Source organism: Arachis hypogaea, chromosome 13 (genome assembly GCF_003086295.3).
Source record: "Arachis hypogaea cultivar Tifrunner chromosome 13, arahy.Tifrunner.gnm2.J5K5, whole genome shotgun sequence".
NCBI lineage: Eukaryota > Viridiplantae > Streptophyta > Magnoliopsida > Fabales > Fabaceae > Arachis > Arachis hypogaea.
Genome location: NC_092048.1, coordinates 140214778 through 140284884, shown reverse-complemented (window position 1 = coordinate 140284884; position 70107 = coordinate 140214778). Strand labels below are relative to the sequence as shown.

Genomic DNA, 70107 nt, shown 5'->3' with positions numbered 1-70107 from the left:
AATTACTTATGCAATAACTTTTTTTTTTTGGTGAACTAAGGGATCAAGGACCCAAAGGAAAGGAAACAAAAGCACAGCAAAACTAAAAACCTCAAGACCCCTTAAACGGAGGGTCTCGAAACAGTCACGGAGAAGAGCAAAATTAATAAAATGGGGGGCTTGATAAAAAAGGTGCAGACCCACAGGGAGTTCCTGACCCTTCTTAGCAAGGAGATCTGCCACAGAGTTAGCTTCACAAAGAGAATGTAGCCAGGTGACTTTATGGACTCTAGCCGCCAAGATACAGATATCCTGAATCAGTGGGGTACAGGGGTGGGTTGGGCGGCATCCGTGGTTGATGAAGTTAATGGCCTCAGCCGAGTCAGATTCGACAATAAGATTCTGGTAGCCATTAGCAGTAGCAATATTTAGCCCATGAATCACTGCCCATAATTCTGCATGCATAATTGAGTAGTTTCCCAGGTTACTGGAGAACCCTTTTAAGAATCTCCCATTCGAATCTCTGAAGACACCGCCACAAGCAGCATTGTTAGTATGTCCAAACCAGGAACCGTCGACATTAACTTTAATGTACCCTTCGTCAGGTCGAGACCAACTTATAAGAGAGTCGCCAGCAGCTTGGAAATTATGCGGTTTCAAGTTGCTTCTAGCAATTCTGAAAAACTCTTTCGATCGCGCTCGAATCTGGTTAACGGCCGTTGTGACATGGACCGATTCTCCATTGAAAACAAGTTTATTTCTGAAGTACCATATAGACGACAACGCAACACCAAAGAGACAATTCCAACTATTATTGGCCATCAAGTTTTGAAATAACCACTCATTTAGATCTGTATTGAAGAAAAAATTCGTTCCATTAGGAGGATTAAGTCTTTGCCAGATGCTTTTAGCATAAGGGCAGTCCCGAAGTACATGAATGGCTGATTCTTCTTGGCATTGGCACCTTGGGCAAGAATCATCATTGGTCAAGTGCCTTCGCCTTCTCTCTGAGTTCGTAAAAATAGCATTATGAGTTACCAGCCATAGGAAAATTTTGACACGCTCAGGACCCTGCCAATTCCATACCAACCGGAAGTTCTTGTTTGGAGCCTGTTGGTCCTTCATGGTTAGCTGGTATGCTGACTTTGTACTGAAGGATCTGTCGGATGAAGGCCCCCATGCTAAGTGGTCAGCTTCCTTCTAAGGGGACGGGGGAGAAATAGCTACAATCTTCTTAGTGATCTCCTCTGGCAGCATCCTTTGAAGTTTTTCCATATCCCATTGCCCTGAAATATCAAGAAAATCCATCAGCATCTCAGAGAAATTAAGACTATTACTTACCTGGTTTGTGGATTCACTTAGGCGGCCTACACCTGGAACCCAGTAGTGATCCCAGAATCGAATTTGGGAACCATCGCCAACTCTCCAAATGCAGTTGCGTTCCACATTATCCAAAGAGGCACATATACCCTTCCAAAGATTGGAATTGCTTCGCCTTATAGCCACTTTGGGCATAGTGTCATTGCCACAGCCATATTTTGATCGGAGGACCCTGGCCCATAGATCATCCTTCCTTGCTACAAGTCCCCATCCAGCCTTCATCATAAAGGCTTTGTTCATGTGACCTGCATGCCTAATGCCTAACCCACCAGATTGTTTCGGCTCGCACAACTTCTTCCAATTAAGGAGGTGAACCTTTTTATTTTGGTCTGTGTCACCCCAAATAAAATTCCTGCAAATACGATCAATGGAATTACAAGTAGTAGTAGGTAATAATGCGGATTGCATATTATATAAAGGCATAGAAGAAATGACTGATTTCACTAGAGTTGTTCTTCCGGCCAAGGAGAGAGAAGAGGCTTTCCAGGAGTTCAATCTGGCATGGAGTTTGTTGATAATACCCTCAAAAGTATGCTTTGTTACTTTGGAATGAAGAATGGGAACTCCTAAATACTTTCCCAAATCATCTGTTCTGGCAAACTGCATGACATTACTAATCTCTGTTCTCACAGTGTGACCCACATTCCCGGAGAAAATGATTCTAGTTTTTTCTTTACTAACATTCTGGCCGGAGCTCTTACAGAAAGTTTCAAGGCACTTATTTATGATGTTGGCCTGGTTAACGCTGGCTTCTGCAAAGAGAATAATATCGTCCGCAAAACACAAATGAGAAATAGGCGGCCCATCCTTCTTTAGACGAATAGGCTTCCAAAAATTTTGCTCCACCGCAGTACTAATGAGTTGGGAAAGTTTTTCAATGCAAAGAACAAAAATATACAGAGAGATGAGATCTCTTTGTCTGATTCCTCTGGTTGGTGAGAATTCTTCCAGCTCCTCCCCATTCCACAGCACTCTCATTTTGGAAGTTGAGATACATGAGAGGGTTAAATTAATGAAGTTTTGGGGAAATCCAATGTCCATAAGGGTCTCCTTAATAAAGCTCCATTTGAGTCTGTCATAGGCTTTTTCAAGATAAATTTTAATGGCCATCCAACCCTTTCCCCCTTTTTTTGTCTCATGGAGTGTATGACTTCTTGTGTGATGATGATGTTATCAGAGCTCTGTCTTCCGGGAACAAAGCTGCACTGATTAGGCATAACCAACTTGTTCATGAAACTTCTCAACCTGTTAGCCAGGATTTTTGTAATCACCTTATAGAAAACATTGCAGAGGTTGATGGGTCTCAGTTGCTTTAGGTGTGTCACAGGTTCTGTTTTTGGGATAAGAGTAATAAGCGTCTCATTTATTACCTCTTTAACCTTATCTGGGTGCTGAAAAATATTTTTAGTCAGATTGCATATATCACTGCCAACTTTGTTCCACTGACTTTGGTAGAAGATAGCTTGAATACCGTCTCTGCCGAGGGCCTTCAAACTACCAATGTTGAACATCGCATCCTTAATCTCCTCATCTGTCACATTGCGGCCAAGGGTGTTGTTGTCTGAGCTATTCATAGTAGGAAACATGTTCTTCAAGATAAATGGAGTATGGTTTATGTTGTCTGTATAGAGATTTGAGAAAAAAGGAAGTGGCCATATGTTCAAGAGTAGCCTTATCAGTTATCCAATCACCGGTGTCATTTTGGAGGGAAACTATTTTATTTCTGCGTCTTCTAATCATAGTGGAGCCATGAAAGAATTTGGTGTTGCGGTCTCCAAAATTAATCCACTTACTTCTAGCTTTTTGGAACCAAAGTAATTTTTCTTGAAGGAGAGTCTGTTCATACTCCACCCAAAATTCTTTTTGAAGCTTATCTAGAAAAGAGTTATGAGAGTGTCCCAAACTAGAGTTTATTCCTTGGAGTCTTCTCAGAATTCTATGCTTTCGACTGAAGATGTCACTGAAAATCGACTTGTTCCACTCCTTGATCTTCTTCTTAAAGTTTCCTATTCCCTCTATTCTTCTCACTAACGGGAGAGAGTTGCAGGCAAATAGGAGAATGGTCTGACTTCAACATGGGCATATGTTTAACAAGAGCCTCTGGGAATGCAAGTTGCCATTCTAGGTTGCTAAGACCCCTGTCTAACCTCTCAGCAAGATTACCCCTCTTCCAAGTGTATGGACAGCCCACAAAACCCAAATCAATCAGGCCACAAGTTGCAACACAATCCTGAAACTCTTTACAGGCACCTTGGTTATTGCTCAGCGCCCCACCACTCTGCTCATGGTTGTGTAACATAGCATTAAAATCACCCACCAGACACCAGGGGAGGTTAACGTTAGCAGCATACGATTTAAGAGATTGCCATAGTATTCTTCTTGTTACCCGATGGGGCTACCATAAACAGCAGTAATGAGCCAAGGATTTGAGTTATTACTAGAGACTTTTAGGTGTACGAATTGTTTATCATGTTCCAGCACATCCACACTCCAGACAGAAGAGTCCCAGAGACACCATATTCCACCAGCATGACCCACTGCATCCATTACAAAGGAGCTATCAAAGCCTATCTTGCCCCTAATTTGGTTGCCTCGAGCGCCACTCACATGAGTTTCTAAGAGAAAGAACATATTGGCTCCATATTCATATCTCAGGTCACGAATAAGAGAGGGAAAGGCTTTACTGCCTACTCCCCTGCAGTTCCAGCTAATGATGTTCATCATAAGAACTAAAAAAGGAGGAGAAGCCAAAAGGCTAGAATTACCTACGGGCACGGGCTCCTGATAACGGACCCCCCTGGTCCTGAGAGGACGAGGCGTCCCCATTTCCACCACCACCGTTGGTGCACGAAATTGCAATCACACTTTTGCAACCCCGCACAACTAACCAGCAAGTGCACTGGGTCGTCCAAGTAATACCTTATGTGAGTAAGGGTCGATCCCACGGAGATTGTCGGCTTGAAGCAAGCTATGGTTATCTTGTAAATCTTAGTCAGGATATCAATAATTATCAGGGTTGATTGTGAAAAGTAAGAGAACATGAAATAAGTACTTGTTTTGCAGTAATGGAGAACAGGTTGAGGTTTTGGAGATGCTCCATCTTCTGAATCTCTGCTTTCCTACTGTCTTCTTCTTCAAACACGCAAGGCTCCTTCCATGGCAAGATGTATGCAAGGGTTTCACCGTTGTCAGTGGCTACCTCCCATCCTCTCAGTGGAAATGTTCAACGCACCCTGTCACGGCACGACTATCCATCTGTCGGTTCTCAATCAGGCCGGAATAGAATCCAGTGATTCTTTTGCGTCTGTCACTAACGCCCAGCCCTCAGGAGTTTGAAGCTCGTCACAGTCATTCAATCATTGAATCCTACTCAGAATACCACAGACAAGGTTTAGACCTTCCGGATTCTCTTGAATGCCGCCATCAATTCTAGCTTATACCACGAAGATTCTGGTTAAGGAATCCAAGAGATATCTACTCAATCTAAGGTAGAACGGAGGTGGTTGTCAGGCACACGTTCATGGTTGAGAATATGATGAGTGTCACGGATCATCACATTCATCCGGGTTAAGAGCAAGTGATATCTTAGAATGGAAGCAAACATGATTGAATGAAAAATAGTAGTAATTGCATTAATCCATCAAGACACAGCAGAGCTCCTCACCCCCAACCATGGGGTTTAGAGACTCATGCCGTGGAAGGTACACAAAGAAACGTGTAAAGTGTCATGAGGTACAGATACAATGTCAAAAGATCCTATTAATAGTGAACTAGTAACCTAGGGTATACAGAAATGAGTAAATGACGTAAAAATCCACTTTTGGGTCCACTTAGTGTGTGCTTGGGCTGAGCATTGAAGCTTTCATGTGTAGAGACTTTTTCTGGAGTTAAACGCCAGCTTTCATGCCAGTTTGGGCGTTTAACTCCAATTTTTATGCCAGTTCCAGCGTTAAACGCTGGGAATTCTAGAGCTGATTTGCAACGCCGGTTTGGGCCATGAAATCTCGGGCAAAGTATGGACTATTATACATTGCTGGAAAGCCCAGGATGTCTACTTTCCAACGCCATTGAGAGCACGCCAATTGGGCTTCTGTAGCTCCAGAAAATCCACTTCGAATGCAGGGAGGTCAGAATCCAACAGCATCTGCAGTCCTTTTCAGCCTCTGAATCAGATTTTTGCTCAGGACCCTCAATTTCAGCCAGAAAATACCTGAAATCACAGAAAAACACACAAACTCATAGTAAAGTCCAGAAAAGTGAATTTTAACTAAAAACTAATAAAAATATAATAAAAACTAACTAAACTATACTAAAAACATACTAAAAATAATGCCAAAAAGCGTATAAATTATCCACTCATCACAACACCAAACTTAAATTGTTGCTTGTCCCCAAGCAACTGAAAATCAAAATAGAATAAAAAGAAGAGAATATACTATAGACTCCAAAATATCAAAGAAACTTAGCTCCAATTAGATGAGCGGGACTAGTAGCTTTTTGCTTCTGAACAGTTTTGGCATCTCACTCTATCCTTTGAGGTTTAAAATGATTGGCATCCATAGGAACTCAGAACTCAGATAGTGTTATTGATTCTCCTAGTTAAGTATGATGATTCTTGAACATAGCTACTTTCTGAGTCTTGGCTGTGGCCCAAAGCACTCTGTCTTCCAGTATTACCACCGGATACATACATGCCACAGACACATAATTGGGTGAACCTTTTTAGATTGTGACTCAGCTTTGCTAGAGTCCCCAATTAGAGGTGTCCAGGGTTCTTAAGCACACTCTTTTTGCCTTGGATCACAACTTTATTTCTTTCTTTTTTTTTCATTTTTTTTATTCACTGCTTTTTCTTGCTTCAAGAATCAAATTGATGATTTTTCAGATCCTCAATAGCAGTTCTCCTTTTCCATCATTCTTTCAAGAGCCAACAATTTTAACATTCTTAAAACAACAAATTCAAAAGACATATGCACTGTTCAAGCATTCATTTAGAAAACAAAAAGTATTGTCACCACATCAAACTAATTCAACTAGTTTCAAAGATGAATTCAAAATCCTGTACTTCTTGTTCTTTTGTGATTAAAGCATTTTTCATTTAAGAGAGGTGATGGATTCATAGGACATTCATAGCTTTAAGGCATAGACACTAAGATACTAATGATCATGTAATAAGACACAAACATAGATAAACATAAGCATAAAAATTCGAAGAATAGAAAATAAAGAACAAGGAGATTAAAGAACGGGTCCACCTTAGTGATGGCGGCTTGTTCTTTCCTCTTGAAGATCTTATGGAGTGCTTGAGCTCCTCAATGTCTCTTCCTTGCCTTTGTTGCTCCTCTCTCATGATTCTATGATCTTCTTTAATTTCATGGAGGAGGATGGAATGTTCTTGGTGCTTCACCCTTAATTGTCCCATGTTGGAACTCAATTCTCCTAGGAAAGTATTGATTTGCTCCCAATAGTTTTGTGGAGGAAAGTGCATCCCTTGAGATGAATATCTCCATCTCCCATGGCTCGGAGGTGGAAGCTTTTGCCTTCCCTTTCCTCTTTCTAGAGGTTTCTCCGGCCTTAGGTGCCATAAATGATTATAGAGAAATAAAAAGCAACGCTTTTACCACACCAAACTTAGAAGGTTTGCTCGTCCTCGAGCAAAAGAAGAAAGAAGAGAGAGAGTGGTGGGGTAGGTGGGGATCCTGTGGGGTCCACAGATCCTGAGATGGCAAGGATAATTCATCCCTGCACCAAGTGGTGAGCAAAAATGCTCCTTCTGCCAATCCTGGCGTTAAACGCCGGGCTGGTGCCCATTTCTGGCGTTTAACGCCAGCTTGGTGCCCATTCCTGGCGTTTAACGCCAGTCTGGTGCCCCTTTCTGGCGTTAAACGCCCAGAATGGTGCCAGACTGGGCGTTAAACGCCCATCTGCTAGCCTTACTGGCGTTTAAACGCCAGCAGGATCTTCCTCCAGGGTGTGCTATTTTTATTTCTGTTTTTCTTTCTGTTTTTGCTTTTTCAATTGATTTTGTGACTTCTCATGATCATCAACCTACAGAAGACATAAAATAACAAAGGAAAAATAATAAATATAACATTGGGTTGCCTCCCAACAAGCGCTTCTTTAGTGTCAGTAGCTTGACAGTGAGCTCTCATGGGTCTCACAAATACTCAGAGCCATGTTGGAACTTCCCAACACCAAACTTAGAGTTTGACTGTGGGGGCTCTGTTTGACTCTGTTTTGAGAGAAGCTCTTCATGCTTCCTTTCCATGGTTACAGAAGGGGAACCTTGAGTCTTATAGTTTGCACTGTCTGTAAGCCACGGAGCTTCCAGAATAGCAGATAATTGCTCATCCGGAAAGGTTTCAGAGATCTCAGTAGGAGGGAGGGATGCTCCTGCTACTGGTTCTATCCGGGACAGGTGATCAGCTACTTGATTTTCTGTCCCTTTTCTGTCTCTTATTTCTATATCAAACTCTTGCAGAAGCAACACCCATCTTATGAGCCTGGGTTTTGAATCCTGCTTTGTGAGTAGATATTTAAGAGCAGCATGGTCAGTGTACACAATCACTTTTGATCCTACTAAATAAGATCTGAACTTGTCAATGGCATAAACCACTGCAAGTAACTCTTTTTCTGTGGTTGTGTAGTTCTTCTGTGCATCATTTAGAATACGGCTGCCATAATGAATGACGTGCAGAAGCTTACCATGCCTTTGTCCCAATACTGCACCAATGGCATGGTCACTGGCATCACACATTAGTTCAAATGGTAATGTCCAGTCTGGTGCAGAGATGACTGGTGCTGTGACCAGCTTAGCTTTCAGGGTCTCAAATGCCTGCAGACACTCCTTATCAAAGATAAATGGCGTGTCAGCAGCTAGCAGATTACTCAGAGGTTTTGCAATTTTTGAAAAATCTTTTATAAACCTTCTGTAGAATCCTGCATGCCCCAGAAAGCTTCTGATTGCCTTAACATTGGTAGGTGGTGGTAATTTTTCAATTACTTCAACTTTAGCTTGATCCACCTCTATTCCCTTGTTTGAAATTTTATGCCCAAGGACAACTCCTTCAGTCACCATAAAGTGACATTTTTCCCAGTTTAAAACTAGGTTGGTCTCTTGGCATCTTTTCAGAACAAGTGCTAGATGGTTAAGGCAGGAGCTGAATGAGTCTCCAAATACTGAAAAGTCATCCATGAAGACTTCCAGAAATTTTTCTACCATATCTGAGAAGATAGAGAGCATGCACCTCTGAAAGGTTGCAGGTGCATTGCACAGACCAAAAGGCATCCTCCTGTAGGCAAATACTCCAGAAGGACATGTAAATGCTGTTTTCTCTTGGTCCTGAGGATCTACTGTAATTTGGTTGTAACCTGAATAGCCATCCAAAAAACAGTAGTATTCATGACCTGCTAGTCTCTCTAGCTTCTGGTCTATGAATGGTAAAGGAAAATGATCCTTTCTGGTGACTGTATTGAGCCTTCTGTAGTCAATACACATGCGCCACCCTGTAACTATTCTTGTAGGAACTAGTTCATTCTTTTCATTATGAACCACTGTCATGCCTCCCTTCTTAGGGACAACGTGGACAGGGCTCACCCAGGGACTATCAGAAATAGGATAAATAATCCCAGCCTCTAGTAACTTAGTGACCTCTTTCTGCACCACCTCCTTCATGGCTGGATTTAGCCGCCTTTGTGGTTGAACCACTGGCTTAGCATCATCCTCCAATAGGATCTTGTGCATGCATCTTACTGGGCTAATACCCTTAAGATCACTTATGGACCACCCAAGAGCTGTCTTGTGTGTCCTTAGCACTTGAATTAGTGCTTCCTCTTCCTGTGGATTTAAAGCAGAGCTTATGATCACTGGAAAAGTGTCACCTTCTCCCAGAAATGCATATTTCAGGGATGGTGGTAGTGGCTTGAGCTCGGGTTTAGGAGGCTTATCTTCTTCCTGAGGAATTTTCAGAATTTCTTTTATTTCCTTTAGTTCCTCCAGATCAGGCTGAACATCTTTAAAGATGTCATCTAGCTCTGATTCAAGGCTTTCAGTCATATTGACCTCCTCCACCAAAGAGTCAATAATATCAGTGCTCATGCAGTCATTTGATGTGTCTGGATGCTGCATAGCTTTAACAACATTCAACTTGAACTCATCCTCATTGACTCTCAGGGTTAATTTCCCTTTTTGGACATCAATGAGGGTCCGTCCAGTTGCTAGGAAAGGTCTTCCTAGAATGAGAGTTGCACTCTTGTGCTCCTCCATTTCCAGTACTACAAAGTCAGTGGAAAAGGCAAATGCCCCAACCTTGACAATCATGTCCTCAATTATGCCTGATGGGTATTTAATGGAGCCATCAGCAAGTTGGAGACATATCCTGGTTGGTTTGACTTCTTCAGTCAAGCCAAGCTTTCTGATAGTGGATGCAGGTATTAGGTTGATACTTGCCCCAAGATCACATAGAGCTTTCTTGGTACAAGTACCCTCTAATGTGCATGGTATCATAAAGCTTCCAGGATCTTTAAGCTTCTCTGGTAAGCTCTTTAATATGACTGCACTGCATTCTTCAGTGAGAAAAACTTTTTCAGTTTCTCTCCAATCCTTCTTATGACTTAAGATCTCTTTCATGAACTTAGCATAAGAAGGTATTTGCTCAAGTGCCTCTGCAAACGGAATCTTTATTTCAAGAGTCCTTAGGTAGTCTGCAAAGCGGGCAAATTGCTTATCCTACTCCGCTTGGCGGAGTTTCTGAGGATAAGGCATCTTGGCTTTATATTCTTCAACCTTAGTTGCTGCAGGTTTATTCCTTACAGAAGTGGTTGGAGAAGCCTGCTTAAGGGGGTTGTTATCAGCACTTGCAAGTGTCTGACCCCTTTGTGGCGTTTGAACGCCAAGATTGGGTGCTTTTTGGGCGTTTAACGCCAGATTGCAACCCTTTTCTGGCGTTTGAACGCCAGAATCATTCCTCTCTGGGCTCTTACTGTCCTCAGAGGGATTTTGGGTAGTTGGTTGGTCATCCTCTGACAGTTGTTCCTTTCTTAGCTTTCTGCTGCTTTGAGTTGATACATTCAATGTCTTCCCACTCCTTAATTTAACAGCTTGGCATTCTTCTGTTATCTGTTTAGATAGTTGCTGTCTTGTCTGATTCAATTGTGCTTCCATATTCTTGTTAGAAATTTTAGTTTCTTGGAGCATCTCTTTAAATTCTGCTAACTGTTTTGTCATCAGGTGTAATTGCTGATTAAGCTCAACCATCTGTTCTTGAGGATTAGGATCAGTGGCTACTGCCATAACTTCTTCTTTTGTAGAGAATTCATTGCTAGAGTACAAATATTGATTTCTAGCAACAGTATCTATAAGCTCTTGAGCCTCTTCAATCGTCTTCCTCATATGTATAGATCCACCAGATGAGTGGTCTAGAGACATCTGAGCTTTTTCTGTAAGCCCATAGAGAAGATGTCTAACTGTACCCACTCTGAAAACATTTCAGAGGGGCATTTTCTTAGCATACCTCTATACCTCTCCCAGGCATTATAAAGGGATTCATTATCCTCTTGTTTAAAGCCTTGGATGTCCAGCCTTAGCTGTGTCATCCTTTTTGGAGGGTAAAATTGATTCAGGAATTTGTCTGATAACTGTTTCCATGTCTTTATGCTTGCTGTAGGTTGGTTATTCAACCACCTCTTGGCTTGATCTTTTACAGCAAATGGAAACAGTAACAGTCTGTAGACATCCTGATCCACCTCTTTATCATGTACTGTGTCAGCAATTTGTAAGAATTGTGCCAGAAACTCAGTAGGTTCTTCCTGTGGAAGACCGGAATACTGGAAATTTTGCTGCACCATGATAATGAGTTGAGGATTTAGCTCAAAGCTGCTTGCTTTAATGGGAGGTATACAGATGCTACTCCCATATGCAGCTGTAATGGGGTTAGCATATGACCTCAGAGTCCTTCTGGACTGTTCAATTCCACTTAGGTCCATGATGGAGAAAGGAAATATGATATGAATTCACAAGTAAAGTAATTTTTTTTAAAAATGACCGAAAATAATAAAATAAAACAAAAGGAAAATAAAATAAAATGTCGAAAACTAAAAGAAAAATAAAATCAAAGCAAATTGAAAACTAAATCAATCAACTAATTAAAAAAGATTTTGGAATTGGCAATTAAAAAGATATGATTGAAAATTATTTTGAAAAAGATTTGATTTTTTTTTGTTTGAAATGAGGAAAGAGAAAAACAACAAAATGACACCAAACTTAAAATTTTTAGAAAATCAAGCACTAATTTTCGAAAATTTTAAAGGAAAAACACAAAGAGGACACCAAACTTAGAAGTTTTAAGGATCAAAAAGGGACTAAGGACATGCAAATTCGAAAATTAAAAGAAAACAAAAGCATGCAATTGACACCAAACTTAAAATATGAAATTAAACTCAAATAAAAGACTCTAAACCAACAAAAATAAAACAGTCCTAATCTAAGCAACAAGATAAGCCGTCAGTTGTCCAAACTCGAATAATCCCCGGCAACGGCGCCAAAAACTTGGTGCACGAAATTGCAATCACACTTTTGCAACCCCGCACAACTAACCAGCAAGTGCACTGGGTCGTCCAAGTAATACCTTACGTGAGTAAGGGTCGATCCCACGGAGATTGTCGGCTTGAAGCAAGCTATGGTTATCTTGTAAATCTTAGTCAGGATATCAATAATTATCAGGGTTGATTGTGAAAAGTAAGAGAACATGAAATAAGTACTTGTTTTGCAGTAATGGAGAACAGGTTGAGGTTTTGGAGATGCTCCATCTTCTGAATCTCTGCTTTCCTACTGTCTTCTTCTTCAAACACGCAAGGCTCCTTCCATGGCAAGCTGTATGCAAGGGTTTCACCGTTGTCAGTGGCTACCTCCCATCCTCTCAGTGGAAATGTTCAACGCACCCTGTCACGGCACGGCTATCCATCTGTCGGTTCTCAATCAGGCCGGAATAGAATCCAGTGATTCTTTTGCGTCTGTCACTAACGCCCAGCCCTCAGGAGTTTGAAGCTCGTCACAGTCATTCAATCATTGAATCCTACTCAGAATACCACAGACAAGGTTTAGACCTTCCGGATTCTCTTGAATGCCGCCATCAATTCTAGCTTATACCACGAAGATTCTGGTTAAGGAATCCAAGAGATATCTACTCAATCTAAGGTAGAACGGAGGTGGTTGTCAGGCACACGTTCATGGTTGAGAATATGATGAGTGTCACGGATCATCACATTCATCCGGGTTAAGAGCAAGTGATATCTTAGAATGGAAGCAAGCATGATTGAATGAAAAATAGTAGTAATTGCATTAATCCATCAAGACACAGCAGAGCTCCTCACCCCCAACCATGGGGTTTAGAGACTCATGCCGTGGAAGGTACACAAAGAAACGTGTAAAGTGTCATGAGGTACAGATACAATGTCAAAAGATCCTATTAATAGTGAACTAGTAACCTAGGGTATACAGAAATGAGTAAATGACGTAAAAATCCACTTCTGGGTCCACTTAGTGTGTGCTTGGGCTGAGCATTGAAGCTTTCATGTGTAGAGACTTTTTCTGGAGTTAAACGCCAGCTTTCATGCCAGTTTGGGCGTTTAACTCCAATTTTTATGCCAGTTCCAGCGTTAAACGCTGGGAATTCTAGAGCTGATTTGCAACGCCGGTTTGGACCATCAAATCTCGGACAAAGTATGGACTATTATACATTGCTGGAAAGCCCAGGATGTCTACTTTCCAACGCCGTTGAGAGCGCGCCAATTGGGCTTCTGTAGCTCCAGAAAATCCACTTTGAGTGCAGGGAGGTCAGAATCCAACAGCATCTACAGTCCTTTTCAGCCTCTGAATCAGATTTTTGCTCAGGACCCTCAATTTCAGCCAGAAAATACCTGAAATCACAGAAAAACACACAAACTCATAGTAAAGTCCAGAAAAGTGAATTTTAACTAAAAACTAATAAAAATATAATAAAAACTAACTAAACTATACTAAAAACATACTAAAAACAATGCCAAAAAGCGTATAAATTATCCGCTCATCAACCGTCATCGGTCATGGTCACGTCAAGCTGCTTCCCTTGATTATCCCTGTGCTCTATATTACCCATACGAACATTTTTAGGATGCTGCTGCTTGTCTGGATTAAATAGCAGATTTTCTCTTACCATGTGTCCTTCCAGACTTATTCGATTTCCCTTCGAAGCCACGAAAGCTTCCCATTTGTCGTGCTCCATTCTTTTCATATATTCATTCACAACCATTTCCATACCTTCAAGCTCTGAATTTTTCTCCTTCCCTTTCATTGCTTTCGTAGCAATTTCTGAACCCTTAGGGTTAGAGAGACCTGGTGTTCTGGATTTGATCTTTCCATTGTTTTCTTTCCTGCCCGGTTCGACTAAGGATTTTAGGGGTGGAGCAGGTTTCTTTTGGGTTTGTGGGTTTTTACCCGCACCCGGTCTCATGACCTTTTTTGGCATTTGGGTTTTACCCGTCGCACCTTGGGAATGGGTTAATTTAGGCCCATCCTTACTTATTATTTCCTGGCCCACTTCCATTTCATTCTCACTTCCTTGGGCATTTTCCGGATTCTCTTCCTGCAGAATAGCAAACCTGGATCCCGCATTGGAATTGTTTCCTTTTGGAGAGATTTCCTCGTCATTATTATAGAAAGTAGTCGTATCTTGGATGGCATGGGATTGTTTCTGTACTATTTGGGATTTCTTTCTATTATTGTATTTTTTCACCAACATCCAAGGCCCAAAATCAGGGTTGGATTTCTCATTGCTAAGATTGCGGTGATTTTGTGGGTCTGCGTGCTTTCCATTTTCGTCAGCAGCACTTTCAGCTGGCATCGCATCTTGCGGATTGTCGCCGGCACGGTTCTCTTCCCTATGGGCACCGCTGTTAATGCCGCTTTCCATGCATTGCTCTGATCTATGCCCATACTTGCCACATGAGAAGCAAATTTGGTACAAACCTTCATATTCAAGGTTCAGCTCACAACCAAGCACAGATATACGTGGTACTAGTTGTTTAGCCAGGTTGATCTCAACACATGTCCGGACAAATTTCTCCCTCGAGTGGATTGAAGTAGTGCGGTCAACCTTGAGCATATGTCCAATGGCCGAGCTAACCCTCCAGAGAAAACAGTGGTTATAAAGCTCGATCGGAAGGTTGGGGATGCGAATCCAGGCGGCGATTTTTCTAACCTCTATGGATCCAGAGAGAAAAAAAGGCCTCCATCTTTGTACGATGAGGTAATGACCAGCAATCATCCAGGGACCTTCCATAAGCACATGTGCATAGTCCTCCTCATCTGCAAAATGAACCAAAAAATAGTCACGATTCATATCAATAACATGAATCTTACCTTTCTTTTCCCAGTCTCTGTGGAGTCGTTGTTCCATAAACGCAAACGTGACACATTTACCCAGCACTTTGACCATGAGGGCATTCTTCCATGGTTTGCACCACTCTTCAAATTCCTCTTTTGATACAGGAATTGTGGGCACAAGGGTTGAATGGTTTCTCATCATTTTCTTGGTCATCCTCGTTTCTATACCACTTATCCTTAGGGTTGGGATCATCATCATCCATGTCCAGCAACGTGATCTGGTCTTCTTCAAGTCCAGGGCTAGTCAACAAAGTATCCTTGTATGATCCCCTCGTGGGGCTGGTCGTATTTTCCTCATGTTGGATAATTTCCATGTTCTCTGATGGTTGATTCAGATCCACCTCTCCCCGAGTTTTGACTTTCTTAGTGCTTCTCTGTACTAGGTCGTCCTCCTGTGGAGAAACCCTAACAAAGCTTTTTTTCTGACATTTTTCTTTTATGCAATAACTAAAAAATGATATGTGTATGGATGTAATTTCTAATAAACATGAATTTAATTTTTAGATGTTAATTTTATGTAATTATGGATGTTATGTATACGAACGTATGAATATTATGTGTATAAACTTAGTTAGTACAATATAACAATAAATGCACATAAAAGCACAAAAAAAATTAAATCAGTTTATTACCATACCTCATCAAAACTAGTGTGGTTTTTCATATTCTCGAAAATTGATTGACTGACAACAACCTCGTTGGGTGAGTCCGTCTGTTGTTCAAATTCTTCATCAGCACCTTCTACCATAAGTACCGTATTAAGGTCGAATTCAAATGTCATACTATTTGCAATGATAAACGTGACTTCTTATAAAATTTCTTGGCTTATACACTATTGCACTTGCAATGATATTAGAGTCATAATTTTTGAATGATTATAATTGAATTAATGGAATGTATATATTACAAAGAATCAAGTGCAATTAAATGTCTTAACGGAAATAAAGAATTAATGATTTTTTCGTATCTTCATTGATTGATATTAAATGTTTTAAGAAAACAGAGAATCAAGTGCAATTAACTCAATTAATCTATTATTATTATTATTATTATTATTATTATTATTATTATTATTATTATTATTATTATTATTATTTAATGTATTCTTAAATATAAAAATTAAATTATAAAAAGGAATATTAACTATTGATTACAAGAATACCTAATAATAAGGGATATGATATTATAATTAATATCATTAATAAGTAGAATTGATAAGAATATGATAAGTAGAATGATAAGAGAGTGGGATAAAAAATAAAACTGTTAGTAAATAATATAAATAAAGTAAATTATAAAAAATTTTGGCTAATTATGATTGAAAATTTTTTATTATCAAATTTTTTCTATAAATTAATTATAATTTTTTGGCTCAATAAAATAAGTTAACTAAATATAAATATCTTATAAACATGTCATGTATAAATTATAACTCTTTTAAAGAAATCAAAATACAAAAGTACAAAACACAAAAATTAATATAAATTAAAATAAATCAATTTATTTATTTCAGTCAAATCAAATAATTAATAATTAATTAGTTATAATTAATATAGACAAATAAAATATTAAATAAGGTAATATTTATCTTAATAAATCAAATAAATAATTAATTATAAAAATTTTAAAAAATTATTAATCAAAATATATAAAATAATAAATTAAAACAAAATCAATTTATTTCAATCAAATTAAATAATTAATGTAATTAATTAGTTATAGTTTTTTTTGTAATTAATTAGTTATAGTTAATATAGTCAAATAAAATAATTAAAAAATATTTTAAAATATGCCACGTTAGTTATTAACTTATTATGCTATTACTCGAAGAAATTTAATTTTGATAAATAGATAATAGATATATGTATGGAAAAAATGGCCATAGGGAGAGAGTTTCAACTTTCAAGTACAGGATCTCCACCCTGAAAAGACAACTACATAGTACTAGAAGATTTCATTCCCCATAACACCAACACGAAGTCTTTTGCTTTTTGTCATATATCCACTTCTACATGAATCCTAACCATACACGTGTCCATACAACCACCAATCAGGGCCAAATTAGCGTCTCTCAGCTACGAATATTGAATATTCTTTGTCTCTTTCTCTCACATCCATTCAAGTCAGGTCAACCCCCGTGACGAAACCTTGACTTTCTCCACTGTTGGATTGCAGAAGAAGAAGATGAGATCGGAGAGAATGACTTTGGTTCTGGTGAACCTTGCAGGTATAATGGAGAAAGCAGATGAGACTCTACTGCCAGGTGTATACAAAGAAGTCGGTGATGCTCTCCGCGCTGACCCAACCTCCTTGGGATCTCTCACTCTCTTCCGATCCCTTGTTCAGTCTCTCTGCTACCCTTTGGCTGCTTACCTCGCCACCCGTCACAACCGTGCTCATGTCATTGCTCTCGGTGCATTTCTTTGGGCTGCCGCTACGTTCCTCGTTGCCATCTCTTCTACTTTCTTACAGGTAATAGCTTCCCAAAACCTGACTCAACAGTTTCCAATTCTAGTAAACGTTTTTTTTTTTCCATCTTCGTTGTTATTTGTTTAGGTGGCGATTTCAAGAGGTTTAAATGGGATAGGACTTGCCATTGTTGGCCCAGCAATTCAATCCCTGGTGGCTGATTCCACCGATGATTGCAACCGCGGCATGGCTTTTGGGTGGCTAGCATTAACCGGAAACATCGGAAGCATCATCGGCGGTCTCTTCTCTGTTCTTATAGCCTCAACATCAGTCGCAGGCATACCCGGTTGGAGAATAGCTTTTCACCTTGTTGCTTTCATCAGTGTCATAGTAGGTATATTGGTGCGCCTTTTTGCCAATGATCCACACTTTCCAAACATCAAAAGTACCGCACATCCAATTCCAGAGAATAAGTCCATGCCCTTCTCTTCTCAGATGAAGGAACTTCTGAAAGAAGCAAAATCGGTTATGAGAATCCCGTCGTTTCAGATAATTGTGGCTCAGGGGATCTCTGGTTCATTCCCCTGGTCAGCATTGTCATTTGCCACGCTTTGGTTAGAGCTCATAGGGTTCTCACACGTGACAACCGGATTGATTTGGACTCTGTTCATACTTGCTACTTCGTTTGGAGCTCTGTTTGGAGGGAAAATGGGGGATATTCTGTCACAACGCTTACCAAACAGTGGGAGAATAATGATGTCACAGATAAGCTCTGCTTCAGCTGTTCCTCTTGCTGCAATATTGCTGTTGGGTTTGCCTCATGATCCATCTTCAGCTTTCATCCATGGTCTTGTTTTCTTCATCATGGGATTGTCCATTTCCTGGAATGGTTCTGCAACTAACAAGTAAGATTTCTTCCCCTTTTCCTATTAAATCTTGCTTCTGTTTAGAATTCTTCATATTCACTGGCCTTTTGACAGTGTTTGGTAAGTGTTTTAGTAAGTAATATATAGATAAATAAAACACAGGTTGGTGTTCACCAGCCATTTAGATTGGTTTTGAAAGAAAAATCAGTCCTATGAAAATATATAATTTGTTGCAGTTTGGATTAAATCGGTTTTATTATGGTTTGGATTTGTTCAATTTATTCAGTTTTTAAAAATTAAAATTTTAAGATTTGTATTATTGAAAATAAAGTAATTTTAAGATGGTAAAACAGATAAATAAATCCATCTAATTTTATAATCATAAAATAATTACTAAATAATAATAATAATATAATATGAATAAAATAAAAATATGTAAAAAATTAAACATATTATATATAAAATTTAGTTTTAATAATGAAATTATAATATTATAGCTCATTTTGTGGTTTTGGATTCGATTAGTTTGGTTTCAAGAAGTGAATCCGAAATCCGATTCAATCTATACAGTTCGTCGAAAATGAAATCCAATCAATTAGTGCCGTTTTAACCCAATTGTGTATAGAGAAAATTAGACAAATTCTATCCTAAAACAAATAACCTGTGTTTCTATTCATATTCCTACACTACTGACCCTACTCTTTATTGGGTATAGAGAAAATGAGACAAATTCTATCATAAAACAAAAGAAGTTGGCTAATATTTAACAAGATAAAAACTCATTCTATTTATTTTTCAGGGTCTGGAAGAACCTTAATTAATTAGTATAAATAGTGTTGTATTACTCTTATTATATGGCAATGCTAAGATAATGACATTCAAGATAACAATTATGGATCATTTTGTAAATCTAGGCTAGAATTTTGTTCAGAATTAAACATTGTGGATAGTCCAATATTTGCAGAAATAGTCCCTGAGAAGTCCCGGACAGCTATATATGCATTGGATCGATCTTTTGAGTCCATATTGGCGTCATTTGCTCCTCCCATTGTTGGATTATTGGCGCAGCATGTTTATGGTTATAAACCCCCGAAAAGGCCGTCAGATTCAGTTGACAGAGAAAATGCTACATCACTGGCAAAGGCACTCTATACAGCAATCGGAATTCCCATGATAATCTGCTGTTCCATCTACTCATTCCTTTATTGCACTTACCCCAGGGACAGGGAGCAAGCAAGAATGATTGCATTGGTAGACTCAGAAATGCAGCAGTTAGAGGGGAAAGAGATAGTAGTAGATATAGATGATAATGATGAAAAGACTTTTCTACCTCGCTAGTTCAAGAAATCAAGTTGTTTGATTGAGTGCTACAATACTTAAGAATTAAGAATTTTCTTTTTTTATCAATATTATTTAGAGATATTTTTAGAAGTAACTTTATTTAACTTAAAATATATGAAATTAAAATTAAATTATTGTGTTTAATTTTATATAATGACTTAATAAAGTCATTATATCAATTTTTAAACTAAATTAACTTTTTTTTATATTAATACTTACACTGTAAAAATGACTTTTTATATTTTAACACTTCTAAATTATTTTAATTTTATTGTATTCCAATTCACCCTAAGTTTTTTCTCAGTTGATACAAAACATGAAGACGTTCTTAGTTTATCAGTTACGCGATTTTAAAAATACCGTACGTATCATGCTTTTTAATTTCAAACTTTAACATATTTATTTCTATAATAATCATACTTGAAGGCTTAAAAACAAATGGTAGTTTCATGTAATTCTATTACTAGTGAGTTTAGCAGTAGCTAAGTAATACGAAGTTATGAACAGAGTACTCCTTGGGCTAAAAAGACTTTCTTACTAGCATTATAAATGTGGACGAAAATCACAATTTCAATGGCAATATATGTAAAATGATGGTGTTGTGCAGACCAAGCAAAGTGGTGGCTCAACTCTCACAGCTAGTCTAAGTCAATCTTACCTCCCAAGTCAACCTTGAGTTTCTCATATCTGTTCATGAATCGTGGAATATACTGCAAAAAAGAGAAAAGAAAAACGCAAACTGCGAATTCTTATGGTCTTAGTTGGAAATAGAAAAAGATGAAGATGAAATGGGAGAGTGCAATGGTGACACTGTCGATGATTAACATGGTTAACATAATGGATAACGCAGACTCATCTCTGCTTCCAGCAGTGTACAAAGAAGTTGGTAAAACTTTTCAAGAAGATCCCGCTGCTCTGAGCACACTCACTTTCTACCGATCATTTGTTCAATGTCTCTGCTACCCATTCGCCGCTTACCTCGCCAAGCGCCACAACCGTGCTCATCTCATCGCTCTTGGTGCTTTTCTTTGGGCTGCCACCACCTTCCTCCTCGCTATCTCCACCACAATTTCACAGGTCTCTCCTTACTCCAACTCCCCCTCTATATTTTATTTGCTTATTGCAACATATCATACCAAGATCACCATTTAATTTTAACAAAAATACTATTCGCATACTAAAATCAGCTACCAATGTATTTGTGTATAAATACATGTGTGATTTAATTTATTTTTAACATATATTTATATTCTGACTTGTATTTTATACTAGTCGCTGACTTTGGTAACTGATTTTAGTGTACACGTAGCATAATCCTAATTTTAATTATTACTAGGTGGCAATTTCAAGAGCTTTAAACGGGATAGGACTTGCCATTTTTGTTCCGGCAAGTAAATCTCTGGTTGCTGACTGCACAAACGACAGTAACCGTGGCATGGCTTTTGGGTGGCTTTCATTAACTGGAAACATTGGAAGCATTCTTGGCGGACCCTTCGCTGTAATTCTAGCCTCAACTTCATTTGCTGGCATACCAGGTTGGAGAATAGCTTTCCACCTTGTTGCCCTTATCAGTGTCATAGCAGGTGTATTAGTACACCTCTTTGCTAATGATCCACACTATCCAAAAGCTCCACATAACAATAACCCCATGTCCTTTGTTTCCGGAATGAAAGATATGCTGAAAGAAGTAAAATCAGTTATGAGAATCCCATCTTTTGGGGTAATTGTGGCACAGGGTGTATCTGGGTCAATTTCATGGTCAGCATTGTTCTCATTTGCCACACTTTGGTTAGAACTCACTGGATTTTCACACAAGACAACAGCGTTGCTTTGGACCATGTTCATCATTGCTATTTCAGTAGCAGCTCTGTTTGGGGGTAAAATGGGGGATATTCTATCCCAACACTTACCAAACCGTGGCAGAATAATAATGGCACAGATAAGCGTTGGTTCAGCTGCTCCTCTTGCAGCAATTTTGCTGTTGGTATTGCCTTATGATCCATCCACTCCCTTCTTGCACGCCCTTGCTCTCTTCATCATGGGTTTCTTCATGAGCTGGAATGGTCCAGCAACAAACAAGTACGTACCCATATGACTCTTACCATAACAAACAATGTCTAATCATACAAAAAATGTTTAGTTAACATTATGAACAGTCCAATACTTGCAGAGATAATCCCAGAGAAGTCTCGTTCAACTATATATGCAGTGGATAAGTTTTTTGAGTCTTTATTAGCGTCATTTGCTGCTCCTATTGTTGACATTATGGCTCAGCGTATTTTTGGATATAAACCAATCAGAAAAGGAGATTCGTCCTCCATTAAAGCGGATAGAAGAAATGCTGCAGCATTGGCAAAAGCACTTTATACTGCAATTGGAATTCCCATGATAATCAGCTGTTGCATCTACTCAATCCTTTATTGGACGTATCCAAGGGACAGAGAGCAAGCAGGAATGATAGCCCAAATGGAATCAGAATTGCAGCCGCTGGAGAGTATTGACCTCGATGATAATGATGAGCATGTGTTGCTGCCCCGCTAGTTCAAGACTCATGTATAAGAGGATAAAAAATGTTCACGACAAAGGAAAATTAAACTTATGTCCCTCAAAATAGCAAAATAAATTTACTTTAAATAAACCTGTCATTATGTTAGGATTAGGAAAGTAGAAATGTTTCTTATTGTTAATAAAAGGGAAAAATCTTATTTGTTATGTATGTCTCTCTATCTCTTGCACCCATATTTACAAAGGAATTATGGTTTTAAATTTGTAATGTTCTGCTACAGATCACCAAGCTCAAATCATTAAATACATATCACATTGGAGGATATATCCTGGGGTGGTGGCGCAGTTGGCTAGCGCGTAGGTCTCATAGCTTCTGAGTTATCCTGAGGTCGAGAGTTCGAGCCTCTCTCACCCTAATATGTCATTTTTATCCCCCCCTTCGGGATAAATTTTCTATTTTGTTGTGTAATTCAATTTTGTGTGGGTATGCGAGGCTGTGTGTTTATAGGAAAGCAAAATTGAAAGCGGCATCTAGGATTTCATGTCAACGACACAATGTGAACACACGACATGGTTTTTGATTTTTCCTTGCTCTGTCGGCTTGGGACTTCTACTTTTGAATTTCCTCACCACATAATGAGATTGCCAAGCTACCATTTTTAATCATTTTAATGGGCTGCCACAGTTGCAGCATTCGTTATTTTCCCGCATTCTACCCTCCTTCTATTAAGCATTTATTAGATCGCATCAGTATTGCACAGCTATGATGCTATTAGCATTAATTTCCCTTCGGGCACACTCACCGCTATTATATTTATTTGAGTATACAAACCCGATTCATAAAACTAATAGTTGTTGACCTGTGAAATTTGTATGAACTCGCACGAATATTTATAGTAACAAGTGGAACATTTTTTTAAGAAATCTTAAAAAGAAAAAGGGGTAAAACCGTAAGTAGCGAAGCCTCAATTGTTTGGATGCGCCATGTGATAGGTCTCTTTCCTTTCTCCTCTACCTTTGGCAGCACACACTTCCACTCACTCTCACTCAATGGTTTCACTTCACTTATAAACAAATGCAAACTATTTATAAATTATAACCCCTTTTTTCTTCTCTCATTTGTTCTTTTTTTCTCAATCCACCAAAGCATTATAAATTCACATGTGAGTTTGAGGGTCCAAGCTCTATTACTCTATTGTTTACTAGATCTTTGACTACCTTACCACTACTACCCTCTAGATCTTGGAGGAAGCCAGTGCAGATTGGCTTCACTTCACCACCAATGGCTCAACTCATGCACTTGGACTGCAAAAAGGTACTCATATTCTCAATTCTTTTGTTCTTCTTTGTTTCTGTATGCTTCAGTGCCTGCTCACAACATCAAGTTCAGACCAAAGAAGGGTTATCTAGTAGAATTGGCAGTAGAAGATTGTTGGAGGAGCAAGATGATGATTGGGAAGAGAAGCCCTTGAAAAAGAAAAGCACTACCCAATCCCAATCCCAATCCCAATCCAAAGAGAACCAGACCAAGCTAACTAAGCCAGCCACTACTTCTTCCAAGAATGTCAAATCTGATAGCATTTCTTCCACCACCAAGAACCAAACCAAAACCATCAAATCCAATTCCCTTTCCACCAAGAACAACCAAACAAAAACACTCAAATCTAGTAGTAACATTTCTGCCAAGAACCAAACCAAAACCAAAACCAAAACCATCAAATCCGAAAACCTTTCCTCCAAGAGTTCATCATCTTCTAAAACCGCATCCACCGACACTACTGGCCTCAAGAAGCTCAATTCCACAAGCTCCACCTCCAACAAGAGTAACAAGCAGCTCAACTCCCCTACTACTCCCTCCTCCACTTCCAAGTTCAAGAAGCTCAATTCCACATCAACATCAAAACCTACTTCACCTTCCACTTCAAACAAGAAACCATTGGATCTTGCGAAAGCAACCAACAAAACTACAAAGTCCACCGGCACCAAGGATAAGAACAAGCAAACAAAAACAACCACCAGCCAGGCATCAGATTCAGATCAAACAAAGCCAATAATCAAGAAACCGGAGAAGGCTTCTCCTCCAACGAAGAAACCGACGAAACAACCACCACCGACAACATACTGGATGGACGAAGACGACGAAGACTTCGTCTCAGAGTTCAGAGATCTGCCAAACAAGTTCCACCAGACGCTTCTCCCAGACCTGGAAAGAATCTCCACAACTTCAAAGCTTTACCTCACCAAAGCCAACAGCGAGATCACAAAAGGCTTCAAACCCTACGTCGGCAAAAAATATGCATCCACCGTAGCCACCGCACTCTCGTGCGCTTTCGTATTGATCCCGTTGATCTTGGTCTCTCTCCTCTGCACACAAATCAAAGCATATTTCTCACTCCAGAAAATCATCATCTTCATCCAAGTTTATCTCTCTATCTACTTCACCATCCTCTGCGTATCGTCGTTAGTTACTGGGCTCGAACCGTTAAAGTTTTTATACTCTACTTCGCAGTCCACGTACCTGTGCCTGCAGGTTCTGCAAACTCTCGGTTACGTTTTCTATCTCTTGATGCTCTTGATGTATCTTGTTCTTGTCTTCTCCACGGAGTGTGGGTTGGGTTCTAAGTTTTTGGGCCTGGCCCAAACGTTAGTGGGCATAGCTATTGGGCTTCATTACTACGTCACGGTGTTTCATCGGGTGGTGTTGAGGCAACCTCCGAAGACAAATTGGAAGGTTCACGGGATTTATGCCACGTGTTTTCTCCTCATTTGTGTGCTTTCTAGAGCTGATAGAAGAAAGAAGGTTTACGTTGAAGATGGTGGAGGAGAAGGCAAGCAGAATTGATTAAGTAACTTGTATTATTTTTGTAATACTTCTTAATTTCATTCAATTTTAGAGAAAAGATTATAATTAAAGGTTACCGAAAGCAATAGAGCAATGAAGCAAGCTTGTTCTTCATGTGATGTACCATGCAACCATTCAGATTCGTTCTATAAAAATAAAGGCTTACTGGCAATTATATAGATTAATAAATGCCTCCTGAGGTGGACGAAAAGGGAACTGCTCTTGTCTTACTCTCTTTCATATATATAGTAGAATACCAGAATCTATCTATGTGCTTTTACAATTTACTAATTTGGTAACTTTATATTAACTTCTTGGAAGGTTATTATGGTAATTTGAAGAGGCCACCGACAGTGTCCAATGCAATGCGGTGTTTTTGGGGGGGCACGGCAAAAGCAGGTTAGCCCGAGAGCCCAGCTTCGTTCTCCTGTCCCTTTTCGCAAGGAACCCTTTCCAAGCTTGTCTTTTAGTCAAAGAAAAAGGGCTATGCTAAATGTGTCACAAAAGTATAAATATAATTCACAAGTTTATATATATATATATATATATATATATATATATATATATATATATATATATATATATATATATATATATATATATATATATATATATATATGTGTGTGTATATATGTATGTATGTATGTATTCAACAACAATTAATCTCTATATCCAAGTCATTTAATCAACCAAATTCAATTAAATAACTTTGACCTAATTCATCTCCATGCGTCACTATCTCTAACAAACTTTGACTCAACGCGCGAATATATGTAACTGCCTTTTCCATACGGATTTCGTTTCTTTTTTTGAAATTTCTTAGCATTTTCTACGTCTCTACATTCTGCTCCATCTATGCATTCTTTGTGTTTCTCTTCCTTCTCTATATTTTCTTCGTTCTCTGCTTTCTTTTTGTTCAAGTTCAATGTTCTTTTATCGGATTTGAAGATTTGGATCAAAGTTATTGAAATCAAGCTGTAAAATTAGTTTTGAACAGGTATTTCGTTGCCGAATATAATGAATGATTCAAGTTCAGACTGTCAATTAAACCAGAGCGAAGTGGTTTATTGTTTTGAATTGAATCAAGTGGTTGAGGTGTGGTTCAATTCTAGTTTATGATTTTGTAGGTGAATAATATTGTTTTTGTCTATGAAAATTAATGTTCATGGTTGATGGTTTGAATTGAATGTAATGTAGAAGTTCTGAATCTGAATTATTACTGTGATGAATCTGTTCCGTCCTCGTTTCGGTGTATTTTGATTATAAATGGGTGTATTTGAAAATCTTTCGATGTATTTTTTAAGTTCAAACTTTCAATTGAATCAGGGTGAATTGTATTATTGTTTTGAATCGAATCAAGCAGTGAGGTGTGATTTGAATCTAGTTAATATAGTTTGTTAGTTATTTATTATTTTGTAGTTGAATAATTTTTTTCTGTGAAAATAGTTGTTCATAGTTGATGGTTTGAATTTGAATGTAATGTACGAGTTCTGAATCTGATTTTATTATTTTGATGAATCTGTTTCGTTCAAAGTTTTGGTGTATTTTAGATTCTAATATGGTTTATTTTGGAACGATTCCAGTGTATTTTCAGTTTTTGCATGATGTTAATGAGTAGCTTATTCCAAAAGTTAGAATGACTTTTAATATGTTTGAAGAAGTTAAAAAATTCTACAAAGATTATTCTAAACTTGCAGTTTTTTCTACGAAAATTCAGAACACAAATAAGAAGGAAAAATAAAATTAAGAACCAATTGATTACATGTACCAGAAAGGAGAAATGGAAATCGAACATATCTCCAACTGAAAAGAAAAATCCCTTAACTAGATTAAATTGTCCTGCAAGAATTTATATACATATATTGAAGGACATTGATGTTTGGATTATTTTGAAGGTTGTGTTGTATCATTCACATCCGTCCTATCCAAATCAAGTAGAGATGCTTAAATAATTATTACTTATTAAGAATGAAAGAGAAGAATCAGGATTTCTTTTTCGAGTTTGAACTTGGGGTTGATCAGTCAATTAAGATTACTTTTTGGGCCAACACAATAAGCAGGGCTACCTGTGAGTATTTTTGAGATGTTATTTCATTTAAAATACCTTCGGTGTATATAGATAATTTTTTGGTATATATATGATTTGTTTCTGTGTCGTTGTATTCAGGTATAATATGGTTTTTTATTTTTTTGTTGAGGTGAATCACCACAGTTAATTAACACTTTTGGAATATGCTTTGATATAAAACGAGAATATTCAATCATTCAAATGACTATTTGAATATTGACTTTGTTGCATGAGAGAAAATGCTCCTAAAGGTATTCTTACCGACCAATGTGCATCGATGCAAAGGGCTATTGAGATTTGTATGCCAACAACAATTCGCCGATGGTATAGTTGGCATATCATGAAGAAGATTCCAAGTAAAATAAATAGGTACAAGTGACACGAAGAAATTGAACACGAGATGAGTCATGTTATTTGGAATTCTTTTACAAAAAGAATCATTTGATAGGAATTGGAATGATTTTTTGATGAAGTATGATGTTGGGAACAACAAGTGACTTTCAGGTAATGGTGTCTTTATTAGGATTAACTGATATTGTCACTTTAGTGTGTGGATATTTATGTGTTTTGCTTGTGTAGTAGAGGTGTCACACTGTATGTCTTTTGGTGTATTTTGGTTCTGATTTAGGTATTTTTTAATTTTTTTTTCAGAACTTTTCAAAAATCGTTATTTATGGATTCCAGTTTATCTCGATCACTACTTCTAGGTCGAGATGAGAAGCACACAAAGGAGTAAGAAAATGCATTCTTTTTTTAACAAGTTTATTACGTGCAACAACTCACTTATCTAATTCGTCAAACAGTATGTTAATTGCCTAGGAAGTAAAGAGCAAAGAATGAGAGAATCAGATGATGCATATTTTTATACCGTCATACCGTGTGCAACAAAATTTTCAATAAAAGCTCAATTTCATCATATGTATACTCACGAGAAGTTCAGGAAAGTCCAAACGCAATTTAGAGAAAAGGTATATTGCATCACAAGATCAACGCAGTCCGCTCTAGGTTATACGGTATATGAGAGTTTGCGGTTACATACAACGCGATATCAGCTGAAGTTAAATGTAACCACCCTACCCCATGAGGCCTGTGATTTCTGATTCTTTACAGTATATATATATATATATATATATATATATATATATATATATATATATAATTAGAACACGTAGCGCAAAACTTTTCTTTTATTACTTCCAAGCGACGAACCTTTTTTCGATTCAATTATTTTATGGAATAAGTACTCCCAGAAGATTTTAATAACATCTTTGGTTGTTCTTGAAGAGGACTAATGAATGAATCATTGAACCATATTAAATTGATAATCCAAATTCTTAAACCGGATTGGTTTCTCTTTTCCCGGTTCAACCAAACCATGCTTCCCTTAAATAAACCAGACCCAAAAAAACTCTGATTAAACTCATCTTCTCTTTTCCTCTCACCACCGAATGTGTTTCAAAGGAAACCATGGTTACCTCTTCATGTAATCAATGCTGTGATATGGTGTTGCAAGAGGAAGAGGCCACGAAGCCTTGCCACACCAGCTCACCTCTTCCCATCTTCTGTAGATATATATATAGATGAGTCAAGTCTCTCAATTTTCCTGAAAACCATACGAAGAGAAGAAAGGAAGCAAGAGTAGTGGCCAAGAAGGAGGAAAAGGAAGACCCAGCAGAAATCATCATCATCTGCGTGCGTCGCCACCAAGAAGAAAGAGAAGGACATCAAGAGAGCTGCTACCCGAAGCCAAAGAAGGAACCCTACCTCTTTCCTTTTCTATTTTTCTTAGTGTTCTTCTTGTTGGGTAAGAACCAATAACTCTGTGTTCTGTTGCTTTTCCCTAAATTAAAGATTCTACCCTTATTGAGCTTCAATTCTTTTAATTGGTGACCAAACCAATCAAATTCAGCCCATCACAAGAGTAAGAACTCTTTTCTTGATCCATATGCAACTCGGCCAATTAGCCCTGTAAATTGACAAATCTCTTTAATTATGTTTCTTAGGGTTTTCTGATTTAATATAGCAAAAGACAGACTTTGATTTGTGAAATTCTCAAAGAGAGGTAAGGGATAGTATGTATAGAATATCTTGTTTGTAGTTGTGTATACTGATGATGATGGATGGTTTATCATGTGTTTGATTGATGAGAAGTGTTTATTAATTTTATGTTATGATGAAATGTAAAAAAAAAAAGTTAATTAGAATTATGAATGTGCCTTTGTAAAAATGGGGGAAATTAATAAGTATGAACTTTTAGAGCTGTGATAACCATGCTAGAAACTTTAGTTAGTCAAAAGAAAGGTAAAATTATGATTTTATATAAATTCTAGGCTTGAATATGAGATTTGGTATATGAGGTTGTTGGAAATACATTGTGCAGAATTTCTGCAAAAATATGCATAATTGGCAGCAAAATCAATGACTTTTTGGGAGCAGTCCAAACCTAATTTTTAGATGAAATTATTTTTTTTTTGTAAAACTTTTGTGTGTCTTGAATATGCCATAAAAATTTCAGGAAATTTGGCCAAGCGGTTTGGAAGATATGAATTTTTGAAGTTTAGTAGTTGCTGCAAATTTTTCTGATTTTCTGGTTCTGCAGTACCAACTTCCAGATGCTATAACTTTTAATTTAAACAAAATTTTGAGTTTATTTCAAAAGGATTTTAAAGATCTATCAGTATATTTTAAGTGAGTACAAATTTCATGTTCATATCTATTTTGTATACTTAGATAAGTCACTTGGAAGGTCGGTTATTTGCTGAAAACTTTGAACTGGTTTATGAAAACAGGGCTCCAATTCCAATTGATAATTAATTAATCAAATGAAATGATATGAACCTGAAACTTGTGGATTCTGAAACTTAGGGATGTTGACTGTAATTTCACCAAAATTTAGAAGCAACGGATTAGAATTGAAATTATTATGGAATTTATAAAAAAACATGGCTGCTGTCTGTTTTTCTGAAATTTTGTAAATGCAATAGCAGAATTTTAAAGCTTGTATAAAATTCAATTCTAATCCAAATTCAGTAAGTTTATGTATTATTTTTGTTAGGATAAATATAAAATACACTAATTCAGTGTCTCTCCATATCTTATCTAATCCAGTGTTTTGTGCATATAAATAAATGCAGTTTAAATAATTTTAAAATGTGATAAAAATAATTAATAAATATAATATATTTGTAACTGACAAAAAAATTTTTTGAATTTAGTTTTCAAAAATATGATTCTTCACAATATATTTTTTTTAAAGAATTTACTTGACATAAAGTTATTAAATTTCAAAGATGAAAAAATCTTATTTTCTTAATCATGATTACAAAAATTTGCATTAAAATTTGATTTCTAAAATCTTTTTAAAAATATATTTAATATTTAAAATTTTTTGTCGTATTTTTAAATCTTTTATAAACTTATTTATTATTAACATCTTTTGGATTTTTTATTGTCAGTGATGTAAACTTTTCGATTACCATTTTAATATTTTAGTCTTATTTTTTTATCATGTGCATTTTTACTAGTGCTAAACTCATATATTTAATTTGACATGATAAATTAAAAATAATATTTTTTAGCCATAATTTTTTCAAATTTAGTATAACATTGTTATTGTTATTATATAATAAATATATTGAATATATGTTATCTTATATTTATTCGAAGTAAATCATAAATAAAATTGTTTGAAATCCATAATATTCTTGATCCATAACGAAAAGAAACATAAAAAAATAAGAACATATATAACTTTATTAGTAATATATCAACTTTGCACTAAACTTTATATCAAAAGGCTAATAATAGTTTACGACAACCTAATATTTTACTAACATGATTAGAAAATTAATTACTATATGATGTTGTATTTTTTGTTACATATTTCATTTCAAGTTTGAAAGTAAAGTTATAGATAAATTAGTTATATCTGCAACACATATTTGTACAAAATATAAATCATAACATGTTATTAAAATAAAAATATTATTTTTCTTATCTAAATATTATTAAAAACTTCTTTGAATACGACATTTGTTGTTGATGACTTTGGATTGTCGTTTTCGTTAAGAATTAAAACCTCCAAGCCATTGTGACTCTTAATTTTTGACAAAACAAAATAAAGTTGCCCATGGATGAACAATGATTTTAGTAAATAAAGCCCTACATCTACATGTGATAATGATTGTCTCTGACTCTTGTTGATGTCATTACAAAGCACACTATTAATGAAAATTGTCTCTTCTAAAACTAAAATGACAATTTTAAATGTGAAGGAATCAAATTCATTCTTGGAATGTATTTTTTCACCAATATTTCTACCCGCACTACTGTCGCTCCAATTACGTTGTTGTTAATTTCGTTAACTATTAACCTTGTCCCTTGTATAAACCTGAAGTTTGGTTTATGTTTTGCAGTAGCATTATAGCGACTCCTAACTTCAAAGTCAACTTGTGATTGGGTAATCTTGAACATTTACTGCCACTTAAGAATTATAGTGTGAACTACTCTTGTTGTGCATCTTCATTCTCATCATATTGACATGTTATGTCAGAACTTAGATACTCTTTTTTCTTTATTGAAAAGATTGTCAATACGGAATTATTTACCTTTTCGACACTCTCAAGTATGGGTGCAAGAATTGTCCTACTTTAAAAATACCTATAATCTGACCAATTTTGCAATAAATTTCGATATGCAAAGTCTACCAAATGAGAGAGAGCGTTATCAGTAGTTGTAATCAGCAGGTTATTTGAAATTTTAACTTCTAACTCATCACCAATAGCAAAACCAATATTTTTATTTCCAAAATAAAGTATCTAATTAGCAAATTTCTTTATTTCACTAACATGTTAATCTAAAGAAGACATTAGAAACCTCATGTTCATATGCAGTTTTTGAACCTTACAAAACAATTACAAATGAGAAGAGTTAATAGCTGATGACAATATATCGTGCATACTCTTTTTTCGAAATCACCGACAATACCTGTCTAAAATCACCTCCTACGACCACAACTTTAACACTAAATAGTCGATATTATGTCTTATATTGATTAGTAACTGACATAAAATCACTAAGTGTGCAATCAAGGACTCAAAGCATATTTTATTGAATATTGGAACTTCATTCCAAATTATTAAGCTATTTTTGATGATTAGCTCAGCTTTCAAACTGCCATGTTTAATGTTACAAGTAGATTTTGAAGGTTGTTGTAGACTTAGAGAATGTGGGTTGAATCTATGCCTTTCTTTTACTTTGATAAACTTACCCCTTTAAAGCAAACTTTCTTTTTATGATCCTGTTTGAACTCAGCAGCGAAAATTTATAAGACAATTTATTTTTGTCTCATGAATATCAGAAAATAGAATAGAGCAGAGAAGAGAAAAGCTAATACCATCATGTATCCTGGTTCGGTTGCCTTGTGCTATGCAACCTACGTCCAGTCTCCACCACAAAAGTGGTGGAATTTCCACTATAGTTAAAGTATTACATACACCAATTCCACAGGATTGACACAATCCTTTCACACTCAAGTTCTAACCTAACTTGACATTGGCTATGCTAATACCTAACTCTTCACTCTTAGTGCTCACCCAACTAATAAAGGGGTACCTCATTGGTACTAGATACAAGACACAAACTTACCTAAAGAAATTTGAAATAACTCTAAGCTTTTCTCTCAAGTGTTTCACTCAGTCTCTTTCCACTCATTGGCTTTTACTTGAACTCTCTCAATATGCCTTTTCACTCAAGAAATTATAGAAAGATAAACATTGAAAAGTAAATTACAATCTGTAAAACATGAAGGAGATTGACTCTTCAACAGCCTCTTTGCTATGTGATAAACCAGATCTGCATGTCTCTGATTCAGTTCTTCATTTTTTGCAGAATGCTTCTTTGAAAGAAAGCACTGTCCAAGTAGAGGAACTTCTTCAGGGAACTCTTCTCAGAACATTACTCACCACACTCTGGTTATCTCTCTTTGCTTCTGAATGATGAAAAATCTTCTTTTATCTCCTTGTATGTTGCTGGGTTCCTCTTCCTAGGTCAACTTCTTGAGTTTTGTGCTTCACCAACTCAGCCGTCCACTTTCTCCCATTTTTACTCAAATTAGGGACTTTGTTTCTGACCTTCTCTTGTTGACCAAAAATCATAGGAAAGTAGAAAATAGATATCCTTAACGGTAAACCCAGATCTTGGTCATTGAGAAGCTACTTGGTCCCCAAGACTTACTTGTGATCGTAGATACACAGCATATTAGAGCAGAAATTAACTTTTTTTTGTATCACATTTTCGGAGTGGCAGAGAGTTGGAAGAGAGAAGAGAAAGCAATATGCATGCAAATAGGAAATGGGTTACCTTTAACCTTTGCCTAAGCTTGATTTGGTTTGATTTTGCTTATTTGACCTCAGCCTTTCTTGCCTAACATTCTCTTTCTTTCTTCTTCTGTGAACAACTTAGGGACTATGCTTTCTCTCTTTCTTTCTCTGTATTCTGATTGAGACAGTAAAAGTATACGTTACTTTTGGTTAAAGCACATGAAAAGAGTTTGAACTGAGAGAGGTAACGGGGCTTGGATCAGATATTTTTCATGCAACCCGTTTGGCCTATCTGACTTCATTTCATTGATTTATTTGGGCTGTTGTTATTTTTGTAGTCTACCAGCCTTGTTTATTTTTCATTCAATTTAGGCTGCTGTTTTGTATATCAATTTTTGGCCTGCAACACTTAAACCAAAATAATCAAAACTAATTAGTTAATTTTTTCAATAATCTAATGTTTGTCATTATCAATTATTTTAGTTAATTTCTTAACTCAACAGATTCATCAATAATTATTATGGATATTGAAAACTTATAATGAGTCTGTTTTGCCATAAGTAAGGAGTAAAACACAATTCCACTATATGCGATATTTAAAATAATATTTTTTGTAGATCGAATAATAAAAAAAAGTTTATTACAAATAAATGTTTTATCACACTTATTATGTCCATAAACAAAATAAAAATCACTAGAATCTATAATAACAGCATTGAATATTTTATCAAATAATAATCTTTACTCATAAATTATTTTAGCTCAATATATTCAATATTTTATTTTTATCATATTTTAAGTTTTTTGAAAACTTATTTATAACTAACACCTTTTAAACTTTTGTTTGTGAGTGATATGAATTTTTGGTGATCATTTTTGTAATTTATTCTCACCTTTTTTTTGTTCCGGAGATGAGTATGAAAAATAATTAAAATAAGGAGATAAACAAATTACGTGAGTGGGCCATGTAAGCTGTTCACTTTTTTATATGGATCCCACCAGCGGTACGCATGGGTATTGGATGCGACAGGCCGGGCCCCAAGCCCCCCAAATCCCCAATCCTCCCATCCAATTCAAAATTATACGCATAAGTGCGCTAGCGGCCCGTTGATGCTCTTCAGTATGAAGATGTTCTTTTTAGGATAATAGTAGATAATTAGTAAATAGTTTAGCATATTTAATTAAATTATTTATTATAATAATATAATATATATTTATAGTTTATTTATTATTTCATATAAAAACATCTCTCCATAAATAGTTAATTGGATTGGAATATTTGGTCTTCACGCCAAACTCACTCGTACTTCCATCTCATTTTTTTAACTCTACCCCTCTCTTCTTATCATTTAATTTCATGTATCTTTAGGTACGTTTTTATTCTCTTCTTTTCTGTTTAAGTTGTTCTTCTTGTTTTGTTTTGTTTTGTTTATATATAATATTATTATATTTAATTATTTAAAATAGATATTATGTAAAAATAATTTTCAAATATTATAGAATAATTATTTATATAATAATAGAATAGATAATGATTATATTTAGTTTAGATAATATTATATTCAGGTTAAATTATATTATATTGAATAATATTAAATATAGTTATATTTAAAGAATATTCAAATTAATATTTTTAAAATTAATTAGGTAGATTTAATATGCTGTAATTATATTATCTTTTATTTTTAGTTTATGTTTAATATTTTATAATCCCTATCCCATTTTATGTTGATATTTATGTTAGGTTAATTTTTTAAATTAATTTACTATAATTATTGTTAATATTAATAAATTTATTATAGTTAATTTTAGTTTATTTTATTTTATTATAGTATAGTTTGATGGAGCAAAATTTATTAGACTACAAAAATATTTTTCATATATTAGACCGAGTTGATCATTTTGCTAATAAATTTGGATACTTAGTGTAATATTTAAATTATATTTTTTTAGTATAAAAATAATATTATTATTTAGAACCTCAATTTTATATAAGTATGCCTTCTTTGTTAGATGCCTAGGTCCTACAAACGAGATGGAATTTATTGGTGACACCCAACGAAAAAATTAGGACACATCTCATACCTAAATTAGGTTACCTAAATTCTATTGGATTTAAGCATGTGGCATATATGATTAAGTACTTTATCTTTTTTTCTTTTCCTTAAGTATATTCACAGATTTAACCTCTATTTTTTTTCTCATTAGATACAGGTTTAATTGATAGAAATCTGTCATTGAGTCTCTGATCATTGAATTCTCATAATTTTTAAAATATGTTTGTAATATTTCATCATTAGAATATTTAGGATTTGACATTTTTTAATTGTTTGTGTTATATTTAGGTCAACTATTAATTTATAATATTTATTTTAGCAGTTTTATTTGAGGAGTGTCATCACTACCATTTTCAGAAATCTTTACGCATATCAAGTAGAACAACAAATAACTTTAATAAATGAACATTTAAAAAATAATTGTATCAATCTCTGATTAGACATATGTCTTCGTCGTAACCAATATCCATATCAAATAAAATTAGGTTAGAAGTGATAATAACATAATAAAACTATAATAAAAAGTGTCATTAATAAAAAATAAAAGAATTAAACTTATTAAATTCACGTTATGATTAATAAAATAATATTTTTTATAAATAAAAATATTATCTATTTTTATTGGATATCTATGATAATTTTTTTATTATTTTTGTGTGTTTTTCACTAATAAAATACCTATAAAATTTTTTAATGTCATTCGATATCACACTTCAGCTGGTATGTGAATAAAAGTTAGTTAGACAAATTATTTTGATCAAATATAATTTTTTTTTATCATAATAAATTAATAACAATAATATTTTGGATATTTTAAAGGATAATTATCTAAAGAAAAAAAAAAGAGGAAAATGAGAAATGAATGTAATTTTTTTAATGAATAAAGCTTCGTGCACTCACTAGTATTTTTAGGCTGCATTTTTTAGCACCGAAGAGGACAAGTTTGTCGAAAGCATAGACGAACCTTGCGTCATGCATGAAGTTTCCGTTGGTCTAAGCGAATTTCATTAAAATTTCTCAAGTTCATCTATGGGTTGGACAAACTTAATTATTATTGCACAAATTCACTGTTCTAAAAGACGAACTTATTTAAATCTCTAAAAAAAATTGATGTATAATATTATTTTAATCTATGTTTCAAATTATTATTTTTTATTTTATAATAAAAAAATCCTTTAATTGTTCTCCTCCATGAACACCGAAATTTAACAAATTATGTCAAGGTTTTATAAGTTTTTTTAATGTCTTGAGTGACATTCTTTTAGAAGAAAAACATATAAAGTACCACAATATTAGATAAATTAATACAAGATATTAGGGATATTTAAAATAGATTCGGATCGAACTAAATCCCAAATCGAATCAAAAAAATCAAAAACTGAATAAACCGAAAAAAATATATTTTGTTATTTTTATTATGGTTCGATTCGATTTTTAGTTCTGATAATAAAAATTTTAACCGAACCGAGCCGAACAGATAAAGTAAAAAAAACCCTAAAAAACCAAGTCCCCTCCCCCCCCCCCCAAATGTACGTGACCTAACTTCTAACCCAGTAACCCCCAAGCCCCACTCCCAAACGGAACCTAGCCCCTCTCTTCTCAGTTCTCACAGTCTCGCTCTCTACACCCTAAGCGCCGGCGAGACCGTTCCTCCCACCACCTCGCAGCGCCGTGAAGCCTTCCTCCCAGCGCCGCCGAATCTTTCATCCCACTGCTCCCAGGACCTCCTCGCGGACAGAGAGAGCACCACGAAGCCCCAGCCACAGCCAGCGCCCAGCAGCCCAGCACCACCCTCGCACAGTCGCACCCAGCAGGCCAGCAGTAGAACAGCACCACCCACTCACCCAGGACCACCCAGCGGACAGAGCACCACGCCACCACCTAGCACAGCACCACGCCACCACCCAGCAGCGTTTCTGTCCACCCACAACACAACACCTCCCACCCAGTCACCGATTCAAGTCAGAGATGGAGCCCGAGCCACTGAGTCAGGTATGTAATTTGACTGAAATTGTTGTTCTGTTTGTTGTTCATTTTCAATTGCTGTTCTGTTGAATTACTGAAAATGCTTTGGTGTGTACTTTGTATTGTTAGTATTGTTGAATATGTGTTATCTGATAAAGTGATAATATCTGAAAACTTTATCTGAAACTGCTTCTGGTTTATTATTATTATTATTAGTTTTTCTGGAAAAATAATATAAAATAAAAAATTACTTTTGAAGTGATTTAGTATGATAAAGTCTTGGAGGTTCTGGATCCTGATAGGAAGAGATTGAAATCAGTATGGTAAGATAAATTTGAATAATGAGAAAATGGAAGCAGATTTGAAGTATTAGATTACCTCCTTCATTGTATCTCCTATATTTTAATAGGTTTAGTATTGACATCATGAAGGTAACATATAAATGGAGAAGTATTGGAACTTGGGCGGTTAAGGTTATATTTCAATTGTGTCATCTGATGGTCACTACCGTTTGGTTTCATGATTTGTAGAATATGTAACAGATTTCTGTTTACCATGGTCTAGGTATAAAGGTGGACCAGCATTACCGAGGAAGTTGATGTCGCAGGGTGCTACACAGAAGCAATATAGTGTTAAGGTTCACCCACTCATTTTGAAGTTGACTGATGCCAGAGATAACAGTGTGTCATGGTCTAAGCGAATTTCATTAAAATTTCTCAAGTTCATCTATGGGTTGGACAAACTTAATTATTAATGCACAAATTCACTGTTCTAAAAGACGAACTTATTTAAATCTCTAAAAAGAAAAGATTGATGTATAATATTATTTTAATCTATGTTTCAAATTAATTTTTTTATTTTATAATAAAAAAATATTTTAATTGTTCTCCTCCATGAACACCGAAATTTAACAAATTATGCCAATGTTTTATAAGTTTTTTAATGTCTTGAGTGACATTCTTTTAGATGAAAAACATATAAAGTACCACAATATTAGATAAATTAATACAAGATATAAAATGATCATTTCATTTGCTATTGCTGTTATTTATTTATGTTTAATTATTTTATTAGTCTCTATTTTTTTATTAATTTTTTAATTAAATTTTTACAATTTAAAAATTTATAATGAGATATTTATATTAAATAAAAATTTATAATTAAATTCTTAGTAATTATTATTTTTCAGAAAAATATATTAATTTTAAAAATATTTTAATTTTAAAATATTTCATAAATAATCTTACATCAAATACAAAAATAAATATTAAAAAAACATATTTAGAAAATAATTAAAAAGGACCTAATTAATTTTTTTATCGAATTAAAAATTTAATTACAAACTTTTAAATTATAAAAATGTAATTAAAATTTTAAAAAATTACAAGAATTAATAGAATAATTAAAATTTTAAAAAATTACAAGAATTAATAGAATAATTAAAATTTTATTTATTTATTTGATTTGATAAAATTGTTAGTAAGAAAAATAATATTTCCTAAAACTTCTACATGAACACTCTTTTAAACCAAAATAAAATGATTAAAATTAGCACCTATTAAAGATTAAGAGAGTACTAATTGTAAAAGTAAAAGAAATTATTCTATCAACATCATCAGCATGATTAGAAGTTTGTAAAAATTTTAAAATCGAGAATAAATTCCTTTAGACACTTATTAGTTGTTACCAGAAGCCTGTAATAAAATAATAATATAATATTTCTTAATTTAAACCGTTTGACTACATAGCAGTAAAGTGTAGTAAAATCAGTATCTCCATGATTTCATTGGTGTTCCTTCCTTCCCTGCCCAACGGCCCAGGTGCCCATTCTCTCTCTTTTTCTTCTTCTTCTCTCTCTCTCTCTCTCTGCAATTTTATTTTAACCTAAATGGCTAAATCAAAGGTGACGCTGATTACCGATAAGAGAGAGACCGACGAGGCCTACTAGGAACACTTGAAATCCGACGTGAAAAAGGTCCAAGGTGGTCGCAACTGACGGTGACCAATTCGGATCTGTTGTCGTCACTCGTCTTCCATAGCTGAATCTTAACCTTCATGCAGCATTCCTCCAACACAACGCAGCACCACTCAACTCTCTTCTTCATATTGCTTTCGTTTCTTCTTCCTAGCCCCTCTTCTGGTAATTCACACTATTTTTTCTTTCCATATCTAAAAGCAGATCCTTGGTTACTTCTGCAGAGCTCATTCTCAATTGCAGCACGCTCCACTCTGCAATACACCAAAAAAACCCCCAAAAAAGTCCTTTTTTGTTTTTTATTTGTTGATTTGACTTACCTGAGAATCTTCCGTACTAGCTAATTTATACCTAGCATTAGGGTGTTCCTATATCACTCTATGTATCTCCGATAGTCTCTGTCTATTTTATTTCATTTTTTTGTTGCCTTTTGTGTTTCAGAAACTACTGTTCTTTTGCCCTTACAAGTTACTATTTTGAGCTCAAAAATTCTTATCCAAAATCAGAGTTTGCTGTGAAAACGCTTAACGATATGGGTGCTATTTCTTTTCTTCTATCATTGCTGTATAATATGTACATGGCGGACTTTTTCTTCGCTGGAAATTGATGACTTCTGCAATTATGTGATATGTTTTTGTCTCTCTTATTTTTTTATAATCTAATTTGGACTCATGTTGAACGGCACATCCTTTTCAAATTTAAATTTACAATAATCCATGAATGACCTGCATTTTCCCCCTTTTTTCCGCTGATAATCTAATGTCATTTAGGAACTACAAACAAGCAACTGCCAATTAGTTTGGTATTGCCTGTTATATGTAAATCCATTAGTAGGCTTGCCTATTATACAGTCTTAGGCATTATGTGATTTCGGTCTTATCAGATGTTAGCTAAATATACTGATCCTGTATTTCACTTCTGGTGCAGTTTTAAATTAATTTCCTTGTTCAGCCACCTTATGAGGAGCTGATTTTGAGAGTTGCTGATTTACGGGATTTTTGTTCTGAATTTACCAAGCATGGATAAAGTTTCATCAGACTGTCCATACCCGGGGTGCTTCTTTTGTGTTATGAAGGAAGGGAATCCAAGTAAACGTAGAGCAAGTATACTGAAATTCTTTCGGGAACTTCCATCTCAGGATGATGATGGTCAGGTGCTCCCTATCAGTGGCTTGTGGAACACGGCAATGGCACATCCAAATGACCCTGAGTTCATAGAGCTAGGAATTTTTGAATGCATGGCTGCTCTAATATGGAAGGGACTGAAGAATCGGCGCTGGCTTTCTCACGATCAAAATATTTACATTCCTTATTATGCAGCTCATATAATTGGTTCCTACACAATGAATATGGAAGAATTTGCTGAAAGTGCTGTGCATGCTGGGGTCATTCCTGCTCTGGTTGAGCTTTTAAGAGGTAGATTAACTTGGGTTGAGCAGAGAGTAGCAGTACGAGCTTTAGGACATTTAGCTACGTATGCCAGCACTTTTCCTACTGTAGCAAGTCATGGTGAAATTCTTGAGCTCTCCATCCAGTTAGCAATGAGTTCCCTTGAAATAGTTTATTCGCACTTTTACCAATATGTTGATAGAAGGCTAAGTTATCATTGTGATTTGCTTACACGTGGCATGGGTGGTGTTGAAATGGAGTCCAGGAAGGCTGAGGAATGGGCTAGTCAGTTGCAATGTTGGTCCCTTCAGCTGATTAATTGCTTTGCTTTCAAACCTGAATTCCTTCCTACGATATGCAAAACCGAATTTCTGATCAAACTACCTGGCATGTGGGGTGGACTTGTTAATGAAAATTCACCAGCTGGTATTGGTTTATTAAGAACAATTTGTCATCAAAAGCTTGGTAGGGGACCCATTGCCAGTTGCCCCAGTATTATTGAAGCTTTGTGTAATATTGCCCGGTCTTCAGATGATTGGCAGTATATGGCAATTGATTGTCTTCTATGGCTTCTTCAAGATCCCAATACATGTCACAAGGTAAAAATTTTCAGTGTAGCATTGGCAGCTCATTCTGATATGATACTTAATCACATCAATTGAGCTTGTTTGCACAAATGAGCTTTAAGAAACACAATTAGTGTCTGGGAAAGAATGCATTTGAACATGTGAATGAAAGTATATTCTTATCCCTTAAACCTAACTTCGTATAAATTAAAGCAAATAAATAGACAAAAGTAAAAGCCATGATGCTAAAATCTCGAGGCCTTTAATAATCTTTATACTGCACTTGACCCATGGTGCACCTTCAGACTAAAATCTATTACTACCACAATGCTTTTGTCTTATATCTGTTCTTTTGTGTGTGAGTGTCAAACTTTCCAATTCCTAAATTTCACTAATTAATTTCATCCTTAAGCGTAAAGGGTTAAGAAGAGTTAAGTAACAATTTTATTATGGATATCAATTCACTTGAATGTCTAAAGGCATTGCTGTAGGGCAATAATCTTTTGAGCTTATGGTCATATGTTGGCTGCTTTAGACAAATTACTAGTTACTGTCTTGATTGTCACCAAGGAAGGTGCTTGGTCCTTGTCAAGTTGTCAGGATACCAATAAATTTGTAAGCCAAATGCATTATATCAATAACCTTTGTCTATTGGATTAAATTTTTTTACACAATTTCTCCTTATATGCCTGATGCTTTTATTTATTCAAGCACCGGTTATCTGTTTATATAATTTGAATATTAGAAGTGGATTTCCATGTTGGATTTAAAAGTTTCCCGTGTATTATGTAGGTGATTGATAAAGTGGTTCCTGCATTAGTTGACCTTGCCGAAATTACAACTCTTGGCGACCACAAAAAGCTTGGTGATTCCATTGTTGGTGTTCTTCAGGACTGCATCCAGTCGCAGGCGTCAGGAAGAAGCTCAATTAGTGGTCGCACTAGTGAACAAATTGAGGACCTATTAAATTCAAAGCAAAGGTTAAAATGGGAAAAGAATATGCCCAAGGAAGATCTACACATTAAGCAGGCTGCAGCTCTGGTGGTCAAGCTTGAAGGAAATTCTCTGTTCTCATCTGGAAATATTTCTGGAGCTGCATCAAAATACTCAGAAGCATTGTCATTATGTCCGATGAGATCCAAGAAGGAGAGAGTTGTTCTATATAGTAATCGAGCTCAATGCCATCTTTTGCTGCAGCAACCTTTGGCTGCCATCAGTGATGCTACCCGTGCACTATGCCTTCATAAACCTCTCAACCGTCATGCCAAAAGCCTTTGGAGAAGAGCACAAGCTTATGACATGCTTGGGTTAGCAAAAGAGAGTTTATTGGATGCCATTCTATTTATTAATGAATGCTCTCAATCAAATGATCCTGATCTCTCACAGAGACAAAATAAAGTTCCGGATTATGCTGAGCGATTAGTCAAGAAACAGATGCGTGCTGCTTGGTTATTTCGAGAGGCAGCTATTAAGCATGGGGGTGTCCATAGTCAAGGTGATGCTGGTGATTTATATGGCCCAGATACTGATGACTCTGAATGGGAGACGGCAAGTGAAAGTGATATAGGAAACGATGGAAGGGATGATATGGGTGAAGAGGATGACGGTGATTGGAATAATGATGATGACGGGAAAGATTATGAAAAGCCTTTGCTGAAAGGTATTCTTTACTCTATGATTCCCATGCTAATGTGCTTTCATCAATTTAATGATTTGCCATTTATATGATCCCCCTTCGTGCTTGTGCTGTTGCATCATTGACATGGTTGGTCAGGATTAACTAATATGCCAAAGAACTTGTGTTTTTGAAATGAAGTAGGAAAGCAAAGATAATATGATATATTTTGAGTGTAAGGCGTCACCGTATGATGTTCCCACCTGAAAAACTGTAAATCAACTTGAATCTAAATGGATCATTGTATGAAATGAAACTGTCGCATTCTTCCTTTTTAAAGTGGTAGGTTTCCTTGTGTCATATTAAATCAAATATCTGCTATTGGTGAATAAATTATTACTTCCTGCATTCATTTTATTTTACCAAAGCCCGCTTTTAGCTGGAATGTCTGTTGTTGTTTTAGTTGCCGGCTGCGAGCCTTAACTTGTTTAGCCACCGTTACCTCAGATGTTATGGGCCTCTTTGCTACTGAACAAATAAAAGCATTCAATGACTTTCCTTACTGCGCTGCAGACCGAATAAATTTGATGGCAAAAGCTTGATTCACTCATAAAACAACTGAACTCCATTCTTAGATTGTATCATGTTAGCTAATTGGAATTTCTTCTCTTGAATACATACTAACAAAAAGATAAAACATACATCTAAATATGTGTCTGTGTATCATTTTATTCATGACATAGTGCAATATCATGGTTTTGAATTCTCTGTTTTCCTCCAGACATAAAGCACGGATATAGTGTGCAACTTGCAGCAGAAGAACCATGACCTGACAGGGTAAACCTGTGCTGATGCATGAATGAAGCATGGTGGCTGCTATGGCTTCAAACTCTGCATGCTACGTGGGCTAGTTGCTCATTCTCTATGTATAACAGTGGAAGTGTTGTGAATTTTCTGTCTTCTATTTGAGGTTGAAGTTTAATTTACTTGAAGTTTTCCATATTCAATACTTGTTCTCCCCTTTCGATGTTAAGTGTAAAAATTGGATATTCAAGTTTGGAGAACTGCATAGCATTCGAAACCTGTGAAGTATTTTTTTCTTTCTTTTCCATTTTTGGTAAGTTTGTGTATATAGACCTTTTGTGGTCAAGTTTTCTCGAGTCCATTTTTCTATTTTGTTCTACATTTTTATTTCTATTATTGACGTTCATTTTATATTATTTGGTCAAATTTATGATGAGTTTGCGTTATTAGCTCAGTTTGGCCTTTGTCATCTCATTTTTTCCTTTTACTTGTAATAAGTAATCAATGGTTTCGAATTCAAGTTGTATATGCAGAGTAAACGGTGTTGGAGAGAGTCGCAGCTCTTATGGAGTTATGGGAACTAGATTGTATTCATAGGAAGATACATGTAGACGTAGTTTTACCCCCCGAAAAAAAAGTGTTTGTCAATTTTGTCTTCTATTTTTTTTTCTGAAAAAAAAATTAAAAAATACAAGAAACTCAACACTTAGCAGTGGAGTAAGCCAGACCAGAGCAAAAGAAAGCAAGATCAATAAAAATTAAAGACAAATATTCAAATGAAGATAGCAAAAATATCTTCTCATGAAGATACTTTGTTTAAAAGTGTGGCTTATTTATTTAGTCACACTTTAAACAAAAACAACATTTTCATAAATATCAAAATCTAACTATATAATTCATCATCCAATAGTAAAAAAGAAATATATTCACATGAAAATAATTATAAAGTATTTATTGTAGTACCCACCAAAATTAAAATAACAAAAAGAACAAAGACTACAATATTATATAGTCATGTTAATTTCAATCGCCGGAGGATCCTCAATTCCTCGTACCTTTCTTTCTTTGGTCTGATCAAGTTCTCGTACCGTACTTAAACGGTTAAACCCGCTAAATCAGTTCAAAACAGGGGCAATTTTCTGCAACGAGATTTAAAATTGGACAAGTGGATAAAATAGAGGTGAAAATTCACATGCAATTGTTGTTATATGAAATTAAAGTGAGATCTGCCGCTAATGAATTATAATTCAAATGACATAAGAGGTAATGAAATCGAGTCTCTCTATTTTTAATAAAAAAAAATAGAATGAGATCTGCACGGGAGAAATAAATTAATTATATTATATAGTATATTTTAATATTGTATAGAGATTTATTAGATACTATGTAAATTAATGTTAAATTTAAAGTGTTCTATATTAAAAATATTTTATAAAATATTTATTTCATAATTTATATATAATTTTATATAATTATGTAACTGAAATGTAATACAAATTAGTTGGACTTAATTACTAAAAATACTTATATAATGTAGATCTAGTAATACTGTATAGTTTATTATTTTAGAAATTTGAATTTATTTATCTAAAAGAAAGTAAGAAACATAGATTTTTTTATATTAGAGTTATACAAATGTACATATTTATTTGTTATTTTTATTATTTAAAAATAATTAAAGGAAAAACTTAGAAAGAATGAATTAGAATGAATTAATATTTTTATTATTTATATTTAAATTATAAAAAATTGATTTTTGGGCACATAATAATAATAATAATAATAATAATAATAATAATAATAAAAATAAAAATAATAATAGTTGAATTTTAATATACCGTTAGTATAAAAAGTTTTAGATCATTCAATTATATTGATGTGTTTTAATTTTGTAAGTAGTGCGCTTAAAAATTAATTATTTTTGTTCATCTGATTAGTTCTTTGTAAAATTCTAATAATAATAGTAGTAAAACATAAATGAGTAAAGTATTATTTTTGTTTTTAATGTTTGGGATAAGTTTTAAAGTTGTCTCTAACGTTTTAATCCTTCTATTTAAGTCCCTAACATTTCAAAATTGACTCAATGTTACCGTTAGGAATCCGTTAACAGAATTAATGGTGGGACAAAATTGAGACGATTTTAAAACGTTAGGGATTTAAATAGAACGAAAACGTTGGAGCTAAAAATGATATATAAAAATAAATTGTTATCCTTCAATAATATCAATTTTTATTGTACATAGTATTCAATTATTTTTTAATCACGTCTAAGTAAATTATAGTTAATCACATTATTTTTATTCTAAATAAAATAATTTTTTTATAATTTTACTCGTAAAGTAATGTAATTTTTTTATAAATAAATAAATTTTACACTTTTATTTTAAATGATGTAATTTTACTTTCAATACTTAATCACATTACTTATAATTTTTTTTATAATTTTACACTTAAAGTAATGTAATTTTTTTATAATAAACAACTTTTACACTTTTATTTTAAATAATGTAATTTTACTTTCATTACTTAATCACATTACTTATTTTTTGTTTTTTATAATTTTACACTTTCATTCTAAATAAATTAATTTTTTTATAATTTTATTCTTAATGTAATATAATTTTTTTATAAATAAATAAATTTTACGTTTTCATTCTAAATAATGTAATTTTACTTTTATTACTTAATCGTATTACTTATATTTTTTTTATAATTTTACACTTTCATTCTAATCACATTACATTATTTATTTAGAATGAAAGTGTAAAATTATAAAAAAATAAATTTATTTAAAATGAAAGTAATGTGATTAAGTATACTTACTTAAATGTGATTAAAAAATAATTAAATATTATGTATAATAAAAAGTTGATATTATTAAAAAATAAAATTAAAATTTATTTTTACGTATCGTCTCTACTCTAATTAAATTTTAATCTACTTTCAGAATAAAGAAGTTTACCCTTATATCTAATTACATAAGTAATACATGTTAAATTTGTGGTGCAGTGGCCCATGATCAGCTGAGGAGTCGAGCAACGGCATTTTATGGAGTTGGCCGCCAATGAACCTTGGCTCTAATGGCATATCTCTCCCTCCCCATCTTAAAAGTCTAGAGTTCAAACTCTAGAAAATACAATTGAAAAAAAATGTGATAAAATGTGTGAGGAATATGTGGATATATTGTGTACCTAAGATTGGAGGTTATCCAATCTATTGGAGTATCTAGGATTGGGGTTGTCCAATCCACCAACCAAAAAAAAAAAAAAAAAGAATTGGCCAGGTAGTCAGCAGGGCCAATCAGGGTCAGATACGTGGTTGATAAGGTCGATCCATGTTGGCCTAAGCGGGTCTGACGGCAAGAGGTCACTAACTCACCCTAAAAACCCTTCTCTTTGCACTAATATTTAGAGGGTAAATTAGTCTTTTTTATTTTTTTAGAACTCATGACTTCAGTTACAATCAGATCCTCTAAAAAAATTGAGAGAAATTAGAGATTAGTCAAAAAGTAATCCATGGGATTTACTAATAAAATCAATTCTCATTCTTTAACTGTTCCAAACAAAAGAATTAATATATAGAACAATTCAACTCTAGTTCCAATTCTAAAGGATTTCAAACAGACCTTGGTTATTGTTAACTAACAGAGAATTAATTCAGTCATACAATGAAAATTTCCTGTTACCAATCCTGTTCTCCATTCTCTGTTCCTAACACCACTCATTTGTAGTGCTGAAAATTCTTCCTTCATGGGTTGGTGCCAGTGAGGATCTTGGAAAACACATTGTATTGCAAGAAGAGATTGAGAAGCGTGGATAATAGGTTTTGGGTTGATCATAAACGGAATGGCTGAAATTTGGATTGAGATGCCATTGGACATTGTAATTAGGTCACTTCACTTGATCAACACCTCCAATTTATTAGTCGCATTCTTTTTAACAGCTAGGATTTTTTGGGGTTTAACTTGTAGATCATGTTCTTCTGTTAGGGTCGTAGGAAGTGACTAAATCTGAGCAGTGGACTTGACACACTTCTTCAATAAAAAAACATGGAGAACTCATTCACATGTATTGCTGGTAGTGAGACTAGGCTTGTGTATTAGTGGTTGGAGTTGAGATTTGAGGACGTTTAGAGGCTTTTCTTGCATGCCAAGCAACCATAGGTTAATGATCAATTTGGAAAATTAGAAAAGATAGGGTAGTTTGAGTTTAGGGTTTATTTAGTTGGTGTCCTAGACTGTTGAGTTGGTTGCTTGAATACTTAATTGGTGACCCCAAAAGTTTAGAATCAATTTAGTTTTAGATTCTTAAATAGGCTTTTGCAAATTTTTGGTTTTTTGCAAAATTTTAGTGTAGGGACGGTAACTTGTTGGAGTTATTTCTCAAACTGAAAAACACATTGGGTTAAAGATAGGATTATCTAGTGTAGTGTCACCAAATTATATTATATTAAAGCAACACAAAATAACTAAGGGTAACATAATTGACATGATATAACAATATTATATTATAGTGTATATAGACATACGTACATACCCCTGTTAGGTTAACAAATTTCTGTCCACACAGCAATAATCCTCTGACTGGTCGCTTTTGAAGAATCTTTATTATTTCTTCCTCGGTATCCAGTTCTAAATAGCCTCTAACTTTTAGCGGCTTCTGTGTTCTTCTATTTTTTTTTTTTTTTTGCATCAGTAAACAATACAAAACAAAACAGCAATGCAAATGGATAATGAATTCATTTTACCTTATGAAACTCCTGTATGTAATTTTCTTGGACTACTCCTACATATGGACAGTCTTCTTCAAACACCATACAGTTTTCATATATCCAAAATAATGCATCTTCTATTGAATATCTCTCATCTTCTCCCGGCTTGACAATTCACTAAATCCTGCGGAGAGAGAAGAACCCTTTCTGTCCCCTTTGTGTTGATATGGTGGAATGCTTCAATAGAAGCACATATAGTAATTGCCCAATCAGAGTTTGAAAACTTAAATATGGTAAGAGATAGGATAAATATAAAGAATCAAATTTTTAAGATAAAAAGCCTAAATACTAACTGAAATTTCTTGGGCTCTAGTCGGATTTTTGTTTGTGACTAGCTTTAGTCGGATTTAAAACATTGTTTACTCTCCAATCCAATTGAATAATATCCTCGAAAACTCGCCTACATTTCTTTCGCAGGTAGAGAAAAACCATGAACAGGACAATAGTAACCGCTATTGTCAACAATAGAATAGCTAATTGTGTTTTCAAGTCCATCATAAGACTTACAGCGACAAATAATAAAAAAACCTAAAAATTGGCACAACCAATACGTACTGCTCTCTTTCATTTTCCTAATTATCACCAAAGCAATTAAACAAAATCACAGTCAAGTTGAACAATATCCCAAATACTTACTGAAATTGTCTTGGTCTCTATCCGGATTTATAATATCTTCGTAAATTTTCTTCTAGAGAAAAATCTTATACATGACGACAATAATAACCACTATTGGCAACCATAGAATCAGCACTTTGACTTTTCACTTTCCTAATTATCATCAAAGCAATTATACAAAATCAGAAAAACAATTAAAAACAAAGAAAAAAATTCCAATTCCCCTTTCCTTTTCCCTTTTCTCATTTTCGAATTCCAGTGGTTTCCAGTCAACAGCAACAGCAACAATCAACAATCACAAACTGCCCACATCAACAGCAACAATCACAATAACAACTACACCTAAATTAACCTTATAATTACAATAACAGCAACAGCGAAATAAAAAATTAATTAGCTTATCAAAAATTCAAAACCTAAATCAACTATTAATGGATAATTTAAATTATAGAAATATTATATATTTAAATATAAATCAACTATTAAATCAACTATTAATATAATATTTTTATGTATATCTAAATTTATAAAAATATTATATAATTTAAGTATAAATGCGGTATTCCAAAAGTACTCTCATGTATATCTTTATTGAGATAGAAAATTATACATTCTAATTTGTTAGGATAGTAAATTATGCTTTTTAATATATAAAATATTTGATATAATATCATATCAAAAGTTGTATATATATATATGTGTTATGACTAATAGAAAAATAGGTTAAATTTTCTATCCTATTAAAAATATACATGAAAGTACTTTTGGAGTACTGTATTTATAATTTTATACTTAAATTATAAAAATATTAATATAATATTTTTATGTATATCTAAATTATTCATTAATATCAACTTTATTATTAAAATTATAGCTGGCAAATTAATTAATTGGATGAAGAAGAAGGAAACTGTGAACAGAAAAAATTGGAGATAAGAGAACAGGACTCACAATCACTTACTCTTAAGTGTAATGCCGGAACTGCGGAACCGTGGTCGGAGAGTAGTTCGACAATGGCGACGGTGATAATATCAGTGGTAGCCTGGGCGGTTGGTAGCGGTGGGAGCAGGGACGACGAGAGAGACGGATCTACATTTCTTCCACATGTAAAGAAAAATCATGAACAGGACAACTAACGTCTATTGCCGCTATTGTGTTTTCAAGTTCATCATAGAACCTATAGCTACAAACAACAAGAAAACCTAAAAATTGGCACAATCAAATAAGTACTGATCTCTTTTATTTTTCTAATTATCACTAAAGCAATTAAACAAAATCACAATCAAGTTGAATAATATCCTAAATACTCACTGAAATTATCGTCGACATGGAATGTGCCGCATTTTGATGAATGACCTTGAAAACAGGCTCATGCAGTTGGGAGTGGAGAGGCTCGTTTTGCCTGCTGTTCCTAGTGTTGTAAACACATGGACTGGTTCTTTTGGCTTTGTAAAGATGACAGAGTTCGAGAGGTCACAATTCTTGGACAATATTTTTTTAGATTTTCAGGGTACCATCATGTGCCAGAAGCTGCTGAAGATTTCATCTCCAGAATTGGTTTTGTTAATAGAGTCCCAACAAAGGACAAAACATGTTTTGCCTGGAAACAAGTTAAATTTTGACGCTGATCTGATATCTAAAGTATTACACCAAGTAGGAGAAACTGACAAAGGAAAGAGAATTCACAAATCAACAATAATTGTGCCGAAAACAATGATCATTGCAGTAATGGTGCCATTGACATTGAATAAGTCACACTGGTGAATAAACAAGTCCTGAAGATGAGGATCAACAGTGGCAGAATGATCCAAAGAGCTCTATTATAATTTGTAACACAAGCTGACAGTAATAATGGTTCACCATATAAGTACTTATTTTGACGCTATTATTTTATTAAAAAAAAAATTTTTAATGAAAAAAGATTTTTTATTTTTTAGCGTATTTGGCAAATTTTTAGTAATAAAAGTAAAAGCACTAGAAAAATAAAAAAATATGTTTTTTGAGAAACTGTAATTTACATATTTTTAAAATTTTTTTTTAAAAAAGATATTTTTCATATAATAAATAAACAAAAAAGTACTTTTATATTGTTATACCCAAATATAATTGATAAATAAAAAAATTTTTTTACGTGAGATATCCAAACATAAAATTATTTTTACTTCTCCATAAGATCTTTTAAAAAAAAATAACTCAAAAAAGATCTTTTTAAATAAAGATCACCTAAATAAAGCCTAAGTGCTACTACAAAAGAAGAAAATACACAAAGTTTTAGAATTTAACGAGGTGGTTGAGAGTATTTTCGTTTCAAAGTTAGGGATATAAAAATGTAAATTTAGATAACTTATTAGTTTCTAATCAAATTGAACAATATCCTCGTAAATTTTCTTCCCAAGAAAAACCTTGTACAGGACGACAATAGTAAATTGACTTTTCATTTTCCTAATTATCACCAAAGCAATTAAAAAAATCAGAAAAGCAATTAAAAATAAAGAAAAGAATCCCAATTCCGCTTCTCATTTTTCCTTTTTCTTTCTCATTTCTGAATTCCAGTGGTTCCCAATCAACAGCAACAGCAGCAATTAATAATCACGGCAAACTGCCAACAACAACAGCAATAATCACAACAACTACTACACCTAAATTAACCTTATAATTACAATCACAGCAAAAGGCAAATAGAAAATTAATTAGTTTATCAAAAATTCAAAACCTAAATCAACTATTAATGAATAATTTAAATTATAAAAATATTATTAATAGATAATTTATATTAAGTAGAAATATGGTACTCCAAGAATACTCTCATGTATATCTTTACTAAGATAGAAAATTATGCATTTTAATTTATTAGAATTGTAAATTATGTTTTTTAAAACAAAAAATATTTGATATAGTTTTATATCAAAAGTTGTATATATATATATATGTGTTCATGATTAATATTTGAATTTTCTATCCTAATAATGATATACATAAGAATAATCTTGGAGTATCTTATTTATACTTAAATTATAAAAATATTATATTTGTTATGTATATCTAAATTATCTATTAATATCAATTTTTATTATTAAAATTATAGTAGACTGGCAAATTAATTAATTGTACGAAGAAGGCAAGAAATTGTGAACAGGAAAATTGGAGAAGAGGAAACAGAACTCACAATCACTTACTCTTAGTGCAATGCCGGAACTGCGAAATGGCCAATGGAGAGTAGTTCGACTTCAGAGACGATGACGATGTCAGTGGCGGCCTAGACGGTTAGTAGCAGCGACGGGAGCAGGGGACGACGAGAGAGACGGATTTTTGATTTTTTTTTTTCACTTTTTCAGTATTTTGGTAAATTGAAGTAACTGTTACTCCAAAAATAAAAAAATAAAAAAGAATTTGGTTAGGCTAATTGTATCTCAAATTTAATTTAATAAGAGAAGTATCTTATTAGTTCAAAAAAAAAGTTTCATTTTTTAATAATTTAGTATTTTTTTAAAATAAAATATAATTTATCATCATTTTCAAGAGATTAAAGTATCAGTAGTGTTTTGGTAGAACATTTTCGTCTCAACTATCAGCGGTCAACTATCATTATTTGTTAATATGTTTTGTTAAAATGATACAATATACTAAAGAGTAAAGTATTTTTTTTGTCCTAATATTTGAGGTTTTAAAGTTATTCTTAATATTTAAATTGTTCTATTTAAGTTCTTTTCAAAATTGATTCAATGTTGTCGATCTGTTAACGGAGTTGACGGCGGGACAAAATTGAAACAAGTTTGAAACGTTAAGGATTTAAATATGACGAAAACATTGGGGACAAAAATGATATATAAAAATAAATTTTAATTTTATCATTTACTAATATCAATCTTTTACGGTACATAGTTATTCAATTATGTTTTAATTATATCTAAATAAATTACACTTAATCATTGATTCTAAATAAATTTATTTTTTTTATAATTTTACTTTTAAAGATTTTTACTCATCATAAAATATTTGTAGAATGACTAGAATTATATTACTTTATTGTATATGTATCATTTTTTCTCATAAATTTATATATTAGTCATTTTACAAATATTTATAATGAGTAAATTTTTTTAAGAGTAAAATTATAAAAAAAATAAATTTATTTATTAGAATAAAAGTAATATGATTAAATATAATTTACTTAGATGTTATTAAAAAAATAATTGAATAAGTAAAAATTGATATTATTAAAGAATAAAATTAATTTTTATGTATCGTTTTTATCCCCAACATTTTCGTCTTATTTAAGTTCTTAAATACTTACTCTCTTCCTTTTCATTTTTTCATGTAATGAAAATAAAAATAACTGAGTCAGGCGTCAAGAATTCAAGATACTCTTAAGTCTAAGCTGTCTCCAAGAAGCATGGAAGAATACGTTAAATTTTTGTAGAGATGGGCGTTTAACGATTTATCTACCAAGTTTCCTTTTATAGAAATAATTATATAGCAATGAAGTTGCCGAACCCAACCCGATATCGATGCGGCAATGCTACTATGTTAAAACCACCAACCCCTACGAAACACGTTCTCTTGCATCTTTATTCTCACGCATCTTCATCAATTAATTCTCTTCTCTTCTTTCGGTGATTCTTATTCATCTTCTTCTTCTTTCAGGACATGTTAGTTAAGTAGGTGTATGCTATAAATTCCGCAACCTACCTCCCAAGGTTCTTTTTCTAATTCAATAATACAGTCACTTACATGCTTCCTTCACTCTCAATTTGTGCTTTTTGCTTGACAGTTTTGGTCACCGAATGAGAATTCTCAATTGCGTATATTAGGTTTGTTCTTTGAGCTTCAATGTGAACGGATAGTTTTTCTCTTACGATACTGAATCCTCATTCTGATCGTTGCTATAGCCAACGTGTTCGGTGGAACTCTGTTAAAATATTCTTTTTTATAGCGTATATGTTTTCCTTCACATTGAGTTAGCGTGTTTGACGTGTATGCGGTGGGAACCTCATCTGTGAGAGTAAATAGCGGCATGCTGAAATTGATTGAGCTGAAGCTTTTGATTTCTAATTCATGCGGTTCAAGATGCTGATCTTTCACTCTTTTTTTTTTTTTTGAATGTCTGATAGATTTTTGCGCCATGAATGCATGAGGAACAATCTCAACTCTTTCATTTGTTGGTGAAAGAGAGGCTGGCCTTGCGCCATGGCTTCCCTTCAACTCTTCCAGCTAACTCAGAAGGGCCAGAATTTTGCAGCTTCAAGGAGGTATATTTAACTCTTACTCTGTTCATCTGTTTGTTTGTGGCGACAATTAATTTTTCATTTCTGCTGTTGTTAGTATTATGTTTCTCATTCTACGGCTTATTATTAATAAGATAACTGAAGGTGTAACTAATTCATCATACTTACCGTAATCTTGTTCATTTATTTTTCTTCTGGGCTATGGCAGAAGAACCTTGCTACTTGCAACTGGTATCTTTATTGCTGGTGGAACTGCTGTATATGTGCAATCGCGGTTTAGAGTTAATAAACATGTTGCCTTAGGCCATTCCAATGATCATAACAAGGATAAAGAAGACCTCACAAAGGAGGAGGCTGCAAAGGGAATTACTACATCACAAAATAAACAAAAGAAAGGAGGGTTGAAGTCACTTCAAGTCCTTGCTGCAATTCTTCTATCTGACATAGGCCAATTAGGTGCAAGGAACCTTTTAGCTTTAGTTGCCATAGTGGTAAGGCTATATTTTATTATGCTTTAAGCTTAGTTTAACATTTCAATGCAGAATAAGGCATGTTTTAATACATATATATTACGTGATATTTTATCGATTTAGTTTTGAGATTAGTGAGCCAGTGTATGCCTTATTTGTAAAGCATCATCTACAAATGTGTCGTGTATAATCACTATGCTCAATTGCTGATGCAAAAAGTATTTACCAAAATAATATATAAAAAACAAAACAAAGGCTTTTGTCTGACCCGCCATGCAGTTTTTAGATAATAGTGGACTCTCCTGCATTGCATGCGGGGAAGATATCATTCTCTTGTTGGCCATGAAGGATAATTATGTACTGAAGTTTCATACTTGTTGGACTGGGAATGCAACTGCAGTTGTGGGATTCTGCTAATGGAATTTAAACTGCTTGAAAGCATAGATTATCATTAGACAGAACAGTTATATTTACTCTATACTAACTTAACAAGTTTTTGATTCATATCGGAGTAAGAACATTTATAGGAGTTAGGACATTGCATTTGAAATGTCATATAAACTATGCTCTTGAATTAACGTAGATAATCTCAGAATCGGGACAAGCTTTTTTTCTTTTCGTCTTTTGTTCTTTTATGTTCTCAGAGTTAAAGCAAAGAAAATGAATGTCAGACAAGCAAATGCATTGGTTGGTCCACCATAAATAAATAATAAAGATGTTAAATCAATAACATTTGAAATTGTTCATATTTACAGGTACTGCGGACCACTTTGAGCAACAGGCTAGCAAAAGTGCAAGGCTTTCTATTTCGTGCTGCTTTTCTGCAACGTGTACCTTTGTTTCTTCGGCTAATTTCAGAAAATATTCTTTTGTGTTTCCTATTATCAACTATCCATTCTACATCAAAGTACATTACTGGGACTTTGAGTCTGCAATTCAGAAAAATATTGACTAAAATTCTCCATTCTCACTATTTTGAGGTAGATATTGTTCAGTTTGTATGTTGTATATATTTGGTGTTTATACTGCACTTCTGATCTGTTTAGGGGTTCCTGCAGTCGTTGGAAGTATCTGCATTTATTTTTTACGTTAATCCTACTTGAGTTTGTTATCTCTTACCTGTTTATAAGTCAAATTCACTTCCTTATTTACTCTCAATTCTCAGTATTAGAAATCACAAATTTTTTCCAGAATTTTATTGTGGGGCTTATGGTGCATTAAGATTATAGATTCGCCAGAATAGTTTCTTCATGAAACTGTTAATTTCTGCTTATATTGTCAGTATTGTATTTATTATTTATTTTTCTTCCAGAATATGGTGTACTACAAAATATCACATTGTGATGGTCGGATAACTAACCCAGAGCAAAGAATTGCCAGCGATGTACCAAGGTTCTGCTCAGAGTTAAGTGAAATTGTTCGGGATGATTTAACTGCACTAACTGATGGACTGCTATACACTTGGCGGCTGTGTTCATATGCAAGTCCAAAATATGTCTTCTGGATATTGGTACCACCATAATTGAAGTTTTCTGTTACGCAGATGTCTCATTGACAGTTACTGTTAACATTTTTTCTAGATATGTTGCTGATTGCTGGAGACTGTCAGACAAATGTTACGCAGAAATCAGTCTTTATATTCTCAATAAATGCTGTTTCCTCTTCAGGGCTATGTACTTGTAGCTGGGACCACAATCAGAAAATTCTCTCCTCCATTTGGTAAACTAATCTCCAGAGAGCAGCAATTGGAAGGAGACTATCGACAGCTTCACTCGCGATTGAGGACTCACTCGGAAAGTATAGCATTTTATGGCGGAGAGATGAGAGAAGAAGCCCATATTCAGCAGAAGTTTAGGACCTTAGTTAGGCATTTGAGTAGTGTCCTACATGACCATTGGTGGTTTGGCATGATTCAGGACTTTTTATTGAAGTACCTTGGTGCTACAGTTGCTGTTATTCTGATAATTGAGCCTTTCTTTTCTGGCCATCTAAGGTCTGACAGTTCAACTTTAGGGCGTGCAGAGATGCTAAGCAATCTAAGATATCATACTAGTGTTATTGTTTCCCTATTTCAGTCACTGGGAACTCTTTTTATTAGTGCAAGACGGCTCAATCGACTCAGGTATATTAAATTTGTCATTTATCTTTTTTTGAAGTTGATATCGGTTTTTATTCTTGGTATGTAGGCATATGTTATATACAAATCCTTGCAAAGTTCAAGCCTATATATTCTAAGTAAACTATATGTTTTATAGTGGTTATGCTGATCGCATTCATGAGTTAATGGCTGTATCAAGGGAGCTAAGCCTGGAGAATGAGAAATCTTCACTCCAAAGACGAGGAAGTAGAAGTTTCATAAGTGAAGCTAACTACATTGAATTCTCTGGTGTCAAGGCAAGTGATTTCAATGAACCATCTATACATCTGAACTTGTCATTATGATTTTGTTATTATTTTGATATTGATTGATGCTGCTCCCAAAATTCAGGTTGTAACTCCCACTGGTAATGTCTTAGTGGATGACTTGACTCTTAGGGTTGAGTCAGGCTCGAATCTATTGATTACAGGTAATCATCTGAATTCTCTGCTTTGTAGTCCTTTTTTGTTTCACTTTCTTGTTGAGGTTAGTCAGCCTTGACATTGATGTTACTCTGTTATTATCCATTAAAAAAAAGGATTCCTAGTGGTCAATTGTTTTGATATGGCATTAATATTTCTCTTGCTGAAGGTCCAAATGGCAGTGGAAAAAGCTCACTATTCCGGGTTTTAGGCGGTCTTTGGCCATTGGTATCTGGACATATTGTGAAACCTGGCATTGGCTCTGATCTTAATAAGGAAATCTTTTATGTGCCACAAAGGCCATACACTGCTGTAGGAACACTTCGTGATCAGTTAATTTACCCACTCACTGCAGGTCAAGAGGTTGAATCGCTTACAGATAATGGGATGGTGGAGCTATTAAAAAATGTGAATGTCATATCTTGTTCTTTGTTTTTCAGTGCCACATTACTGTTTAGTTATATTAAATTGCTATATTTCTTTACTTTATTATTCATCTGAATTGCTTGCACATCTGTCCAAGGTTGATCTTGAGTATCTTTTGGACCGTTACCCCCCTGAAAAAGAGGTAAACTGGGGTGATGAACTTTCTTTGGGTGAGCAACAAAGATTAGGCATGGCTAGGCTTTTCTACCATAAGCCTAAATTTGCAATTCTGGATGAATGCACAAGTGCTGTCACAACTGACATGGAACAACGGTTTTGTACTAAAGTTCGGGCCATGGGAACATCATGCATTACCATATCACATCGTCCAGCATTAGTTGCATTCCATGATGTAGTTTTATCCTTAGATGGTGAGGGAGGCTGGAGTGTTCGTTATAGAAGGTTTGAAATTTACTATGCTGCTTGTCGCTGTTCAACTTTGATCTATGCTATTGTTTATAGATTCAAATTTGCTACAGGGAGGACTCTTCTGAATTGGGGATTGATACAATGAAGGCATCTCAGACAAAGCGACAGCATGATGCAGAGACAGTTCAAGAAGCATTTGCCACGAACAAAAAGGTTCAAATATTTCTGATTCTGGTTCTTGTGATATCTTCAATGTTCATTATTTTATATTAATATGAAGTATTCCCTACCTCCTATTTTCTTCTTCTCTTGTCTAGGGTTCTGCATTCTCAAAGTCAAGGGCACAATCATATATCACAGAAGTGATATCATCATCTACATCCATGAATTCTACTATTTCACCATCTGCTGTTCCCCAAATTAAAAGTAATTTGAGGCCATTGCCACTAAGAGTAGCTGCCATGAGCAAAGTATTGGTAAGTACCCTCTGTAGATATGCTCTTAACACACACACACAGACGTATATATGGTGGGGATGGACAACTATCCTGTCATAATAGATTAATTCTACATTTGTCTGAGTTATTTATGAAAATCTTAGATATTATTGTTTGGTGTGGTAAACATATATATATATATGCCTACGCAACTACAACTTTGCTGTACTCAAGTTCCACACCCCTGCAACTTATGGGTTCTACGGTACTCTGATTGATGATGATATTGCCGTGAATGTTTTACTTGCTGCTGGTTGTGGTTTTTAGGATTTAGTCAGTTCTGAAAGGCATGCTCAAGATATGCCTTAGTTGAGAAGCTACACAAAATCAGGATTTTAACAAAGAGTCTTAATACCCAATTGGTTGAGAACGTTGATCTGAGTTTCAAAACTTTGAAAATATAGCAACTTCATTCCAATTAATAACGAGAATAGGATCTGAAAGTCTCTGAACATATTGAAGAATTACTCAAAGACCAACTCTTCCAAAGCTCTTGAAGTTTGTTAAGGGGAGGTATATAAATGGTTTATATCTCAACATACCATTACAACCCCTCATGCAAGAGTTCTATGGGAACAAACTTGAATAAATGGGGGGTGCAGATGATCATACTCTTGATCAACTGTTCAGGGAGCTTTATACCATGTTAAAGTCCTACCCTCTCAAAAGCTTAATCTGCTTGATGTAGGGTCATGAATGATTTATAATTCTGAAAAATTACGATAATAATTGTCTAAACAAGTAAATATATTTTTTTTCTCTTTAAGCTTATCTTCGAGTAATGCATTCTTAATCATATTCTCTGTTGCGATGAAATGAATGAAATTAAATGGTCATTATCGTGCACTATCTACATTATGCTTTACCATGAGCCAACGTCCTTATAAAAGTAGATACCAGTGATTTAATACAAAATATCTCGGTTGCAATATTTTTTGGGTACTACTTGCTTTCAGGTGCCCACCATATTTGATAAACAAGGAGCACAACTACTTGCTGTTGCTTTCCTTGTTGTTTCAAGAACATGGATCTCAGATCGTATTGCATCATTGAACGGTATGCTTGTGTATTCAACTTTGTTATTTGTGAGAGACGACAGATATAATCTGCTAGGGCATTTATGTTTTCAGGTACTACTGTGAAGTTTGTGTTGGAGCAGGATAAAGCCTCCTTTATTCGACTGATCAGTACAAGTGTTCTCCAAAGTGCTGCATCTTCATTCATTGCACCTTCTATAAAGTAATTGACATCATTTTCAAATATGACACTACGGGTAGCTCAAAACATTAATTTTTTTTTTTCATTTCGAGTGTTTTCTATTTTCAAGATTTTATGATAGAAAAAGAGAAAACAATGAAACAATAAAATACTATCTTCTGTTTTCACCTCATGTTTTCTCTTTTTCCTTTACAAAATTATAAAAGTAGAATACATTGAAAATAAAAACAGAAAATGAAAATTCAAATTAAACGCACCCTTAGCTTCTTTTTTTTTTTTTGCTGGGGAGGGGGTCTTGATTGGCCTATCAAGAGCCTTTCGAAAAGTTAATGAATAAATTATTTGTTGTTCTTCAGACACTTGACTGCCAGGTTGGCCCTTGGATGGCGAATTCGTTTGACGAGACATTTACTTAAGAACTACTTGAGAAAAAATGCATTCTACAAGGTACGTATCACTATTCATTAATTACTTGCTTTACTACCATTTCTTTTCACTGTGTAAGCAGGTTCTGTGTTTGTGCTTGGACAATTATTTGTTATTAATAAATCACTAGTATTCTTCTAAGGAGGAAGGAGTGCCCAAGTTTTTATAATGGACATTTTTCTTTAAGAAATTGTGTCTTCCCACAGCCTTCTCTTCGGATAATTTCGCATGTTAGTCGTATTTTTATCATTACACCATGCTATGCTGCCTTTAATTTTTTTTTCTTTTTAAAATAATCCTCGACTCGACACCTTGACCTCTTCATAGTTCCATTTTGTCCAGACTTACAGAGGTAGTAACTTTTAAAGGAAAGGGGTATGTGGACTAGTGTTTAGATGGGGGTAGGAAAATATAGGCAAGGACTGAGGATTAAGCAGTAGGTTTAGGCAGGAACATATTCTCACAAAATGTGGAAAAATAGCTTACCCAATAATAAAAATTATGGTTCTACTAACAATGGTCATAAAGGTACACCCTAAGTTTTCATATAAAGATCGTAATGGTTTTAGAACACTTGAAATCTTTCTTTGCAACTAATTTTTAAGATTGCAATGCTTTTAAAACTTGGAATCTTCCTTTGCAACTTTAACTTGGGTCTTTAACACTCATTTGCTAGCAAAATCCATACCCATGAATTTTCCTGGGGTTAATTTTCCTTCATACAGGAATTTTAAAACTTCGAATATGCCGTTATGTATTGAGTATTAGAGTCCATGCAGTTGGCTGTAAACCCCTTTAGTCATATGGCTGGGCCTTGGTTTCAACTTCGTGTTACATGCATATCTGTCTAGGTCTTCCACATGGCAAGCAAAAAAATCGATGCAGATCAGAGGATAACTCATGACTTGGATAAATTAACAAGAGATTTGTCAGGACTGGTCACTGGAATGGTAAAGCCATCTGTGGATATTTTGTGGTGAGTGCTTACTGTTTAGTACTTCATTTTTTAAACTGAGATATGTTGCAGTGGTTCAGTTTCCTAGCACATGAATTTAGATGCATTTATGATTTTATTTATTTAATCAATTCATTAAATCTTTTGTTAACCTTAAGGTTCACTTGGAGAATGAAGCTGTTAACAGGTCAGAGAGGTGTTGGCATACTCTATGCTTACATGTTACTTGGTCTGGGGTTTCTAAGAATTTTTACTCCAGATTTCGGTGATTTGATAAGTCAACAACAACAACTTGAAGGAACATTTAGGTAAACTCATTCTAGCTTCTGCTGAATTGTCTTGGCTCTAAACAAACAGTTATATTGAAATTATTCTGACCTATTCTACCCTTTATTTTTCCAGGTTCATGCATGAAAGACTTTGTACACATGCTGAATCTGTTGCTTTTTTTGGAGGTGGAGCTCGAGAAAAAGCCGTGAGCATTTTAACTTGATAATATGTGATGTATTTTCTTTAAAGATCTGCTTATTTGAGGACATGGTGAAGTTAAAACAAAAACTGATGCTGCTAACGTGGGGCTGTTGAGTCCATCTTACATTCAACCCTCACATTCCCCAGTACACTGAGGCTCCCCTTCACCTTTTACCGAGCAATAAGGAGTGAAACCAAAACCTTGCCATCGTCTCTGTCTCCATTTCCATTTCCCTTTCAGCTTTTTGCCTTTTCTTTTTCCAACAATGCCCTAACTTGTGCACATTTAGAGAATGTGCTGACATTTAATATGGGAAAATGTATTTTGTTTGAAGTCTGACAGGAAAAGTTAAGCATATTTATTAGTTTATCCTTTATACATCATGATTATCGATTTTAATGCAATCAGATTATTGTTATTGTGAATGTCTAATTCTACTATTTCAAAATTGATCAGATGGTTGAATCTAGATTCAGAGAGCTTCTTGCGCACTCCAATTATCTTCTAAAAAAGAAGTGGCTGTTTGGTATATTAGATGATTATATCACAAAACAACTTCCTCATAATGTCACTTGGGGCCTGAGCTTGTTGTATGCCATGGAACACAAGGGCGATCGAGCATCTATTAGCACCCAGGGTAAGTTATTTGGATTGCATCATTTGTTCTCTGGTTTTATCTTTCTCTTCTTGCTTCCCTCTCTGTGAAAGTACCATACTATACTTACAGGTGAGCTGGCACATGCATTGAGGTTTTTGGCATCTGTTGTTTCTCAAAGCTTTCTAGCTTTTGGTGATATTCTTGAATTGCATAGAAAGTTTGTAGAGCTATCTGGGGGAATTAATCGGATTTTTGAGCTTGACGAATTTCTGGATGCAGCAGAATCTGGTATTTAATTATTGTTCCTTATCTTTTTCTTTAATCAATAATATGTTTCTATGGCAGTAATCCTTTATAATTGTCATCAACTCATCATGTGCTAATAATAAGACCATTTATCATACAGAAAATTTCACAAGTGGTGTTATATCTCCAGTGAGGAGGGATATTCATTCCACAGATGTAATTTCCTTCTCGAAGGTTGATATTGTAACCCCTGCTCAAAAGATGTTGGCCAGGGAACTAGAATGTCGCATTGAGCGTGGGGGAAGCCTACTCGTTACTGGTTGGTACAGCTGTCATTTTCATTTGTTATCTCCCTTTTGAAGATGTCTAATGTATTGTATCTTGAAAGGACCAAATGGAAGTGGGAAAAGTTCCATTTTCAGAGTCCTTAGAGGACTCTGGCCACTTGGAAGTGGAAGACTCTCTAGACCATCTGAAGACGGGGATCCAGAGGCTGGATCAGGTTGTGGTATCTTCTATGTTCCTCAGCGGCCTTATACATGCTTGGGAACCCTGAGGGATCAAATCATATATCCCCTTTCCCATGAGGAAGCAGAGATTAAAGCATTGAAGTTGTATGGAGAAGGTAAATATCTGGATTGGAAGAAATATCACAGGTCTTAAACATTGTAAAAAGATATTTGGTTTACTTTTCCCCAATTCCACTAACTGAAAATAAGTTCACTTCTGGGGAGTTCTAAGAGGTAATTCAGTGGAATGATATCAGTGTTAATCATTTTGATATTGGTTGAAATCTCCTTTTTTTTTCTTATCTTATTGTTTAAGTTGTGCAAAGGTTAGATTATAATTATTTTTCTGTTCCATTATAGCTCTGATGATTGTAATCTTGCTAACTCAGGTAAAAAGCATGCTGACACCAAAAGTATGTTGGATGCACGCTTGAGAGAGATCCTGGAGAAAGTTCGGTTGAGTTATCTTCTAGAAAGGGAGAAAAGCAGTTGGGACGCCAATTTAAACTGGGAAGACATTCTCTCTCTTGGAGAACAACAGAGACTAGGAATGGTAAATGAAATTTTAGAGTGATTTTAGTCTTCAGTTTGTTAAGTTTCTTGAATACGTCATCTAGCATATTGTAGGCCCCAAAGACAACTATTGAGTACTGAAAGATGGCATTATCTGTCGGTGATTACTATGTTGCCTAAAAGTGTTGACTAACTTACTAAAAATGGTTGAAAATCAATATTTAATTTTAAAAATATAAAAATAAATAATTTTAAATATTTAAAGTATACCAAAAAAAATAAGTTAGGAAAAAAGTAGGCACCAAAATATAGGCATTATAGAATTCACCCTATCTATATATTTTTAACATTGCATCTTTGGTTTTGTAAGGCACGCTTGTTCTTTCAAAAGCCCAAATTTGGTATCCTTGATGAATGCACCAAGTATGTGTGCTTTGCCTATGCCTTTTCCTCTCCAGAGATTTTGTTATTCTTATTCATTTTAATCCTGGTCGTATTCGCTCCAAAAAAAAAAAAAATATTGTTGGCAGTGCAACTAGTGTTGATGTTGAGGAACACCTTTATGGGCTTGCAAAAGATATGGGAATCACGGTGGTTACTTCCTCACAAGTAAGATTATCATATATATTGGAAATTCATCTAGTTAGTTGTGTGTCACTACCTAATGATTAAGTAAGTACTTTGAGCTTGTCGCTTTGTGTTTTTTTCCTCATAATGCAAAACCTTTAATGTTTTATCCCCCCAAAGATAATCCTGTAATTAATTTCTATTACCTTAGACACGCATAGTTGCAAACATAATCTGATGAAACTAAATATCTTTGCTGCTATCCCAGCGTCCTGCTCTAATACCATTTCATTCGATGGAATTGCGGCTAATTGATGGTGAGGGTAACTGGGAGCTTCGTCTGATCAAGCAGTGATCATATACCGAGGTATTATTACTAGATGGACCCTCTATGTATCTGACACATCTTGTCGTGTCTTGCACATGCTGCATGTTTTCAAGCATAATTTAGGTGTCTTAATAAACGCAATTCCCCTTTACTCTATTTATGTGTTTTCCACATTTGCCGAGACTAATTCTGTTCCATAGGTGGCGATTGGCAAGCAAACTCTAATGGCAATCTGCCAAAATTGTCGATGCTAAGTTGGTGCACACAATCATTGCATGATATATGCAGTTGATATAATGATCAATCATGTACAATCCCCTCCTCTTCCTTTCCCTCTTAGGTAGTGTATATTGATTCACATGTTATAGCAATTGGATGTAATAATTATATTTATTATTTATAATCAACAGGAGAGAGAGAGGCTCCTGTTTCTTAGGATAGTAAATTTTCGAGAGAGACCTATAGTTGAACCCGAGGATTCAAATCTGTGTGTGTATTTTCTAGTATACTAAGGTTATATATGTGGGTCTGTTGGTTAATGGAAGTGCTACTGATCAGCATCAAACGTAGAAAACTGATCGTTGACAATTGACATGCATCACTGCCATACTCTCCAGCTTGTGACTTTTGAGCCATCATAAGCCGGCCCTTACCTCTTCTTGATTCGGCGATTCCGGTGTCTTTAATGGTTGGTGAGTGATAATGAGAGGGAGAATAAGCTACTTCAAGAATTGGTTACGGCATTAACGTAGGATCTCAGACGGCCACGGGAATGTTTGATTGTTCTTGCTGGAATTGAAGAAAGTTACCTAATAGTGTTTTGTTGTGCATACCAGAAGCTTTTAGTTTCTACTTTCTTCTTTACTGTATAAGATTAATCTACTGGTCTACTGGTACTGGGGATTTTCTTTTTGATATTCATTTTTAAAAATATTATTTTTATACTATTATAGGTCTGCAGGTTAACTAGTATGGACCAATTAAATATTAAGTATATATAATACATATCCGGCCGAAAGTCCATCAGACTAAACAAGCAAGTCCATTTACTTTCTACATTTTATATTTTTGTTTAAATAGGTTATTTTTAAGTAAAAAACAAAATAATAATCAATTGTTGGATTAAATTATTAATTTTTGCTAAATTCTTTGTTTTTTTTTTTAATTTTAACAGGTTATTAGGTTTGAATTTGAAATATTTAGCTTGAATTGTTTAAAAAATCATTAAAAGATTAACGAAAATAGAAAATTTAAAAGAATTAAACATGTCAATCGGATTAATCGGATCAAATTTGTTAAATATCTCATTTTTACAAATTTATTTTTGAAGCAAAAATCTACTAATTTTAGGTGATTAAACAGATAAACGCATTCAATTATTTTAATAGTCCTATAATTGAGTAATGAATAAGTTATATATGAAAAGTGTGAGATATTAAACAAATTTTTTACTCAAGATGAAGTACCCTTAACGCCAACATCTTGTTAACTCAAGAAACAAAGATGAATTGCTTTCCTAATTCTAAGCAATCACGGCTAGAACCGCTATACAGTTCCTTTGGTATAAATGTCCATATACTGAAATAAGTAAGTAAATAAAAAATGACTAAAAATGGATTTAAAATTTCATGACGAGGAAGTTTTGTTGCTGTGATGGAAAGAATATTTGTAGTGTATTTACTCTTTATACTTAACTGAAAAAAGATTTACCCTAAATTGCCCGAAGGAGGTAATTAAGAAACACGGAAGAGTTAATTATTAGCTACGTTTAACAACAAAACTTTCGGCAAAATCAGGAGGAGAATTTGACTTATATCAAGCTCTATCACCATAGAAGGGAACGTCTAAGCTACTTATTTAATTTTTAGACATATTCCTACCAATTGTTAATTGTTGATTTAGAGGTCTAATATCACGATTAACACCTGATCACCAGCATTATCTTCCCCCTCTCTCCGCGCTCTCACTTCTCGCTTTTCTCCCAACAAAAATACATATTATTTATACTTTAAAAAAGTATAAAATAAATACAAAAAATTACAGCTCATTTTCAGTTAATTGCTGCATATGTCATATACTCATATATCAATTGCAACTTTTTTACCTTTGGCCGATAGGAGAATTCATGGATGACCAAAAAAGGAATCTCACTTTTAGGCAAAATATTTGCTAATAAATCTTGTTTACTTTGTTTTTCCTTTTTCTTGTAGTCAAAGAGTATAGACATAATCAGTTTGAGTTAAGTTACAGTAAAAAAGGTAGTACTCGTACTCGGAAAAAGGAAGAAATTATATAAAGGGAGGGTGGAATGACACATGGCCATTATCTGTAATGAGCGAATATCAATCCAATCCACTCAGACAGTTACATTACATACTCTACTCTCCCTCCTCTCCGACTCATCAACAGTTAGTTAATATTATTGCTTAGTACTTGAATTAAGCTACTAATAATTTGGGTTACTACTAAGTACTATATATATATATATATATATATTTTGCAGTTAGCATTTCGAAATTGAAAGAAGATAGAAAGATCAAATCAGTTGCATCGATTTCGTTGGAACGCATTTTCAAATCTGGTTCATTGCATTTGCATACATAATATACTCCCATAACATTCACCCCATCCACACCTCTCTCTCTCTCTCTCTCTCTCTCTCTCTCTCTCTCTCTCTCTCTCCGGAATGCAGAGAGCCGTCAGAACCTCACACTCCTCCACCTCCGATCTTCTCACATGGCCCGAACTCCCTCCGCCGGAATTCTCAGCCTCCTCTGCTTCCGCCCACCGCTCTCGCCAGGTTGCTATTACTTTTACTCACTAAACTCCATTACTTCTTCTTGAGCTTATTCTCTTCTTCAATCTCTCCTCAACATAACAGTATTTGTGTGTGTGTGTGTGTTTGTCAAATTGTTGGCACTATTCACAGCCTTCGGACAAAATAGGAGAGGTTCTCCGCGGGAGCCAGCTCACCGAGGAAGAAGAACAGAGTTTAATCAAGATGTAACGTCTTTTTTTTCTTTTTTTAATCTCAACTATAATTTTCAATGTTGAATGTGCATTCAGATCTAGTAGTGTCTCTTCTTTAATTAATTTATTTATTTATTTATTGCTTCGTCCTATGATCCAATTCACTGTTTCTTCTCTGTCTACTAGCTCTCTCAGTTCCTTTAAGCACTTTCCTGAATTGCGATATTGGATTTAGTTTAATTATGCACTTCTTTAATTATTATTGAGGGTGTGGTGAGAAGAACCTCTTCTGAAGAAGCTGACTAAGTGACTATTGTGTGATCTGCATTCAAAAATTGTTTAACACTGAATTTTATAGAATTGTGTTTTTGAAATTTTACTTGATGGGAATCCTCATGGTTTGATTAGTTGCAGGAACCTCTCCTCAGTTTTTACAATTTCTAGTGTATTTTTTTTTATCGTGCTTATGTGCTGCCATATTTATATCGCATATTTTAAGACACTAATGTCTTTTTCCCTTTGTGTTGAAAATCGTGGAACTTTTAGAGGTTCTTTTTTTCTTAATCTAATCTTCTTGTTATGTGAATGTCACTTATATCCTTCCATGCATGTTGCTCACAGGAAACCAAGATCAGGGTACAAAATGAATGAAATTTCTGGAAACGGTATATTTCCGGCCAGTGAGGAAGGTAGCGCATCTGAAGCCATTGATGCAAATTCAAACAGCAGAACAAGCATACGCATATATAAGGTACACCACTTAATTTGTTTGGTTTGGAGGGCAATTTTACCATATAAATATTAGTGTTATGCTTTTATAGTTTTATTACAGTATTGATTCTTATTTTATATTCCCTGCAATTGAATCTCAGCAAGCACCGAATGGAGTTAGTCAGATATCATTCAGCACAGAAGGAAGCATCCCTCCTAAGAAACCAACCTCTCTACCTGAGGTAACAAAGCAGCGTGAACTGAGTGGAACGTTGCTAACTGAACCAGACTCAAGGACTAAGAGGCAAATATCAAGCGCCAAGACCAAGGAGCTGGTTGGAAATAATATCTTTGGTCCTGCCCTTGAAGTTGTGCCTCGTTCCGCGGCACCTGCACTCACTTTCGAAATGGAAGAAAGCAAAGAGATAGGAGAACCCTTTACACCAAATGTGCGCACTTCAGTGGAAGTTTCCGATGTAGGTGTCTTCAGGTCATGACACTGCAGCTTATTTGAAAAAAAAAAATGCATTTGGATCTTAATTTTCTTCTTTTCGTAGCCTGCAGGAGGCCCAAGTAATGTCTCATTCAGCGAAGAGTCAGTCAATAAGACATCAAAAAAGCTACATAGCCAGAAGTTTGCAGAACTGACAGGCAACAATATTTTCATGGAAGATGGCCCTGCGGTATCAGCGGATAAGCCCCTGAGCAGTGCTAAACTTAGAGAAATGACCGGGAGTGACATATTCGCAGATGGAAAAGCAGAAACCAGAGAGTATTTAAGAGGTTCTCGCAGACCCCCTGGTGGAGGAAGCAGCATTGCTTTGGTTTGAGCTTTATATTATGATAGTTGGATTTGTTCTATGTAACCTTCCTATAATAATAACTTTACTGCAAGGATTGGCGTGTTGTGATATCAGCATTGTATATTCATGATATAACTCGACGCAGTATAATAAATCTGCTACATATCTACGATAATTGTCTATTTATTTTGATATCAATGATATATGGGATTAAGAAAATTGTACCAATTCTTTTTTTACTTTTTTGGTATAAGCAGTTACTACTACTTGATAATTGATACAGTTGGTTTATGCTTTATAGTTTGTACGCAAATAACGTTTAGCAAATATAGTTGGTGATCCTTAAATAATATAGAGAAGGACGAATGAAATAATTTGTTTAAAAATAAAAGGTCTATGCTACGCATTTCATATTCAAGACATATTATTTGTAAAATACCAAGATGGTTCATACATCCCTATTATAAGCATTAAGCATCATTATATAGTGTCCAGAGATGCTCATTAGCTCATCGAAGGTCGCATTGATGATGAAAGGAGAATCATATTATAGCCTAAGCAGCAATCCCAAGTCAGCTAAACAGAGAAGGGAACTCTTACTCTTCACGTCCCAACAGGGCAAGAAGCATGTCCTTATAGTCTCCAGAAGTGTCTTTGGATACTGCAATGTCCAGAGGAACGCTATTCCTTCTTTGGTATTCGTCTGCAATTCGCTGCAAATCAACCTCAGCTCTGGTTGTTACCACTCTAGTAAGGGCCCATTCATCGGTTCCCATCTTGTTTATTGCCAACCTTAGAACTTTCTCAAAATATTTCTCGGGGAAAATAAAACACTTAATCATTGATCTCAATAATTTCAGGTATTCATTATCCGGATCAGTTTTCAGATCCTGCACCCAGAACAAGCTTACTATCATTATCAGCCCCGGGGGGGGGGGGGGGTGTTAAGGGGGAGCAATAAACCAGAATATTAACTCTTTAAATTCAAATAGTTATTGGTTCCTTTTTTCAAAAATTATGTTATTACTCGACTTTGAAAGGAGGAGAAAAAGTTTTAGTAGCAACGAATACTGTAAGGGAAATACAGAGTTACAAAGAGAAACACTTCAAATAGGTTTTCATCGGAGTCCCCTAAGGCATTGCCATCAGAGACCAAGAAACAACTCACGATCACGAACACTTTGAAAACTAAAACACAAATGAACCCTCACATTCTTCTTTACACGCACCATTAAAGAAAAAGAAAAAGCATGTCATTGGTTCATTTATGACATAAATAAATGACCAGTAAAAAAAAGAAAACAGAAAAGAAAAAGCATGTCATGCTTCTTGAAGTGATCAGTTATCTTTGGTGTGTAAC

General features: G+C 34.7%; 8 protein-coding genes and 1 non-coding gene across 21 annotated transcripts in view; 7 read left to right on the top strand and 2 right to left on the bottom strand.

Moving 5' to 3' along the window:
• Positions 1-3355: 3355 nt before the first annotated feature.
• LOC112783589 (uncharacterized) lies at positions 3356-4185 on the bottom strand. The gene is made up of 2 exons (XM_025826596.1): positions 3817-4185; positions 3356-3637 (listed from the first exon to the last, which is right to left on the bottom strand). Exons 1-2 carry the CDS (start codon positions 4183-4185, stop codon positions 3356-3358), a joined length of 651 nt encoding a protein of 216 aa, XP_025682381.1.
• A 12661-nt stretch (positions 4186-16846) lies between these two features.
• On the top strand, positions 16847-19477 carry LOC112792221 (uncharacterized). 2 transcript variants are annotated; one of them, XM_025835381.3, is made up of 3 exons: positions 16847-17251; positions 17336-18093; positions 19019-19477. In XM_025835381.3, exons 1-3 carry the CDS (start codon positions 16964-16966, stop codon positions 19029-19031), a joined length of 1059 nt encoding a protein of 352 aa, XP_025691166.1. In that variant the 5' UTR covers positions 16847-16963; the 3' UTR covers positions 19032-19477. The 2 variants fall into 2 exon arrangements, with proteins under 2 accessions (XP_025691166.1, XP_025691165.1); XM_025835380.3 differs by having other exon boundaries at positions 16848-17251; positions 19005-19477.
• Positions 19478-19948: 471 nt separating this feature from the next.
• On the top strand, positions 19949-22107 carry LOC112771595 (uncharacterized). The gene is made up of 3 exons (XM_025816379.3): positions 19949-20472; positions 20732-21474; positions 21552-22107. Exons 1-3 carry the CDS (start codon positions 20173-20175, stop codon positions 21934-21936), a joined length of 1428 nt encoding a protein of 475 aa, XP_025672164.1. The 5' UTR covers positions 19949-20172; the 3' UTR covers positions 21937-22107.
• Positions 22108-22148: 41 nt separating this feature from the next.
• LOC112792220 (uncharacterized) lies at positions 22149-24931 on the top strand. The gene has a single exon (XM_025835379.3). It carries the CDS (start codon positions 23183-23185, stop codon positions 24740-24742), a length of 1560 nt encoding a protein of 519 aa, XP_025691164.1. The 5' UTR covers positions 22149-23182; the 3' UTR covers positions 24743-24931.
• On the top strand, positions 22232-22316 carry TRNAM-CAU (transfer RNA methionine (anticodon CAU)). The gene is given in 2 exon segments: positions 22232-22269; positions 22281-22316. It is a non-coding gene; the product is annotated as a tRNA-Met (tRNA).
• Positions 24932-36706: 11775 nt separating the features above from the next.
• On the top strand, positions 36707-43969 carry LOC112792219 (uncharacterized). 4 transcript variants are annotated; one of them, XM_025835375.3, is made up of 7 exons: positions 36707-37179; positions 37717-37789; positions 38904-38972; positions 39056-39292; positions 40055-41114; positions 41874-42741; positions 43478-43969. In XM_025835375.3, exons 5-7 carry the CDS (start codon positions 40146-40148, stop codon positions 43522-43524), a joined length of 1884 nt encoding a protein of 627 aa, XP_025691160.1. In that variant the 5' UTR covers positions 36707-37179; positions 37717-37789; positions 38904-38972; positions 39056-39292; positions 40055-40145; the 3' UTR covers positions 43525-43969. The 4 variants fall into 4 exon arrangements, with proteins under 4 accessions (XP_025691160.1, XP_025691162.1, XP_072068953.1 ...); XM_025835377.3 differs by lacking the exons at positions 38904-38972; positions 39056-39292; XM_072212852.1 differs by lacking the exons at positions 36707-37179; positions 37717-37789 and having other exon boundaries at positions 38102-39292.
• Positions 43970-53200: 9231 nt separating this feature from the next.
• LOC112792218 (ABC transporter D family member 1) lies at positions 53201-65210 on the top strand. Of its 9 annotated transcripts, XM_072213264.1 has the most exons (28): positions 53272-53439; positions 53530-53582; positions 53997-54134; positions 54319-54601; positions 55336-55560; positions 55893-56090; positions 56248-56702; positions 56836-56974; positions 57069-57147; positions 57309-57547; positions 57663-57967; positions 58045-58147; positions 58252-58410; positions 59388-59487; positions 59562-59670; positions 60006-60096; positions 60927-61051; positions 61189-61338; positions 61433-61505; positions 61959-62139; positions 62230-62388; positions 62507-62665; positions 62735-62971; positions 63245-63408; positions 63739-63791; positions 63899-63977; positions 64204-64302; positions 64464-65210. In XM_072213264.1, the coding sequence occupies exons 3-27, from the start codon at positions 54073-54075 to the stop codon at positions 64288-64290; spliced, it is 4014 nt and encodes a 1337-aa protein (XP_072069365.1). In that variant the 5' UTR covers positions 53272-53439; positions 53530-53582; positions 53997-54072; the 3' UTR covers positions 64291-64302; positions 64464-65210. The 9 variants fall into 9 exon arrangements, 6 of the variants coding, with proteins under 6 accessions (XP_025691156.1, XP_025691158.1, XP_072069365.1 ...); XM_025835371.3 differs by having other exon boundaries at positions 53201-53582; XR_011870268.1 differs by having other exon boundaries at positions 53205-53582; positions 63899-64040.
• A 1370-nt stretch (positions 65211-66580) lies between these two features.
• LOC112792216 (uncharacterized) lies at positions 66581-68966 on the top strand. Its single transcript, XM_025835370.3, has 5 exons — positions 66581-67063; positions 67193-67266; positions 67855-67984; positions 68106-68420; positions 68502-68966. Exons 1-5 carry the CDS (start codon positions 66950-66952, stop codon positions 68772-68774), a joined length of 906 nt encoding a protein of 301 aa, XP_025691155.1. The 5' UTR covers positions 66581-66949; the 3' UTR covers positions 68775-68966.
• A 187-nt stretch (positions 68967-69153) lies between these two features.
• Positions 69154-70107, bottom strand: part of LOC112792215 (annexin D2) — a 3138-nt gene continuing 2184 nt past the window's right edge. The window contains exon 5 of the mRNA XM_025835369.3: positions 69154-69637. Within this exon, the coding sequence (XP_025691154.1) occupies positions 69344-69637 (294 nt within the window). The 3' untranslated portion in view covers positions 69154-69343. The remainder of the gene's footprint in view (positions 69638-70107) is intronic.

Excerpts from the sequence above, each read along its gene's own strand:
- LOC112783589 (XM_025826596.1), bottom strand. The coding sequence starts at position 4,185 with ATGGGGACGCCTCGTCCTCTCAGGACCAGGGGGGTCCGTTATCAGGAG. Across the intron at positions 3,638-3,816 it reads TGGAACATGATAAACAATTC|AGTGGTGGGGCGCTGAGCAA; the intron begins GTACACCTAAAA and ends AACCATGAGCAG.
- LOC112792221 (XM_025835380.3), top strand. The coding sequence starts at position 16,964 with ATGAGATCGGAGAGAATGACTTTGGTTCTGGTGAACCTTGCAGGTATA. Across the intron at positions 17,252-17,335 it reads TCTCTTCTACTTTCTTACAG|GTGGCGATTTCAAGAGGTTT; the intron begins GTAATAGCTTCC and ends TTATTTGTTTAG. Across the intron at positions 18,094-19,004 it reads AATGGTTCTGCAACTAACAA|TCCAATATTTGCAGAAATAG; the intron begins GTAAGATTTCTT and ends CATTGTGGATAG.
- LOC112771595 (XM_025816379.3), top strand. The coding sequence starts at position 20,173 with ATGAAGATGAAATGGGAGAGTGCAATGGTGACACTGTCGATGATTAAC. Across the intron at positions 20,473-20,731 it reads TCTCCACCACAATTTCACAG|GTGGCAATTTCAAGAGCTTT; the intron begins GTCTCTCCTTAC and ends AATTATTACTAG. Across the intron at positions 21,475-21,551 it reads AATGGTCCAGCAACAAACAA|TCCAATACTTGCAGAGATAA; the intron begins GTACGTACCCAT and ends CATTATGAACAG.
- LOC112792220 (XM_025835379.3), top strand. The coding sequence starts at position 23,183 with ATGGCTCAACTCATGCACTTGGACTGCAAAAAGGTACTCATATTCTCA.
- LOC112792219 (XM_025835377.3), top strand. The coding sequence starts at position 40,146 with ATGGATAAAGTTTCATCAGACTGTCCATACCCGGGGTGCTTCTTTTGT. Across the intron at positions 41,115-41,873 it reads ATCCCAATACATGTCACAAG|GTGATTGATAAAGTGGTTCC; the intron begins GTAAAAATTTTC and ends TGTATTATGTAG. Across the intron at positions 42,742-43,477 it reads TGAAAAGCCTTTGCTGAAAG|ACATAAAGCACGGATATAGT; the intron begins GTATTCTTTACT and ends GTTTTCCTCCAG.
- LOC112792218 (XM_025835371.3), top strand. The coding sequence starts at position 54,073 with ATGGCTTCCCTTCAACTCTTCCAGCTAACTCAGAAGGGCCAGAATTTT. Across the intron at positions 60,097-60,926 it reads GAAAAAATGCATTCTACAAG|GTCTTCCACATGGCAAGCAA; the intron begins GTACGTATCACT and ends ATATCTGTCTAG. Across the intron at positions 62,666-62,734 it reads GGGAAGCCTACTCGTTACTG|GACCAAATGGAAGTGGGAAA; the intron begins GTTGGTACAGCT and ends GTATCTTGAAAG.
- LOC112792216 (XM_025835370.3), top strand. The coding sequence starts at position 66,950 with ATGCAGAGAGCCGTCAGAACCTCACACTCCTCCACCTCCGATCTTCTC. Across the intron at positions 67,985-68,105 it reads CAAGCATACGCATATATAAG|CAAGCACCGAATGGAGTTAG; the intron begins GTACACCACTTA and ends ATTGAATCTCAG. Across the intron at positions 68,421-68,501 it reads CTTCAGTGGAAGTTTCCGAT|CCTGCAGGAGGCCCAAGTAA; the intron begins GTAGGTGTCTTC and ends TTCTTTTCGTAG.